General features: G+C 40.6%; 5 protein-coding genes across 55 annotated transcripts in view; 2 read left to right on the top strand and 3 right to left on the bottom strand.

Moving 5' to 3' along the window:
- Positions 1–12,388: 12,388 nt before the first annotated feature.
- LOC116406892 (protein PELPK1-like) lies at positions 12,389–27,246 on the top strand. Of its 50 annotated transcripts, XM_031891917.1 has the most exons (25): positions 12,390–12,511; positions 14,338–14,487; positions 15,136–15,186; positions 15,556–15,606; positions 15,880–15,930; positions 16,118–16,168; positions 17,745–17,795; positions 18,589–18,639; positions 18,884–18,946; positions 19,224–19,274; positions 19,560–19,610; positions 19,871–19,921; positions 20,183–20,233; positions 20,520–20,570; positions 20,836–20,886; positions 21,152–21,202; positions 21,488–21,538; positions 21,804–21,854; positions 22,140–22,190; positions 22,452–22,502; positions 22,764–22,814; positions 23,101–23,151; positions 23,414–23,464; positions 24,414–24,554; positions 26,842–27,239. In XM_031891917.1, the coding sequence occupies exons 1-25, from the start codon at positions 12,418–12,420 to the stop codon at positions 27,132–27,134; spliced, it is 1,761 nt and encodes a 586-aa protein (XP_031747777.1). In that variant the 5' UTR covers positions 12,390–12,417; the 3' UTR covers positions 27,135–27,239. The 50 variants fall into 50 exon arrangements, 34 of the variants coding, with proteins under 34 accessions (XP_031747789.1, XP_031747790.1, XP_031747778.1 ...); XM_031891929.1 differs by lacking the exon at positions 21,804–21,854 and having other exon boundaries at positions 12,389–12,511; positions 26,842–27,246; XM_031891930.1 differs by lacking the exon at positions 22,140–22,190 and having other exon boundaries at positions 12,389–12,511; positions 26,842–27,246.
- Positions 27,241–32,665, bottom strand: fgl1l (fibrinogen-like protein 1-like protein). Its single transcript, XM_002937197.5, has 3 exons — positions 31,935–32,665; positions 30,407–30,564; positions 27,241–28,957 (listed from the first exon to the last, which is right to left on the bottom strand). The coding sequence occupies exons 2-3, from the start codon at positions 30,549–30,551 to the stop codon at positions 28,263–28,265; spliced, it is 840 nt and encodes a 279-aa protein (XP_002937243.1). The 5' UTR covers positions 30,552–30,564; positions 31,935–32,665; the 3' UTR covers positions 27,241–28,262.
- A 1,784-nt stretch (positions 32,666–34,449) lies between these two features.
- Positions 34,450–43,295, bottom strand: emc7 (ER membrane protein complex subunit 7). The gene is given in 5 exon segments (NM_001079099.1): positions 34,450–36,927; positions 38,712–38,792; positions 39,408–39,546; positions 40,717–40,836; positions 43,057–43,295. Coding segments are annotated over 5 exon segments (714 nt in total). The 5' UTR covers positions 43,284–43,295; the 3' UTR covers positions 34,450–36,780.
- Positions 43,296–47,883: 4,588 nt separating this feature from the next.
- On the bottom strand, positions 47,884–65,419 carry katnbl1 (katanin p80 subunit B-like 1). The gene is given in 10 exon segments (NM_001079080.1): positions 47,884–48,444; positions 50,590–50,683; positions 50,902–50,991; positions 51,333–51,422; positions 52,008–52,058; positions 53,409–53,527; positions 54,865–55,144; positions 56,498–56,541; positions 58,146–58,267; positions 65,344–65,419. Coding segments are annotated over 9 exon segments (909 nt in total). The 5' UTR covers positions 58,254–58,267; positions 65,344–65,419; the 3' UTR covers positions 47,884–48,411.
- Positions 65,420–71,898: 6,479 nt separating this feature from the next.
- Positions 71,899–72,089, top strand: part of znf883l (zinc finger protein 883-like) — an 8,505-nt gene continuing 8,314 nt past the window's right edge. The window contains exon 1 of one of the 2 annotated variants that reach the window (XM_004917316.4): positions 71,899–71,990. The gene's annotated coding sequence lies outside the window, so the exon portion shown is untranslated. The remainder of the gene's footprint in view (positions 71,991–72,089) is intronic. The other variant, XM_031891535.1, reaches the window with a different exon arrangement.

Below are 72,089 nucleotides of genomic sequence, written 5' to 3'. Positions count from 1 at the left end.
ATTTGCTAGCAAATGTACACTGGAAAGTTGTCTTGAATTACATTTCCTTTAAGCAATCCACATTTTAAAGGGGTTGTTCACCTTTAATGTTTATTATGATACAGAGAGAGCTATTCTGGGACTGATTTGCAATTGGTTTTCATTTTTTTATTGTTTGTTTGTTTGTTGTTGTTGTAAATTATTCAGCAGGTTTGTATTTTTAGCTGCTATCTGGCTGCTACAGTCAAATTTACCCTAGCAACCAGGCAGTGGTTTGTATAAGAGACTTAAATTTGAATAAGAGAGGGCCTGAAAAGAAAGATAAGGAACACAAAGTAACAATAACCATGAAATTATTGCCTTGCAAAGCAATAGATTTTGACTCCCGGGTGAGTGACCCCCATTTGAAAGCTGGAAAAAGTCACAAGAGAAAAGCAAATAATTTAAATAGTATAACAAATAAAAAAGGTTCCAGTCATATTCACTCTCACGTCTTTCTTCTAAGCTGCACTCACTCTGGGAGCTTCTCCCTTGGTATTTGAATCATCTTTGCTCCTCTGGCCAGTTTCAGTTTTACTAATACCTGTATCTTTCCATAGATTGGGCCTCCAGAACGGAATACAATAACAAAGGTGAGGTCTCAACAGTGACATATAAAGTGCTTTGTCTTTCTACCTCTTCCTATATAACCTAGTATATGATTTACCTACCCCGCTGCTTTACAGTAAGTTTACCAGATTTTAAAAGTGAAATCCAGGGCAGGAAGTGGCCTGCGGCACACAGTTTTATGCCACGCCCACTTTATGGCTACTCCCTTGTTGCCGTATACCTGCTCAACACCACAACCACATATTTTAATCTTAATATTTCCCTTGAAAAGCTCCAAAATAATTTTATACATATTCCTTTCTTCAGCAACAGAAAAGGTGGCAGGGGAAATTTGAATAACATGGGAGGAGGGAAGAGGGTCAGGTGACAGAAGATCATGGCTTCCTTCCTCCTATCCTGGAATAGCAACAATTGACTGGGGGGGGTGGCTCTGTTGCCATGAGGACAGCTTTCAGAGGTTAGGGTTAGTGATGAGCAAATTTGTCCCATTTCGCTTCCCCGTAAAATTCGTGAAACAACAGGAAAATTTGCGAAACAGCAAAAAATCTGCAAAACACATTTGTTGTGAGACTTTTTTGGCACCCGCGTCTTTTTTTGCAGTGCGTCTTTTTTTTACCAGGACTGTACCCATTTTGACGCGACCGAGCCCATTTTGACGCAACCACAACCAATTTTTACTCAATTTTTTTTTTTCTAATCCAGGCGAAAAAATTTGCTCATCACTAGTATGGGTGCTTGCGGAGGTCAATTTCCATGGGGACAAGAAACCTGAAACAAGAACTGATGGGAACCTTACTTTACAGCATAGCTGTCACTGAAAATAAAAGCTCCCCCAGTAAAAATCCCATGTATCCCATCTATCATGTTAAAATGCTGCATTAACACTATCTGAACTACCAGCACTATCTGCAGGTATATGGCCCGTATGCTCTGTTTGGCCCATGGGTCAGGCCCATGTATGGCATCTTATTCTCCATTTTTTACTAAACATACTTAATACCCACTCAAGAAGATGTATACAAACCCACAGCCTTATGTCTATTTTTAGAGTAGAGGGGTGGCTAGGTGCCAGTCATTATTGCATATGTTCAGTGTGTAATAGTGTCAGAAACATGAGTTTTGAAGCACAGTATTGCCCTTTTACAGGAGAATGCCCTCCCTCTGCAACAAAGGTGACTTGCCAGAATGCTATCAGATACCGGTGCAACCATAACAGTGACTGTAACTGGGACCAGAAATGCTGTTATAAAGGCTGTGAGAAAGTATGTATACCTGTGACAACTGGAGGAATAGGTAAGTAATGGGTGCAAGAGCTTTCAAAAAAAAAAACCACAGATTTCTTGTGCAATAAGGGTTTATACATACCTAGAAAAGTAGAATAACTGGCACAACAAGCCTGCAGTTACTAGCACAATTGAGTTAATGAAACAGATATCAACCTGGAAAACCTGAAATAAGTTTAATTAGTAAAAAATGCGTCTGAGCACGTAAGCAGCACAATGGGGATAATGAACAAAGGGGAGAGATGTAAAAAATGCAGCCGTATTGATGGCTTGTATACAGATGATCAACACATCCAGTCACCTTCAGATGGGTATTGTAGCCTAATATAAAACCTTATGTTGCCATTTTCCCAAATGTGTCTCTGAAAATGTAATGCCTGCCTTCCAAAAAGCCTGGTACTTCCTCTTATAGGTTGAATTAAAGGCATTATAAGGATGGGGCAGGACACCAACTATGGGGTTGTAGATCTCTGGGTGCCAGAGCCCTAACATGAGTCCAAATCACATGATGTTAGGGTCCTGCAAACCTCTCTTGAAACATTGGTGGCACCCTGCCTGACACTGACTGACCTTCATAGCAACCATCTGAAGGGATAGCTTTCACTGAACTAGCAGATATATCTTATCTCTATCTTGGAATCTGAATGGAATATTTTTTCTTTTATAGGCTAGTTTTAGACTGGTGGCCTATGGCATATTATACTAGATTTGGTGCAGTGCTAGCCAAATGATTTCTATAAATGGGCTAATAGTACATATACCAACAGATAATGAAACCTAGATGTCAGCTACTGTGTCAATTATATATAATCAATAACTTCCTACCTACCTTGTGCCTTCATAACCAGCATGGCAGGAATAGATGTATGTATATTTGTAGCCAGTGGTGATTCCCTGTTGGTATATATTGCAGGTAATAGCCACCTTACACTCCTGGCCCCATGTGGCCACTGGGCTCTGTGTCCCTGTACAAGCCTGGCAGTGATATGTTATTTTGTTTGCATAACATTAAGCAGATAAAGACACATGTAGAGAAAAGTTGCATATTTATCTTTAATGTGATACATTTTGATACTAATTTCTATTTTTTTTTTTTAGGCTTTCCACCATTGCCTCCTGCCAAGCCAACATACTACATGGAGCCCATACCCGTTGAGCAGTTCAGACCTATCATTAATAGGAATCTTATAAAAAATCCTCCTGATCTTCAACCAGTTTAGGTGCCCCTTTTCTGATATGTATAACCAATCATATCCCATAAGCAGATGAGGTACCTTTCAACTTGTGATAAAGCTCAAAGTTGGATTCATTCAGAGTAAAGGCTGCCGCAAGTCACTAGAGGGAATGCACAAATGACCCTGTGGCCACTATAAGTGGGAAACATTTGCTCAGTAAGATAACTCAATTTGTGTCAAATAAAAAGTGTTGTGTCTACAGTGTGAGCTTCCTCCCATTCTTCTGATTGTAATATTTGAATTGGTGCAAAGAAGTATTCAACCTTTGGCACTCGAGAACATGCCAAGAGGATATGGCAGTTATAGTCAGATATTTCTAGGATTCTTGTTTTCTAAAATGGCAGAACTAATGAGGAAATAAAGGCTAAGATTTGTCCTGTTTCCCCCTTTTTTTATTGACAACCATTCATAATGATGTTCTGATGGCTGCCTGCTGTGCTGCTTAGAAAGACATATTGGCTCCTTGTTCCACTGCCTGAAGGTACAAAAACTGCTTTTGTAAGAAAGACTGTTGGACTGTTTTAGGACCCCTTTAAGATCAGATGTTGGCTGATTGCTTTATACGGGTGATCAGGCCTGGAGCAACTTTCATGCCAGTTACTAATTTTCAACCCTGATCTCTATAACCAATTAAAACACCTGCATTCTACAGATTCAGATACCGAGAACATTGGGGAAGGGGTGTTGTATATGTTATCCAGTAAGCCAGAGTTGAAAATATATCTATAGTCACTTTTTTAACCTAGCAGGTTACAGTTGGCACAAGGAATTCCACTGAGACTGGAGCAAAGAAAGGTCCAACAGTGGAACAGAAATAGGGTCTTTACCCTAATTGTAGACAAGTTCATAGCAGCAGAGTGTTGTATTAGCTATAGATCATAGATTGGGCAATATTCATGTGCAGATGCGTCATCTTGGTCAGTTACAATTCTGCTGTTTGGATTGTTTGTGCTCCTTGCAAAAATGATCAGAAAATAAAACGGTGGCCATGGCATGTGTGGCCCCTTTCTGTCCAACATGAAGCTTTAACACACTCATAAAGGTATGTCATCACCAGTACATCAATGGAACACACATCCTACTGTTATGTTGTAATTACCCCTAAATCTCCAGTGGTGATGACATACATTGTTTAAAATAATTTTTTATATAGCAGACTCTACCTAAACTTACTGCAGTGGTTTTCACTAACTGTGTGTGCCTGTGCAGGCCCGCCCTAATCTATTGCCAAAGATCAATTTGTAAATGCCTTGGGAGGAGAGGACTCCAGATTTATTTGATGAACATACCTTCATTAATATTTTATTGGATTCACATATAATTTTCATTTTTATGTTGTAGTGAGTTACTAATTTCATGCCACATTTAACATGAAGTATTATGTAAGTTTGACGCGAGGCATTGAGGTAAGCCTGACATGTGGTAGACCCTTGTAATGGAAAAACTGGCAGCTTTGACATGACATAATCGCCAAGTCTCTTCAAATATGGGGTTTGGAGAGAGACCAGAGAGAGCTGTTAAATCTGTCACTTGCACTAGAGATCTAATCTGGAATCTTAAAAGTAAAGTCTGGGGTCTCTTGGACGCCAGATGTGACTGTTAAAGGAATGAGCTCATAGTAATAGATGGTGCCAACTTACTGACATTGAGCTGTTTGCTTGTGTTCCTCTTATCTGCTCTATTCCTCTGAACATGTTAAGTGTTAAACAGATGCTGAGAAATCATAAGCAGAAAGGGAAACAAAACAAGATGGAAACAGAAAAGACATTAAAGCAGCAGAGATTGTAGATGCACACACTTTCTATTTTCAACTCTGCCTGACAGAACCATAAGGGCCGTGGCAGACGGGCAGATTAGTCGCCCGCGACAAATCACCCTTGTCGCGGGCGACTAATCTCCCCGAAATGCCATCCCACCGGCTAGAATGTAAATCGCCGGGGGAATGTCGGTGATTTCGGCAAATCGCTGCGCCACGTATGCCATCCTACCAGCGATTTACATTCTAGCCGGTGGGATGGCATTTTGGGGAGATTAGTCACCCAGGACAAGGGAGATTTGTCGCGGGCGACTAATCTTCCCGTCTGTCACGGCCTAAGGGTTAAGACACACAGAGCTTCTTAGTAGCAGCTATTTGTCACAGCTACTAAATGCCAGAAAATACCCTGCCATAGGCAATACTGAGAATAGCCTCAGCTAAAACACACGTTGTTAGTAAAGCATTTTAGCAGCCACAATAAGTAGCTGCTACTAGTAGCTCTGTGTGTCTTCACCCTAAGGGCAATGCCATCCCACCGGCAAGAATGTAAATTTTCCACTGGGGTGGCATACGCGTTGCTTCGGTTTCCCAAACTTCGGGCGACTTCGGGAAACCAAAGCGACATATATGCCATCCCACCTGCGATATACATTCTTGCCAGTGGGATGGCATGTCAAGGAGATTAGTCGCCCACGATAACGAAAATTTATCTCAGGTGACTAATCTCCACGTGTGCCACTGCCCTGAGTGGGACAATATAGCAACAAGAACAAAGCGTGTATGGGACTAGTACAACATAATACCCAGTTAGTAGGTAGCTTTTACTATATCTATCTATCTAATAGTATAGCACAACTTTCCCTTTTTTGCTATAGTTTATAAAGGTACAGTGGCTATCTCCTTGTTTTAGCTCCCACCCTTCCCAGCTGCAGTCAGGTGATCCCAGTGGAGCCAATAAAAGGGCAGCTATTTGGGGGTTCATCCTTGAAAACAAATAAGTTGCAGGTACAACTCAGTCCCTTTATTAAATGTATATTGAAGCAGTAGCATTCTTAATAAATCAGATGAAAGTGAGTGTAGGACTGGCCAGAAGGGATGACTGACGCAGTTGGCCAGCTTGAAGTACAGTGGTGTGAAAAACTATCCTGATTTCTTATTCTTTTGCATGTTTGTCACACAAAATGTTTCTGCTCATCAAAAACCGTTAACTATTAGTCAAAGATAACATAATTGAACACAAAATGCAGTTTTTAAATGAAGGTTTACGTTTTTAAGGGAGAAAAAAATCTCCAAATCTACATGGCCCTGTGTGAAAAAGTGATTGCCCCCCCCTTGTTAAAAAATAACTTAACTGTGGTTTATCACACCTGAGTTCAATTTCTGTAGTCACCCCCAGGCCTGATTACTGCCACACCTGTTTCAATCAAGAAATCACTTAAATAGGAGCTACCTGACACAGAGAAGTAGCCCAAAAGCACCTCAAAAGCTAGACATCATGCCAAGATCCAAAGAAATTCAGGAACAAATAAGAACAAAAGTAATTGAGATCTATCAGTCTGGTAAAGGTTATAAAGCCATTTCTAAAGCTTTGGGACTCCAGCAAACCACAGTGAGAGCCATTATCCACAAATGGCAAAAACATGGAACAGTGGTGAACCTTCCCAGGAGTGGCCGGCCGACCAAAATTACCCCAAGAGCGCAGAGACAACTCATCCGAGAGGCCACAAAAGACCCCAGGACAACATCTAAAGAACTGCAGGCCTCACTTGCCTCAATTAAGGTCAGTGTTCACGACTCCACCATAAGAAAGAGACTGGCCAAAAACGGCCTGCATGGCAGATTTCCAAGGCGCAAAGCACTTTTAAGCAAAAAGAACATTATGGCTCATCTCAATTTTGCTAAAAAACATCTCAATGATTGCCAAGACTTTTTGGAAAATACCTTGTGGACCGACGAGACAAAAGTTGAACTTTTTGGAAGGTGCGTGTCCCGTTACATCTGGCGTAAAAGTAACACAGCATTTCAGAAAAAGAACATCATACCAACAGTAAAATATGGTGGCGGTAGTGTGATGGTCTGGGGTTGTTTTGCTGCTTCAGGACCTGGAAGGCTTGCTGTGATAGATGGAACCATGAATTCTACTGTCTACCAAAAAATCCTGAAGGAGAATGTCCGGCCATCTGTTCGTCAACTCAAGCTGAAGCGATCTTGGGTGCTGCAGCAGGACAATGACCCAAAACAAACCAGCGAATCCACCTCTGAATGGCTGAAGAAAAACAAAATGAAGACTTTGGAGTGGCCTAGTCAAAGTCCTGACCTGAATCCTATTGAGATGTTGTGGCATGACCTTAAAAAGGCGGTTCATGCTAGAAAACCCTCAAATAAAGCTGAATTACAACAATTCTGCAAAGACGAGTGGGCCAAAATTCCTCCAGAGCGCTGTAAAAGACTCATTGCAAGTTATCGCAAACGCTTGATTGCAGTTATTGCTGCTAAGGGTGGCCCAACCAGTTATTAGGTTCAGAGGGCAATTACTTTTTCACACAGGGCCATGTAGGTTTGGATTTTTTTTCTCCCTAAATAATAAAAACCCTCATTTAAAAACTGCATTTTGTGTTTACTTGTGTTATCTTTGACTAATAGTTAACGGTTTTTGATGAGCAGAAACATTTAAGTGTGACAAACATGCAAAAGAATAAGAAATCAGGAAGGGGGCAAATAGTTTTTCACACCACTGTATATTGCAATAAATGGACAAACAATCCCTGTTCTGCTTAAAGGGAAGGGCATTTATATGATTAGTACAAGCACTTGCATAGTAATGTCTGTAAAAGTGATGCCCTAAGGGTCCCCTTTGTGATTGTCCACTGAGCAATGAAAGGTGCATCTTGTGCTGGTTGTGCCTTTCTTGCCACATATAGTACAGGACACAGCATACAGTGCAAGGGGACCCTCTGTCTAACTGTGCCTTAAGCAAACAGTACAGTTCAGGGCTCCCAATGGGAATTGCACCTCCTGGCGCTACTGATTGCAGCTGCCCCTTAAAAAGTGAAAAGCACAAATATTTGTTTCTAACAGTGGCAAGAGAGCAGGGACAAGGTGCCTTGTAGGAATTAAAACATGACAAATTTCTGCCTGTCTTTTGCACCTTTTATCCCTGTTCATAAATAAGCTATATCCAGTGCATGTAAACCCATTCAAGTGTCAAAGGAACTGTTAGTGCTTTAAGCAATGGTTAGTAAATAATGGTGGTAAAGTCAAATAAAACCTTTTTGTTAGCTCTGTTGTAACTTTACAGTATGCCGACAGTATTCCACAAAATCTACTTAACTCTCTGGTACTTCTTAAATAAAGGAATAACACATGCAGCTTACTGATCAAGCGCTTCTTAGGCACATTTATTTCTATCTAGTCATGGCATAATGGGGTAGCCAAGTCATTCAGTTCAGGAAATTCTCTTTCGCAGGGTCAGACTGGGGGGAGCAGGGCCCACCAGGGCTACTGCCCCTGGGGCCCTGCACCCCCCCATGGTGCCTCCTTCGGCCGCATGCCCCAGCACACGCCCCTAACCCCCCCCCATCCGATGTACTGACATATGTGAAACGCGTCAGGGGAGGACATCGGTGGCCAGGGGAAGTGGCAATAGGGTCGGGTCTGGGCCGCTGGGGCCCACCGGGTATATTCCCTGTGTCCCGGAGGCCCAGTCTGACCCTGCTCTTTTGAATCTGGTAACACCTAATAATACCAAATTCACCTCTAGCATTGGCATACTTGAGCATTTAGGGAACAGTGATCATAACATGGTCTCCTTTGAGATTATGTTGTAGAGACAACTGTATAAGAAAGAAACTAAGACACTAAATTTTAGAAGTGCAAACTTGGCCAGTATTAGGACATTTCTGCAACATATTAACTGTCAAATGCTTTTTACTGGGTTCAACACAGAGGGGCAGGTTTATCACAATGTGAGATTAGAGTTTACTACAGAAAAAAATCACTTCATTTCTATTCATTCCTATAGGAAGTGTATTTATCAATAAGTGAACGTTGGAATTTGCCCGTTGATAAATATGCTTCTTAAAATTCCATACAAATGAATTATTTGATAGAAGCGCATAAAAAGAAAAATAAAGTAATATCGTGTAATATTTATTTATTAGGGTGTATTTAGAGGAGGCTGCAACCAAAATATTTTATGCATCACTAAAATTTTCCCCTATGGGAGACCGAATTTAACCCTGAGTACATTAAATATGGTATTTTAGTTACCTCCTCCTACCATGTTAATAGCATATGACTTCAATCTATCAATCAAGGGGCCTTATAAACCTGCTTCATGCAACTCCTAGTTGCTTGATCATCAAAGCTGCTGTGATAGCCTGCCTGTTTCCACACCTGGTTCCTGCCTTGTTCCTGAATCCTTGCCTGGCTCCTTGTTTGATGCCATGTTCCAATGTTCCCGTCACGTCTGTCTTTTGCCCAATTCCTGTGGATCTCCTAGTTTTGACTGCTGGCTTGTTTTCTGACTTCACTGCTGCCTGCCCAGACTTAAGCCAGTCTTTTGTATTGACCTGTCTTATGCCAGCCCTGACCACCCAGGCTGTTCCTAGACTCTGCTGCCACAAGCCCCAACCACTGCCAAGTGTTTGGGCTTATGTCACAGTTTTGCACCTTACTGTTTTTGTTATTTTATTCCTTCTAGGTCATTAAATCAGTGCTTTAATCATATCATTTCTTTGAATCTTAATCTAGCTATGAACAGGTTACCCAGCACCTAAGGTGCCTGACTGGGTGGGACCCTGTATTAGAGGGAGGTCAATTGATTGATTAGTGCAGAAAAAATGATTCTGAACTGTTATTTTTTTATCTGTCTACAAAATTAAGGAACCAGCTAATGAAGAATAAGATTTGTAGTTAGAGAACTGGCTGAAGGATAGATTACAAAGAGTGATGGTAAACGGAACTCTTTAGGGTTGATTCACTAAAGTGTGATAACGCTTATCGCATGCTTTTTTGTGTTAAAATTGATGCACATAAAAACGTGCAATTCGCTAAAGTATTATCGCATGCGTTAAGTCGCATATCGCATGCGTTAAATAGCGTGCAACCGCATTGCGTTAATTCTCGCACAGAAATAATACTAACGCATGATTCAAAAACGTGCTAAATATCGCATTAGTCTATGCGAAAATGAACACCTACTTGGGGCAGGCAGTAATTATAGAAAAGTACAGTTCATGAGCTTTTGGCAACACAATATGGACTTTGCAGTGGGATTTATTCAAGTCTGTGTTGGCCCTAGATAAATAACGCAAACAGTGTAGTGAATTGTGCGTTAAGACGCAAAAAATTAGACGCGATAAAAATTTTACTGCATGCTAGCATAAATAGCGCTCGTTTTATCACACTTTAGTGAATCAGCCCTTTTTTTATTAGAACAGTATTGTATGTTAAGTACCAGATGGTTCTGACCTTGGCCCTTTGTTTTTTAACTTGTTATTTAAAGGAACAGTAACACCAAAAAATGAAAGAGCTTTAAAGTAATAAAAATATAATGCACTGTTGCCCTGCACTGGTAAAACTGGTGTGTTTGCTACAGTAACACTACTATAATTTATATAATAAGCCACTGGGGCAGCCATTCAAGCTGGAAAAAAGGAGAAAAGGCACAGGTTACATAGCAGATAACAGATAAGTTCTGTAGAATACAATAGTGTTTTATCTGTTATCTGCTATGTGCCTGTGCCTTTTCTCCTTTGAATGGCTGCCTCCATGGCTACATAGCAGCTTATTTATATAAATTATAGTAGACTTTCTGAAGTAAACACACAACTTTTACCGGTGCAGGGCAGCAGCACATTATATATTAGTTACTTTTATACACTTTCATTTTTTTGGTGTTACTGTTCCTTTAAGGCCTTGAGGTCTCTGTTTTTGTTGATAATACTAAATTGTGCAAAATTATAAGTTCCATACAGGATGCTGCAGATCAATTTGACAAAATTGCAAAAGTGTGCATTAAACTGGAAAATGAAGTTGAATGTTGATAAATGCACTTTGGTAGAAATAATATAAATGCAAGTTATACATTACATGGCAGTGTGTTGGGGGCCTCCTAGAAGATTTGGGGATTTTTGTTGATGACAATATGTGTAACTCTAGACCATATATGTCAAACACAAGGCCCGGGGGCCAAATCCGGCCCACCTGGCTGTTTTATGTGGCCCTTGGTGAGTGTGTCTGACCATCCAGCCTGATCAATTTCCATTTTCCTCACATAGTAACTAAGACTAAGGGGTATATTTATCGTGCTGTGTAAAAAGTGGAGTGAAGCATTACCAGTAATGTTGCCCAAGGCATCCAATCAGTAATCAGATTTAAACAGTAGCAAAGCATCTATTGGCTGCTATGAGCAACAACACTGGTAATGTCTTACTCCACTTTTTACACATTGTGATAAATATACCCTTTAGTATCTTACTAAGTATATTAATAAAAAATTTGGCCCGCGACTTAGCCTGTGTTTTAGATTTTGGCCCCAGTATGTGATTGAGTTTGACACCGGTGCTCTAGACAGTGCTACTCAGTGGCTACTAAAGCAAATAAATTACCCTCTTGCATAAAAAAGGGCATTAACTTGAGGGATGAAGACATACATTTGCTTCATAGATCCTTGGTAAGGCCTGACCTTGAGTATGCAGTGCCATATTGGGCTCCAGTCCTTAAAGGAGAACTAAACTCCTCTAGGTACGACAGCCCTCCTTAACTGCCCTCCATTGCCCCCCTTCAACACTTCCTTCTCACACAGCCTATTACATTGAAATGTAGCCCTATTTAAAAACCTGAGCTAAAAAAGCAGAGCAGTGCAGCTCTAGTCGGGAATCAGCTTCAACTGTGCATGCTCATGCAGGGTCCGTGTTGGCGGTGAGACCCAAAGCATTTTCCAATGGACAGAAGATGGCACCTAGGTACTTTGCTGCACTGCTCTGCTTTTTTAGCTCAGGTTTTAAATAGGTCCACTTTTTAATGTAATAGGCTGTTGGGGGGGGGTTTGTAGCTAGAAAGGTTTAGTTCTCCTTTAAGAAGCATGTTGATGAGCTGGGGAGAGTGCAGAGATGTGAAACTAAACTGGTACAATGAGTGAAAAAATTAAACCATGAGGAAAAACAAGGTTGTAGTTGTTTTCTATGGAGAAAAGACGTGAGGGGATAGGATTAAACTTTACATGTACATTAGGACATTATAGGACATTATAGGCAGAGAGCAGGGGATCTTTTTCCCATAGATGAGATCAATGCACCAGAGGCGAACTGAACTTTTGGGATGTGCCGGCGTCTATCAAATGCAGTCTGATGTTAACCAACCTGCTTTTCTACAGCGTTTGTGTTTTGTAGATAATTATAATTGCATAATAAATTAACTATGTTGGAGGACAAATGGCAAAGGATTGGCAGTAACATAATAATTGGACAACTCCCTTGCTCCCTGGCTTGGGAATATATATATATAAGTATTTGTGACAAGTTCCAAGTATCAGCACCTTATCAGCAGCAACATGACGACTCATTATCCGTACTTTTTAATCCTACTTACAATCATTAGCTCTGTCCTTCCCTGGGCCACAGGAGCTCCTGTACGAAGACCACCAGGTAAGAACTAAATGACAAACACTAATATGAGGGGATGCAAAAAACATCAGCATTTGTTCATTGTAAGTAAATATTTGTAGTTTTTTTAAGATGTCTGTTGGATTCCTGCAGTATCTGTTGTCTGTGATTGTAAAACTGTTTTTTAAGATCTCCATACTGTAGGACTACTCTGGGGACAGCAGTTGGTGTATAGCTCTGTTTGCAATACTGGATAGAGAATGGACTCTGTCATCTTTCATTCTGAATACTCTTGATCCAAAAATGAATGTGGAGTTCTGGAACCTTCATATAACGTGCAGCTTGCAGTCACATATCCAACTGTTCACATCAATAGGCAATAACAGATGCAAGTTGGTGGTTTCTTACACTTACACCCAAATCAGTAACCTGAAAGAATTGGGATCCATGGGATCTGACTGTATTCTTCTTTATGTGATGTTGTTGGGTGCTCTGTGCTTGTTGCTTGAAGTTGGCACATGTTCTAGATCAGTCCTAGTCCAGCTTTTTTTTATGCGATTCCAGTGTAATTCCAACATTTGCATTTGAATGATAATAAGCACAACATATTTGGATGATATAAGGGCACATCTGGGCAACAACAGCATTCTGTGCTTCAAGCTTTTATAGATGCATAATCAAAAAATGGGGTGAGCCCAAATTCATCTTTTCTGCACTCTGTAACCACGTCTATAGAGATGGGTGCGTGAATTTCCAATATTTAAAGCTATTTTTCTTTTGTTTTATCTGTATTTATATTGTAGGGCATATGTAGCATTTCTTTGGTAAAACAGAATTTCACAAAGGTTGCATTAAGGAAACAATGCTTGCAGCCAAGGCTTGGCTATAATAATAATTACATCAGCACAATCCAGTTTGGCCAGGGAGATTGATAAATGTCTTCTATATTCTCAAGACAACATATAACATACATATTATATCAACTTCCAAGATCCACAGCAGACTTTATCCATATTAAGACAGTTTATTTAAACACAGGGGTGCCATTTAAGTTTACAAAACACAAATCATAAAATAAATGGTGCTCTCTGTGCATTACTTTCACACATTTGTTGAGTTCCCTCACTACACTGGGCACTACTTTCACACATTTGTTGAGTTCCCTCACTACACTGGGCACTACTTTCACACATTTGTTGAGTTCCCTCACTACACTGGGCACTACTTTCACACATTTGTTGAGTTCCCTCACTACACTGGGCACTACTTTCACACATTTGTTGAGTTCCCTCACTACATTGGGCCCCTTGTGAACTACCGGCAACAAAACACATATATTGGGGCCATCCCTGTATTCACGATACTTTGGTGATTGCTCAGTTAACCAGGCAGGTAGTGTTCCTGCTCTGTGCCCTGCTCAGAAAGACCTTTCTAACATTTTTCACTACAATTAAATACAGCCTTGCTATGGAAAGTCTGCTCCAATATCTGAGCTGGACCAGTGGAATGGACTGTGTGGCCCACCCGCTCCTTCCAGAATATTGCAAGACCAAACAGCATCATTTTTTTTAAACAGAGGAAACATGCTCTATTCAGCAACACCTTCAGTGAAGCTTACATCTCCAATTATGGAGAACATAAAGAGAAAAATCACCTTTGGACAAATGGACATAGCCTTCTTAGTAACCAAAAGAGTTGCCAACTAAAGCCTTATATATGCATCAGAAGAAACTCCCTTTAACTCTGCTTGGGAGCAGATGTCACCAGAGTTTGTCCATCAGTACCCAACAGCAACTCACCCAATGGTTTTACTTTGTCTTTTAATGGTTTGTACTGTGTTTCTTAAAACTAGTGTTACTTTTTTACAGTTAAATGCCCTCCTTTTGTGCCTGGGAAATTTTGCTATGGGATAGTTAATGAGTGTGCATCTGACAGAGAATGCAACTGGGGTCAAAGGTGCTGTCCCACTGGCTGCGGGAAGACGTGCATAAAAGTCCGAGGGGATTGGCACCATGAAGGTAAGGGTGGAATGGAACACCATACATATACATTGTACACTATTATCTCAACCTTGGTCTTTAAATATGTACGTGCTTTACACTTGCACAGTCCTTCAACACTGCCAAAATTTGCCCCAGTGTAGTAACCCATATCAACTCATATCAGGTAAAAAATAGCCCTAATAATCAGTCAGTATTTAGCCTAATGTGGATTAAATAATGAACCAAACCTTTGATTGGTCACTATTAGTTACTGAACTGGGCAAATTTGCCCAGTGAAAGTAAATCAGTCCCACTGGGTTAAGATCAGTCTCTAAGTCCAGTAAGTACCTTTCTCTATATTAGATCACTCTTCCAAGCAATGCTTTCAGTCAGTTACCATCAGCATTATAGTTAACACGACACCCTGTTCCCCTCTGTCACCTTACTCTTGTATTATACCCCATGTGACCTGAACCATGGGTGTTGCTGTGAATTAGAGAAAAGCATGTCTAACATGGCAATGAGTATGCCATTTATCAGGATATTAATTAATCATCTTTTTGTTGAAAAAGATCACGAGAGACAATTGCATTATGCAACCCAAACTTACAATTTTAAGCTTAGACATACCTGTTTCTTTCCTAAATATACTGTGTAATATTGATCATTTTATATGCTTTTTAGATTTTCCACATTTTCCACCAAACAAGCAACCAGAATTCCCATATCCTGAAGGTAGGTTGCGTAGGCTTCTATTTAGTACCACCATAAATGTTTCCTCTGTAATAGAAAAATAATATTTTCTTCTTGACAGTTTCAAACCAACAAAATTACAAAATGTTTTCTTCTCTTCCCCTTTTCCTTCTTTCATATATGTCTCTCCTTTCCTTCTCCTCAAGTGCTTTTCCCCTACTTTTCCTATTTTTGGAATTTATTTTCAAAATATGTTTATTTTGGTATTATCCTGTTAAGGCATTCCAAAAAAGGCGTGCCAGAAGAGAAAATTTACTATGTAATGCTTAGACATACCTGTTCTATATCATTTATTTTCTAAATATACTGTGTAATATTGTATAATATTGATCAATTTAATATGCTTTTTAGGTTTTCCACAATTTCCACCATACAAGTCACCAGAATTCCCAAAGCCTGAAGGTAGGTAGCTTAAGATTTTCTTTACTAGTACAGTAGATGTTCCCTCTGGGATCGCAAACAGACTATATTCTTCCTGAGAGTGTCAAACAAAGGATCAGACCAACAAAATCCCTGGCACAATTAGAAAAAATGTTCCCTTTCTTTTCTCCCCATTTCCTTTATTCATATCAGCCTTTCATGGACCCCCACTCCTGTGATTTTCCCCTGCTTTTTGGGGATTTATTTCCTAAATATATTGGGTCATACTGATAATTTTGATACACCTACTCCTAGATTATCCACAAGAGCCACCATACAAAGTGCCAGAACTCCCACAGCCTGAAGGTAGGTAGCCTAAGCTTTTATTTGGTAGCACCATAGATGCTGCCCTGTGGCCCTGGGATAGTAAAAATAATACATTTTGACATCCTGCTTTTTAGGCACTATATCTTCTGTTGTTTAGTAGCAGCTCTGATTAAATTTATTCCTTAAATGTACTGTGTAATATTGTTGATTTTGATATGCTTTTTAGATTTTCCACAATTTCCACCATACAAGTCACCAGAATTCCCACAGCCTGCAGGTAGGTAGCCTCAAGAGAATGTTTCCTAACACTGGAAATAAATCACCAGGTATGTTGCCCATAGCAACCAATCACATCTTTTTTTTTGTTTTTTAAGTGTGACTGTGTAAAGGTGACCATACACATTCAGATTTGAGTCTTCTTCCGATGTTCAGATATCGGTCATACGTTTAAATGCAATGATTTTATTATTATCCAACCAAAATTTTCTAACCTGGCCAATTGACTAAACAAACAATCACCATGGCAAAAAAATTATCAGGACCATAATCAGAGCCCAAACACGATCCCAAAATCGTACAATTGTATCCGTACGTGTTTGGCCAGCTTAAATCTAATTGCTGATTGGTCACTATGGGAAATGTCAACAGCGATATTTATCTTGTGTTATTAAACACGCCAGCGTTTATTTAGTCGCTACATAGAAGTTTCCTCTGGGATAGTAAAAAGAATACTTTCTTCTTGACAGTGTCAAACAAAGGATTAGACCAAAAAAAAAAAACCCTGGCACAATTACAAAATATTTTCTCTTTCTTCTCTTCCCCGTTTCCTTCATTCATACATGTTTTGCTGCCCTCCTCTATTGTGCTTTCTGCACTAACGATGCAGACCCCCCCGGTCCCCTCTGATGCAAAAACCTTAAAGAGATTCTGTCATGATTATGGTATTGTTACGAGTGCCGGGAGACCAACACATGCTCTTACCTACCTACAGCTCTTCTATATCACCTAAAAGGTTGTTGCTAGTCTACAGGCTTCCTCATATTACAGTCCATAACAGGTGTACTTTATATTTCTAAATTACACTGTTTACATAGCAAATAATTCACTCTACCATTTAAAATTTTGAACTTGAACAAACAAAGGTTTTTTGTTTTAGTTGTAATATTGGTGTGTAGGTGCCATCTCAGTGCATTGTGCCTGATTCTGAGCTTTCAGAAGGAGCCAGCTCTACACATTAGAACTGCTTTCAGCTAACCTATTGTTTCTCCTACTCCCATGTAAGTGGAGGAGTCCCAAGCCGGACTATCTTGCTCCCTTCCCACTGTTCTGCTGATCGGCTGCTGGGAGGGGAGGGGGGGGATATCACCCCAACTTGCAGCTCAGCAGTAAATTGTGACTGAAGTTTATCAGAGCACAGGTCACATGGCTGTAGCACCCTGGGAAATGAAGAATATGGCTAGCCCCAAAATTAAATACAAAAAAAATTGTTTCTGTTTTTGAAAAACGGATTTCAATGTAGGATTCTGCTGGAGAAGCTCTATTAAATGATAGGTTTTGAAAAAAAACATTTTTCCCTGTGACAGCATTCCTTTAAGCACAGAGAGGCAAGGTGGGGCAGCATGGAGCAGCACTAGGGGCTGGAACACCCTTGTTAGTAACAGCTCAGATTCTCCCTGGAATACAACAGATCAAACCCACAAAGAACACTTGCACAATTGCAATATATGTTCTTTCTTTTCTTACCCTTTTCCTTCATTCATACCTGTCTTTTCTGCTCCACTCCTATTTTACTAATTTTCTGCTTTTGTAAATATACTGTGTCCTACTTATAATTTTAATATCCTCCTCTTTAGGTTATCCAAAAGAGCCACCATACAAACAACCAGAAATCCAACAAGGTGAAGGTAGGTAGCCTAAGCCTTTATTTAGTAGCACCATAGATGTTGCCCTAAGGCCCAGGGATGGTAAAAAAATATTTTTTTCTTGACAGTGTCAAACAAATGAAAAGGCCAACAAAAAACCCTGGGATAATTACAATATATTTTCTCTTTTTCTCTTCCCAGTTTCCTTCATTCATACCTGTCTTTTCTGCTCCTCTCTTTTTTTTACTAATTGTCCCCTGCTTTCCCCTTTTTAGGGATTGTGTAGGGATACTGTGTCAAACTGATAATGTAATAATTATATCCTCCTCTTAAGGGCTCTGGCACACGGGAAGATTAGTCGCCCGCGACAAATCTACCTGTTCGCGGGCGACTAATCTCCCCGAATTGCCATCCCACCGGCGAAAATGTAAGTCGCCAGTGGGACAGCACACGCTGCGCAGGCGATTTCGGCAAACCGCCAAAGTTGCCTCGCAAGGCATTTTCATCCGAAATCGCGCCGCCACGTGTGCCATCCCACCGGCAACTTACATTTTCGCCGGTGGGATGGCAACTGATGGCAACTCAGGGAGATTAGTCGCCCGCGAACAGGGAGATTTGTCGCGGGCGACTAATCTCCCTGTGTGCCAGAGCCCTTAGATATTCAAAAAGAGCCACCGTACAAATCCCCAGAATTCACAAAGCATGAAGGTAGGTACACCTAAGCCTTTATTTATTAACACCACAGATGTTTTCTTCGAGATAGCAAAAAGAATATATTCTTCTTGACAGTGTCTTTTCAGTGTCATACTGATAATTATGATATCCTCCTTTTTAGGTTTTCCAAAAGAGCCACCATACAAACAACCAGAAATCCCAAAGCCTGTAGGTAGGTGGCCTAAGACTTTATTTAGTAGCAGCTCAGATGTGCCCTGGAATAGTAAAAGGAATCAGACCAACAAAACCCCCTGCCACAATTTACAAAATATTTTTTCTTTCTTCTGTTCTCCATTTCCTTAATTCATAACTGTCTTTCCTTTCCTTCTCCTTCATAAGTGCTTGTCCCCTGCTTTGCCTTTATTAAGGATTTTTTCCCTGTATCATACTGATAATTTTGACATTCTCCTCTTTAGGTTATCCAAAAGAGCCACCTTATAAACCACCGTACAAACCACCAGAAATCCCACAGTCTCAAGGTAGGTGGCTTAAGCCTTTATTTAGCAGCACCATAGATGTTGCCCTGGGATAGTAAAAAGAATATTTTCTTTTGACAGTGTCAAAAAAAGAATCAGACCAGCAAAAACCCTGGCACAATTACAAAATATTTTCTCTTTCTTCTCTTTCCCATGTCCTTCATACCTGTCTTTCCTTCCCTTCTCCATCATAAGTCTTTGGCCCCTGCTTTGCCTTTTTAGGGATTTCTTTCCTAAGTATACTGTATCATACTAATAATTTGAGTATTTTCCTCTTTAGGTTATCCAAAAGTGCCACCATATAAACAACCAGAAATCCCACAGTCTCAAGGTAGGCAGCCTAAACTTTTATTTAGTAGCACCATAGATATTTCATCTGGGATAGTAAAAAGAATATATATTTACTTGACAGTGTCAAAAAAAGAATCGAACCAACAAAAACCCCTGGCACAATTACAGAATATTTTTTCTTTCTTCTCTCCCCCATTTCCTTCATTCATACCTGTCTTTCCTTCCCTTCTCCTTCATAAGTCTTTGGCCCCTGCTTTGCCTTTTTAGGGATTTCTTTCCTAAATATACTGTGTCATACTGATAACTTTAATATTTTCCTTTTTAGGTATTCCAAAAGAGCCACCATATAAACAACCAGAAATCCCACAGGCTCAAGGTAGGTAGCCTAAACCTTTATTTAGTAGCACCATAGATGTTTCCTCTGGGATAGTAAATAAATAAATAAAATCTGACCAACGAAAACCCCTGGCACAATTATAAAATATTTTCTCTTTCTTCTCTCCCCCATTTCCTTCATTCATACCTGTCTTTCCTGCTCCTCTCCTTTTTAATAATTGTCCCTTGTTTCCCCTTTTTAGGGATTTCTTTCCTAAATATACTGTATCATACTAATAATTTGAGTATTTTCCTCTTTAGGTATTCCAAAAGAGCCGCCATATAAACAACCAGAAATCCCACAGGCTCAAGGTAGGTAGCCTAAGCCTTTATTTAGTAGCACCATAGATGTTTCCTCTGGGATAGTAAATAAATAAATGAAATTCAACCAATAAAAACCCCTGGCACAATTACAAAATATTTTCTATTTCTTCTCTCCCCCATTTCCTTCATTCATACCTGTCTTTCCTTCCTTTCTCCTTCATAAGTCTTTGGCCCCTGCTTTGCCTTTTTAGGGATTGATTTCTTAAATATACTGTATCATACTGATAATTTTAATATTTTCCTTTTTAGGTTATCCAAAAGTGCCACCATATAAACAACCAGAAATCCCACAGTCTCAAGGTAGGCAGCCTAAACTTTTATTTAGTGGCACCATAGATATTTAATCTGGGATAGTAAAAAGAATATATATTTACTTGACAGTGTCAAAAAAAAGAATCAAACCAACAAAAACCCCTGGCACAATTACAGAATATTTTCTCTTTCTTCTCTCCCCCATTTCCTTCATTCATACCAGCCTTTCCTTCCCTTCTCCTTCATAAGTCTTTGGCCCCTGCTTTGCCTTTTTAGGGATTTCTTTCCTAAATATACTGTGTCATACTGATAATTTTAATATTTTCCTCTTTAGGAATTCCAAAAGAGCCACCATATAAACAACCAGAAATCCCACAGTCTCAAGGTAGGTAGCCTAAGCCTTTATTTAATAGCCCCATAGATGTTTCCTCTGGGATAGTAAATAAATAAATAAATAAAATCCGACCAACGAAAACCCCTGGCACAATTACAAAATATTTTCTCTTTCTTCTCTCCCCCATTTCCTTCATTCATACCTGTCTTTCCTTCCTTTCTCCTTCATAAGTCTTTGGCCCCTGCTTTGCCTTTTTAGGGATTGATTTCTTAAATATACTGTGTCATACTGATAATTTTAATATTTTCCTCTTTAGGAATTCCAAAAGAGCCACCATATAAACAACCAGAAATCCCACAGTCTCAAGGTAGGTAGCCTAAGCCTTTATTTAATAGCCCCATAGATGTTTCCTCTGGGATAGTAAATAAATAAATAAATAAAATCCGACCAACGAAAACCCCTGGCACAATTACAAAATATTTTCTCTTTCTTCTCTCCCCCATTTCCTTCATTCATACCTGTCTTTCCTTCCCTTCTCCTTCATAAGTCTTTGGCCCCTGCTTTGCCTTTTTAGGGATTGATTTCTTAAATATACTGTGTCATACTGATAATTTTAATATTTTCCTCTTTAGGTTATCCAAAAGAGCCACCATATAAACAACCAGAAATCCCACAGTCTCAAGGTAGGTAGCCTAAACTTTTATTTAGTAGCACCATAGATATTTCATCTGGGATAGTAAAAAGAATATATATTTACTTGACAGTGTCAAAAAAAGAATCGAACCAACAAAAACCCCTGACACAATTACAGAATATTTTTTCTTTCTTCTCTCCCCCATTTCCTTCATTCATACCTGTCTTTCCTTCCCTCCTCCTTCATAAGTCTTTGGCCCCTGCTTTGCCTTTTTAGGGATTTCTTTCCTAAATATACTGTGTCATACTGATAACTTTAATATTTTCCTCTTTAGGATTTCCAAAAGAGCCCCCATATAAACAACCAGAAATCCCACAGGCTCAAGGTAGGTAGCCTAAGCCTTTATTTAGTAGCACCATAGATGTTTCCTCTGGGATAGTAAATAAATAAATAAATAAAATCCGACCAATGAAAACCCCTGGCACAATTATAAAATATTTTCACTTTCTTCTCTCCCCCATTTTCTTCATTCATACCTGTCTTACCTGCTCCTCTCCTTTTTTAATAATTGTCCCTTGTTTCCCCTTTTTAGGGATTTCTTTCCTAAATATACTGTATCATACTAATAATTTGAGTATTTTCCTCTTTAGGTTATCCAAAAGTGCCACCATATAAACAACCAGAAATCCCACAGTCTCAAGGTAGGTAGCCAAAACTTTTATTTAGTAGCACCATAGATATTTCATCTGGGATAGTAAAAAGAATATATATTTACTTGACAGTGTCAAAAAAAGAATCGAACCAACAAAAACCCCTGGCACAATTACAGAATATTTTCTCTTTCTTCTCTCCCCCATTTCCTTCATTCTTACCTGTCTTTCCTTCCCTCCTCCTTCATAAGTCTTTGGCCCCTGCTTTGCCTTTTTAGGGATTTCTTTCCTAAATATACTGTGTCATACTGATAACTTTAATATTTTCCTTTTTAGGTATTCCAAAAGAGCCCCCATATAAACAACCAGAAATCCCACAGGCTCAAGGTAGGCAGCCTAAACCTTTATTTAGTAGCACCATAGATGTTTCCTCTGGGATAGTAAATAAATAAATAAAATCTGACCAACAAAAACCCCTGGCGCAATTAAAAAATATTTTCTCTTTCTTCTCTCCCCCATTTCCTTCATTCATACCTGTCTTTCCTGCTCCTCTCCTTTTTTAATAATTGTCCCTTGTTTCCCCTTTTTAGGGATTTCTTTCCTAAATATACTGTATCATACTAATAATTTGAGTATTTTCCTCTTTAGGTATTCCAAAAGAGCCGCCATATAAACAACCAGAAATCCCACAGGCTCAAGGTAGGTAGCCTAAGCCTTTATTTAGTAGCACCATAGATGTTTCCTCTGGGATAGTAAATAAATAAATGAAATTCAACCAACGAAAACCCCTGGCACAATTACAAAATATTTTCTCTTTCTTCTCTCCCCCATTTCCTTCATTCATACCTGTCTTTCCTTCCCTTCTCCTTCATAAGTCTTTGGCCCCTGCTTTGCCTTTTTAGGGATTGATTTCTTAAATATACTGTGTCATACTGATAATTTTAATATTTTCCTCTTTAGGTTATCCAAAAGAGCCACCATATAAACAACCAGAAATCCCACAGTCTCAAGGTAGGTAGCCTAAACTTTTATTTAGTAGCACCATAGATATTTCATCTGGGATAGTAAAAAGAATATATATTTACTTGACAGTGTCAAAAAAAGAATTGAACCAACAAAAACCCCTGGCACAATTACAGAATATTTTCTCTTTCTTCTCTCCCCCATTTTCTTCATTCATACCAGCCTTTACTTCCCTCCTCCTTCATAAGTCTTTTGGCCCCTGCTTTGCCTTTTTAGGGATTTCTTTCCTAAATATACTGTGTCATACTAATCATTTTAATATTTTCCTCTTTAGGAATTCCAAAAGAGCCACCATATAAACAACCAGAAATCCCACAGTCTCAAGGTAGGTAGCCTAAACCTTTATTTAGTAGCACCATAGATGTTTCCTCTGGGATAGTAAATAAATAAATGAAATTCAACCAACGAAAACCCCTGGCACAATTACAGAATATTTTCTCTTTCTTCTCTCCCCATTTCCTTCATTCATACCTGTCTTTCCTTCCCTTCTCCTTCATAAGTCTTTTGGCCCCTGCTTTGCCTTTTTAGGGATTTTTTTTCCTAAATATACTGTGTCATACTGATAACTTTAATATTTTCCTCTTTAGGAATTCCAAAAGAGCCACCATATAAACAACCAGAAATCCCACAGTCTCAAGGTAGGTAGCCTAAACCTTTATTTAGTAGCACCATAGATGTTTCCTCTGGGATAGTAAAAAGAATATATTTTACTTGACAGTGTAAAAAAAGAATCAGACCAAAGAAAACCCCTGGGACAATGGCAAAATATTTTCTCTTTCTTCCCTCCCTTGTCTCCTTCATTCATCTTTCCTTTCCTTTTCCTTTATAAGTGCTTGTCCCTTGCTTTCCCTGTTTGAGGGATTTTTTTCTAAAATATACTGTATCATACAGATAATTTTGACTTCCTCCTCTTTATGTATTCCACCAGACCACCCACAAGAAATCCCAAAGCCTGAAGCCTTTTCCATTTCCCCTAACTTACAATTGTATCTGTCTTGTGTTTCTTACTGCATTTCATCTTCTGTTTTGTATGTTTGCTTTATTCCTTCATTCATTTGTTCTTGACCCTTCTGTCTTTTAATCTCTGTCTCTTGTTAAAAATCCATATATGCACTTACCTCTTAACTAGGGAACTGTGACTTTAGTATGGGGTGTGTATTAAAGTTCAGTTTTAAATGGTGGGACCACAATCATGTCATGGCCATAGTGTGATAGAACAGATGCTCTGCTCAAGTATCAGTAGCAAAACCTCAGAAGAGTGCCAGCTGTGTAAGTCATGTCTCTCGGCCCATGAAGAGAACATACCATGGACTACTGACCCAATCAAGTTGGGTTTTTAATTTGGATGACTAGTATACTTTGGGTGGCATTTCCCCTATTTCTATTTTTAAATGAGCATTACAGATATGCCTAGCAGCTGAACTGTGCCGACCCAGACCTGATCCCTGGAAATGAAGATGGGTTGCTATTAGCAAAGCCCTTCATGCTAAAGGCCCTTGTCATTTTTTCCATCAGCAAAAGAGCAAAGTACCTATTTTCTTAATATGTATATATTTTTTTTTTTTCTATTTTTTTGTGTGTGTTCAGGAGAATGCCCCAAGCATGTGCTGAAATTTCGTTGCACAGAAAGACGTAAGGATGAGTGTCGCAATGATGCTGCCTGTGATTGGGGTGAAAAGTGCTGTGATAATGGCTGCCAGATGGTTTGCACTAATGTCAGAGGACAAGGTAAGAACTCACTGACAAACCTTATTATGTGGCATTGTCATAGGGATTTTGACCAAAAATGCAGGCAACTTCACACAACTTCAGAAAGCCAAAGCGATGCATACAGCAGATTCCCTTTGTTGCTGGTGGAAAGGCATTTCGGAGAGATTAGTTGCAGCGGTAGCAGAGATCTATCATGGGGGAATAAATCTCTCCATAGGACATTAGCCTTAGGATGCCCCTCACAGGCTTATATGTTTATCAAATTGCTGTCAAACCACTTCTGTGTCATGGGCCACATATTCTCAAATATCCAAGGGCCTCTCCTCAGAGATTCCAGTTGAACATCACTGATTAGGTAACTAAACAATAACTCACCAATGTAATTAAATAGGGGATAAACCAAGCACTAACAGGAATAGTTATATCTCCACATATATTAGCCATAATCCCAATAGTACATAGTTACATAGTTACATAGTTACATAGGGTTGAAAAAAGACCAGTGTCCATCAAGTTCAACCCATCCAAGTAAACCCAGCACACCTAACCCACACCTACCAATCTATACACTCACATACATAAACTATATATACAACCACTAGTACTAACTGTAGATATTAGTATCACAATAGCCTTGGATATTCTGATTGATCAAGAACTCATCCAGGCCCCTCTTAAAGGCATTAACAGAATCTGCCATTACCACTAGGAAGGGCATTCCATAACCTCACTGCCCTCACCGTGAAAAACCACCTACGCTGCTTCAAATGGAAGCTCCTTTCCTCTAATCTAAAGGGGTGACCTCTGGTGCGCTGATTGTTTTTATGGGAAAAAAGAACATCCCCCAACTGCCTATAATCCCCTCTAATGTACTTGTACAGAGTAATCATGTCCCCTCGCAAGCGCCTCTTTTCCAGAGAGAACAACCTCAACCTCGACAGTCTCACCTCATAGTTTAAATCTTCCATCCCCTTTACCAGTTTAGTTGCACGTCTCTGCACTCTCTCCAGCTCATTAATATCCTTCTTAAGGACTGGAGCCCAAAACTGCCCCCCATACTCAAGGTGAGGCCTTACCAGGGACCTATAAAGGGGCAAAATTATGTTTTCATCCCTTGAGTCAATGCCCTTTTTTATACAAGACGGCACTTTATTTGCTTTAGTAGCCACAGAATGACACTGCCTGGAATTAGACAACTTGTTATCAACAAAAACCCCTAGATCCTTCTCCATTAAGGAAACCCCCAACACACTCCCATTCAGTAGATAGTTTGCGTTTATATTATTTCTACCAAAGTGCATAACTTTGCACTTATCAACATTGAACCTCATTTTCCAGTTTGCTGCCCAGTTACCCTTCTGTGCTAGAAATTCATAAAAAGATCACTACAACTTATCACGCAAGCAGTACAGGAAGGTGCCTATGTGTTGGGTAACAACAACTGCCCAAAGTCAGAACCAGAGGTCAGAGATCAGAATCATGAAATTATGAGATATTTGGCACTTAGACTGTAAGCTCTATGGGACAGGGACCTCCTTCCTACTGTGTCTCATACCACATGCCACTTACTCCCTGTGTATTTATACTTATTTATTGTATTTATTATAACACTTGTCCTCCCTGTGTGTAACTGTGTATATTGTAAGATTGTACAGCGCTGCGTACCCTTGTAGCGCTTTATAAATAAAGTTATACATACATTCATACATATGTACAGTAGAAGGGCTGGGAATGGTATATACACTAATGCAGCAGCCCAGGATATAGGAACTAGCTAACAGGTATTCAGTCAAAATCAGCCAAAGGTGGACTTCTACATAACCAAAGTGTCATATTTGCCAAAACAAATTTGAATTTTAGATGTTTTAAACCATGCTCAAATCCACCTGGCCACTCCCCCAGGTTACACCCATGATTCACATGAACCCCCACTCACAGTTTTTGGTGACCCTGTCCCTTTTGCTTGCCAGGATTGGCCCAGTAAATTCAGAGTAGTTAGCGAGTATATAGCATGACCAGGAGGAACTTCCTCAGTTCGCAAGCCAGTAGAGAGGGATACTATGAATCTTTATTACTATAGCGAGTCTGTACTAAGCACAGATCTATAAGTAAATATGTCCTTTCTGCAGCACTGGAAGCTGCTAGAAACCTGTTATTTTGATAAAAACGTAAAGCAAAGCAGGACATTCCACGGAAAGGTGATAAAGTGACTTGCACAAAAGAAGTTAATATTTATGTATGAGAAAAATATGAGAATTTTGAAGTGATAAGAAAATACTCATTATTTGGGCTTCTTTCTTTCCAGGTATAGATCCATCTCTTAAACCACAGTTTCCTGGCCCACCAAAACAGAGTGGTCAAGACCTAAACTTCTTTACACGGAAACCACCACCTCCCATAATAAAACCACAAGTCCCACCGGTCCCACCGGTCCCACAGGTCCCACCGGTCCCACCGGTCCCACAGGTCCCACCAGGCCCTTTTCCTATACCCCCTGAACCAGACAGACCGGATTTTCCACCATTTTGGGACCCTGCTGCTCCTCAACCCTATTACCCTGATAACCCTGAACCTATAGATGTCGAAGTTATACCTTAATCTTGGAAATAAAGCTTTGCACAGAAATAAAGCTTGTTCTACTTTAGCGGCACGTTATTGACTTGTGAGATGCAGTTTAATATGAAATAAAATGTTTTGGCAGAAGCAGGAATGAACAGAATCTTTATTTTTATTTGAGCTAATACTGTTGGCAGCTGATCAACCATGTATGAGACCAAAACAATTTCCCTGTTCCAGGTCAATATCTAAGCATGCTTCTCCACATATGAGTAGGGCTAGGAGGATAATCCAATCAAAGACAGGTTTGGACAATATATGTAGTCCAGTGAATATTGTGCTAGATTGTGCAGGCCTACCACATGATCCTATCAAAAGGCCTGAGAGTCAAGCACTATCATCAGACTATTTTGGCATACCATGAGAGTGGCCAAATCAGCAAAGACACAACCACTTAGCGACCTGTCCATACAAGCTGATTTCTGTGTGTTTATAATGAGTTTTAGGCTAGTAGCCCACAGAGAGAGCAGGCGACTAATCTCCCCAAAATGCCTTTCTACCGGCAAACAAAGGGAATCACCTGTGGAAAGGCATACCCAGGCATCTTTGTGCGGCTACAGAAAAACAAACCAATGTGTAGGCCTTTCCACCAGCGATTAACCTTTGTTGCCAGTGGAAAGGCATTTTGTAGAGATTAGTCACCCACAGTAGCAGAGATTAATCACTGGCAACTAATCTTTCCATGGAGCATTAGCCTAAGGGTTGAACGGGTGTGGCTGGGCTTTAATGCAGACGTGGATGCGAATCTGAGGGCCACACTGATTGACTGGAGACTTCAAAGACTGTGCACAGTTATGCATTGTAACTAGGTGACCAAGGACAAAATAGTGAGCCAAGGACCTTACGGTGGACATACACACTGATATTATCATACAAAATTAAGTTGGTCAAATGCTGAGAAGAATTGAGGCAAAGAGATGTGTATTTAGCCCTAAATATATCAAACTCAAATGAAATTGAAAAAGTGTAACTTGTTCCTAGCAAATAACTATCTTTATGTGCTATGTATTATACAGACAAACTTTTGCCCCAGTTTATTATATATTAATAATATATCTGTAGCAAGGAGATTTTATCCAAACAAGGTTTATCTGAGACTGGTTTCTGAATCTATAACTCATCCTTTTGGCAGTTCTCTCTCTTCCCATATCCCTTATTCCAGTTAGATTGTAACATCATGGTGGCATATTTACACAGTGTCTCTTTGGTACAGTCCTTTTGCCAATAAATAACATTCCTACGGTTAAGGTTTGCCCCAGCACAGGCGTCATACCACCACCCTCCTCCGGCTATGCCCTCGTATTCTAACTTGGCACAGTTATGGATATAGTTGTCATTGTCTCGGTCACGAGTGGTAAATTTCTGGTTGTCATGGACATACGCTTCAGTATCACGTGTAAGAGCATCAGTGGCAGAACCACGGTACAGTCCTAAACGCAGTCGGAACTGAGAATCCTCTGATTCAATAAGGACTGGATCATACACGCCCCACTTTATGTCCCCTTCCACATTTACAAGTCTGATGCCCAGTTTCTGAAAGCCTTGGGGCTGGGTTAACTGATGCATGTATTCATTGCCCAGCCAGTGGTCTCCAAGGACACTACCAAAGCCAAACTTATAGTCTTCCCAACCACGATCGAAGTCCAAGCTGCTATTTGCAGTGATGTGCTGGATAACCGTCCATCCACCATCTTGCATGATACAAAGAACAACAATTTGAACATCTGCTGGTTGTATTATATATAAGCCATCTGTTGCAATGCCTTGGGACTTATAGAGAAGTTCTGAACAGTCTCTAAAAAAAACTGAAAAAAATCATGTTGAAAATTCAAAATACACAAAGATTAAATGCTATATATAAAGGGCAAATTTATTTCAGCCAATGTATTCAGGAGAATTCTGATGCATAAAGACTTTCAGAAAGAAACTTGGGGTGTGTTTTTGTAAATAGGAAGGATTGGCGGTTAAAAGTAAAAATTTGGGTAAGGAAATATTAGTAAAGGAAAGGGGGGATGGTGGGGCTAAAGAGTTGTAGAAGATATTTAAAAGGTGATAACAATACCAGTGATAGAGAAGGAAGATAGTAAGAAAGAAGCAAACAGTAAGAAAAGGAATGGGATTAAAGCAAAACAAGGGAAGTCAGAAGTGAGTAAACAGAAAGGCGGCCACACAGCAAATTGCAATTGCAAATGGATCTGATAACTAATTGACATCAGAAAAAGATGGAAAGTAAAAGACAATAAAAATGGAGTAAACCCCAAGAGATTTGATGGGAGTTGATATGTATGTAGCAGATGGGATTGGATGTCGGTGACAACAGGAATGCAGCTAAACAGGGAAGAAGTAAATAGGAAGAAGTTGCTGCAGGACCTGGGAATAAAATGGGAAGGGAGCTAATGAAGTATAAGGCAATGGAAGTAGGACAGAAGGCACAAAGGCAGCTGAATAGAGAAGCAGAAAGGAATGGAAGTAAAGATGTATAAAGCAATGGAGTACGTGGAAGAAAAGAGCAGAAGCTGAAAACATTTAATGAAATGGAAGTGGAAGTCAGGACGTGTTTTGTGTATGGGATTGCGATAATGAAAAATTACGATAAATAAATTGACTCCCAAGTGGTTTATAGAAGATTTATTAAGATTTATTAAGTCATAATAGACACAGAACTGTGTTATATGAAACAAGAGAAAAAGGTGCGGCAGTACAAAAAGTAAAGAGCACAGAATGCCTTTATAGTCTGCAAATGAACGTGCCTAATACCCAGTTACAATGTACTGTCAGGGTGCAATTCTGCCTATGGGCAGTTCTATAATTACAATTAATAATAAAAAAACAACAAAACACAAATACAAGAGTATTGTAGAAATGATACCTATATTGGCTAACAATAAAAATACATTGCAAGCTTTCGGAGCTCTAAGGCCCCTTCATCAGGCAAAGTATTTTTATTTTTAGCCAATATAGGTATCATTTCTACAATACTCTTGTATTTGTGTTTTGTTGTTTTTTTATTATTATTTTTGACACTGGCTAACACGGTACTACAGTTTTTGTTTTATAATTACAATTAAAATCCAAGTTAGATTCTTCCAAGATATCAAAATGATAATTCTGAATACTGTATATCTTTATAGTACAACCCTCTTAATTACTTATTGTCTGCAAAGCACCACACCCTGACAATCCAGAAAAGTGCAACCTTCATTCACCATGACTTTCTGCTAACATGCAAATGGCGTGCAAAAGCATCTTCTAACCTGTCTCTTTTCCATTCATTATACTGTCAGCATTTCCAGGCAGGAGGTGGTTATTAGCCACAAGCACAGATTGGCAGGAATAGGATCCCAGCATTGAGCCAAGCAGATATACATAGGCTGCTTCCTTACTCCATATCCAGCCCATGCTGAGAGCGTTCCTGCACAGAAGCAATACAATGAGTAACAATCATATTGAAAGGGGAGTAAACACATATATTATTATTATGCTGAATTAATATTATTTTGATCTACAGTTTATTCAGGATCTAGGTTTACCGCTGGCTGTGTCTGTATTAAGTTGGCCAAACCTGACCTCTGCTCCTTTCAGACCAAATCAGTAGCTTGTACTGAGGTAATATCATACCTTGTCCCACCCCACCCTAAAAGAACATGTTAAGGCGCATCTGATCCACCCAGGCTACACCTAGCTATCATCGGCCAGAACTACATACATCCAGTCCTGGTGTATGGGGTGAAAGCGAATGCAAAAACATATGGCAACCCTGAATTCAATAGATGGACAAACCATCAAGATTCAGGTAACACATACATATATAATAAGCATTTCCCAACTCCTGTGATCCCTCTACCTATAACTGCTGCTCTGTTTAAACAAGGTCTTTCACGTTTAAGTTAACATAGTATGTTATAGAATTGGCTAATTCCAAGCAACTTTTTAATTGGTCTTCATTTCTTATTTTTTATTAGTTTTTGAATTATTTGCCATCTTCTTCTGACTCCTTCTAATCACCGACCCCAGCAGCCAAGCTCTATGAGCCTACAGTTTTATTGTTATTGATACTTTTATTCCTTATCTTTAGTCCCTCTTCTATTCATATCCCAGTCTCTCATTCAAACCACTGCCTTGTTGTTAAGGTAAAAAAAATTCCCTAGCAACCAGAAAGCTGCTGAAATGTGAGACTGGTGATCTGCTAAACAAAACAACTACAAATAATAAAAAATACAAAGTATTTTTATTCCCTAACCCTAATATACCTGGTGTAGGCTCTCAGGATGAACTACAGAGGTCAGAACATTCTTTACTGTCTGTCCCCACTCCGACGTGAACATTCCTGAATAAGGCTCACTGGCATCTTCCATGGGCAGGGTGCTTAGTATTTTTCTGAATGGGAAAAAAATGCTGGGAAGGGAATTTGGACCACCATAGTTGTCTCTCAGAGCACTGAACATAAAGGGGCTCATTTATCAACACTGGGCAAATTTGCTTGTGGGCAGTTACCCATAGCAAACAATCAGTGGTTTACTTTTTTCAGCCCGCTGCAGGTAGAACAATGAATGCAACGATTTGAATGGTTGCCACGGGCAAATTTGCCCTGTGTTGATAAATTGCCATTCTCAGCATCACTCTATTAATTTAGCTGGCTGCCATGCTTTCTAGCTTTCTTTAAACATTATTAAGCTACATCAGGTGGACCATCCCTGCTATATACCCTGTGAGCCGTGGCTAAACGCCCTCTCAGGGTTGCCTGAGGCTCATCCCTGTTTCTGCATATTCAGTAGTACTTACCTCAGTTCAGTAGGTTGCAATATTGTTGTTGCTGTAGGCTGCAGGATTCCTTGGCACTGGTGCTACACACAGATGAACCCGGTAACAGTGGGAAATGCAGCTCCAGCCCGTGTGTATATATATATATATATGCCGGGCAAACAAGCAGCAGAGAGACAGTGTTGGACTGCACAATGGACTTTGCCACTGATATCAGCAGATCAGCTCAGACTAATCAGAGATTGGGTACACGAAGTCTGATCATTATTTTAATTCACTGGACTTTAGCCTAACACAGAGCTTCTGATAATGACTTTATTTTAATACAGTGCTGCTAATTACACTCAGAGCTGTAAATAGAACTACTCAGGTTTTTCTTTATCCTTCGCTATAAAGTTTCTCATGTAAAGTACCTGTCTATGTATCAGACAGAAATTGCCACATGTACAAGTTTGTCATGGTGCTTAATGACTGAGGCCAAGTGACCTTGAGTTCAAAGAGCCAGAAACACAAAAAGGTGTGTAGAGCCCCACGAATGACATCTGAGCCTTATCGGCCATTCATTTATATTAACAAGGTACTTTGTAGCTATGCAGGGCTGTAGGACCCACTTTTCTTTCCTGATAAACCCTTTAGAGCTGAGGTCCCCAATTTTACCAATGAGCCATATTTAGATGTAATATCTAAGAGCAACACCAACATTCCCAGGGCTGTGAATGGCTATTTGGTAGCCCCTATGTTGACTGGCAGCCCCCAGGAGGCTCTGTTTGGCAGTACATATGGTTTTAATGCAACCGAAACTTGCCTCCAAGTCAGAAAGTCAAAAATAAGCAGCTGCTTTGAGGCCACTGGGAGCAACATCCAAGGAGTTGGGGAACAACATGTTCCTCACGAGGCACTGGTTGGGGAACATTAATTTAGACTATAATGACTTTCACTATGTCACTGTATTAATGTTTGTATATATATAGTTTATGTATGTGAGTGTATAGATTGGTAAGTATAGGTTTGTGGGTGCTGGGTTTACTTGGAAGGGTTTAACTTGATAGACTATGGTTTTTTTTTAACCCTATGTAACTTGGAATAGTCGGTAGCAGGCAGGGTGAGATGTATGTTTTAAGTAGGTACTTTAGCTCCTATGCAACTTTGCTGTTTGCCTCCCAGTATTGTTACTGCCTTGTGTCCAATCCTCACTGCAAATATTTCACTTCTAAAATTCAATTTTGCTTACTAAATTCTCACGTAAACCTCTGGCCAGATATCAGCAATGTATTATATACAGAGGGGAACTGAATAATTTAGTATGATGCTGCCAGTCAGATTTTGTATTGCTTTGCTTGCATAATCCCTCTAATCTGTCCCTAGACTTTGCTTTCATGTTTACTTTAATTTGTCATCTTGTAATTAGTGACAAGAGCTAAACCCTGGATTGTGCAACTCCTGGCAGTTTGTACAGCTCCTCGCTTCTGAGAAGGTAATTATAGGTGTGGAAACACACAATATAGCCCTGCATGGGCTCTTTCTGCAATCCATATTCACATCCATATTTCAGAGACCATGGTGGTCACTACATTTAGCCCATGGCACATCCATCATTAAAACAGATGCTATCCCATAAGCACTAATTGTATTCTGGTTTGAAAAGTTTAAATATGGAAAATGGGAGGCACCATGACTGTCCATCAACCAAAACACCCCAGCTACATAGTCTTTATGGCTGAGATTATAAACTATATCTAAACCAGGGACTTAAAGCTGAAAGCACATTGGAAATTTGACTGCTTGAGTCCACTCAAAATGCCCACCCTCCTACTTTTGCCAGCAGGTAGGTATCTGGTTCTGCCAGTAGGCAAGTATTTTGATCACAATAGTGCACTGAGTGAACCACAGGGACCAAATAGCAATTTAACAATCCTATGACCATGTAGGTAAGCCAGGCAACCATAAATGTATTGTTTTATAAACACTGGATATAGTTAGGGCTTAGATAAGCTAAACTGCTTGGTAGCAGAAAGGCATCACAATAAATCAGTAATGTAAAAGGGAAAGCTTGGAAAGCATTTTTAAAAGGTTTTAGGTTGTTCTATATAAACATTAGTTAGCGTGGCGCTGCAGCATTACATCTGTGTTGTGTGTAGTTCGTCCACAGAAAGATGCTGAGCTGGGTCAGACGCCCCCTTATATTAACAGGCTTTGCTAAATGCAATGGACGTATAAAGTGCAAGGTTTTGGTACCATGAATAAAACAGTTGCCTATTGCCTCAGAACATTTATCATGGGATAAAGATTCCTTACTCATGGCCAATGCGGTCATTTAGTAGCGTGAATGAGATCTGTAGTGCATTTTGTATTGGTGATGTGCTTGCTCCATGAGCGCCACTAGGGAGAACTGAGTGTGCTGCCAAAAGATTCCCTATAGAGGTATATTAGGAATATGATAAGGACTAAATGAATTGGAAGTGCAGAAAATTATATAAGGTAGCTGACTAATGATAAATATGGCTGTGTTTTTCACAAAAATAATGACAACCAGTCGTTTACTAAGATTTTCCTTTAATTAATTTAACATCCATTTACAACAAACCATTTAGCTCTGTATTTCAAGAACCACACACACACAGACTAACACACAGAGAGAATGGGGAAAAAAATAATCCTCTGATGCAGCCCTCGGCTACTCCGCTAATCACAAGCAACATTCTCTTACACATGCACCCTCAGAATGGTTCTTCACACAGCAATGAGCCAATTATCCCTGTGAACATTGTAGTTGTTTGTAGATGGGCCCCGTGACACTGTAATTCGCAACATACTGCAGAAAGAAACCGTGACATGGGTGTAAAAAATATGCTAAACCATTCAGAAATATGTTACCCAACATGCCTCATTACTCTGTAGATGGGTCTGTTATGCTCTGGGTGAACTTGCTAAAACTAGTGGCTCCCAAACTATAGGGCAGGCACTTACAGGAGGCCCAGCCTGAATAACCACTAGAGAACGAACTGTGGAGAAAACCTTATAGAAGCGATGCACCAAATCCACTATTCTAGAATCCGACCAAAGCCTGAATCGTTTGTGAAAGATTTGAGCAAATATTGAATCCGAATTTTCAATGTCCGTGTTTATGTGACAAAAAGTCACGTGATTTTAAGGATTAGGTTCGGCCAGAAACATGGATTCGACTGAATCTGAGACCTGCTGACAAAGGAAACCTTGGCCGAAGCCCAAACTGAATCCTTGATTCGGTGCATCCCTACCTACTAGTTCTCCTAGACAATTTTGATAACCAGTTTGGGGGTTGGTTAGGGACAGATTTGAGGTAAACCCTTACTTGCTGTGCAATATATTCCTGGAACTATGGCTGAATAGATGGTGTGTGTAACCTTTTAAGCTCCAGAAGGAAGAAATTAGTTATAAAAAAGTCTGAAAATCTGTGTGCTACACTAAAGGCCACTGCCCATCATGCACTTGTGCCAAAATTTCAACATCACCATGACATATTGTAATTTGGACTATACATCTCAAAGCACAGGGGCTTAACAAATTAGTGAAAATGCCAACAAAGTTTTCTAAAGTTGGGTAGAACATCACATGGCAGCATAGAAACCAACCAGTGAATGTAAGCAACATATCCGTGAATATAAAGTGATACATGTACTTAACTGTGAATGCAACACAATGTGATTTGCAGTATAATTTCATTAGATTTGCAGTATTCATTAGATCTAAGACAATAAGGGTTCATTTATTAACACTGGGGAAATTTACACCTAAGTAGTAATCCACAGCAACCAATCATTGAATAGCTTCTTTTTCCAGCCAGCTGCTTGTAGAATGGAAACAAACATCTGATTGGTCACCATGGGTTGATGCCCAGGTGAAAATTAGCCTAGTGTTTATAAATGACCCCCAATGACCTTTAATTATCATGGTGCATAAATGAGAGCTCTATCAACAGTAGAATTTCATTTAAAACCAGTGAGGACAGTGGTATCCTGACCTCCCCTAATATAAACACCTAAAATCATTTTGTTTTTTCTTAATTTTCCTGACCCTACAGCTTGATATCCTACATTTCACTCCAAAGACTTGCAGCATTTAGTCATGTTTATAGCAGAAAAAGCAAGACAAAGTCAATGTCAGAGCCAGGCATCTTGTAATTGTACATTGCAACACCCAAGTAACCTTAAACTAACAACTTCCTGGATGAGAATACCTACAGGGTATTGCAGTCCCCATCATGTTCCACTATCTACAGTACAGTCGTCCTGTGATTGGGACACATGTTCTAGCAGCTTTAAATAAGCATTAATTTAGAATAAAAGCTATTTTACAGAAATATAAGAATCTCTAGAGAGGTTTATTCAAATGGGCGAGAACGCCAAGCAGAGGCAGCTGAAATATGACAGCCAACATCAAATGTGAGGCAAATAAGATCCCTGCAACAGGAGAGTGCACGACACAGGGCTGTGTTTAGATATAAATACTAATCATCGTTTTTTTGTATAGAAGAGAACTGTATTTTCCCAAGTGACAGATGGTGCGATGTAACAATAATAACGCTAATTAAATGTGACTGGCTGGAGCTGGATATGTATCACAGACAGGAAAGCTATATCCCAAAACCATGTGCATTTCCCATATTGGTTGCAGTGTAGGGTGAAGCAAACATTTATTGAATGGCCCCCAAACTGGAAATAACAAAACAAAGTGTTTGTATTTTTTTGGAAGATTAATAAATATAAAACTACCCCAGGATTTCATTAAGACCACAATGTGCTAGTTGGGTGAGAGCTACTAGACTGAAGGCTATTGTTTACCCCTGGTAACCAGATCACATTTGCACTGGGTCTGACTACACTGGGCACTACCTCCTCTTCCCTACACTCTTTCCAGCTTTTCCGCTCCCACTGGACTTGCTTGATGATTTGGAGGTGAAAAGTCTGGTCATGAATTCTGAAACGTCAGGCAGTTCTGGGTTGGTGTTCAGCATATTCATGGATTGCTCCATTTCCTAAAGAAATAACAGATAATGTCAACCCCCTCAATATAAACTATTAACATACTATCCCATATGAAACAGTAAATGCTCAAAACAATGGCTTAATTATAAATAGACTGCTGGCCCCAGTGACAGTGAATAAAATGGCTGTTCCTGCATGAAATCAGAGCAGTGTATTAGGCAATAGATAGAAACCTTAACCAGTTTACAGTAAAGAATCAGAATTATATAAAGTGGAGTGAGACGCCCACAACTGGCACTCAGCAGCTAAGTGCCCACCCATTAAATTAAAGTGCAGAATTCCCACAAGAGTTAGTACAACCATCCAGTCAGCTTAACCCTTTGAGGACAGTGTCAGGTCTTGAGTTTGTACAAGATGTGACACATGGGCTGCTGTCAAAAAAAAAAAAAGTTATGCTAAACCAAAAGCCTCACCCTGAAAATTAAAAATGAAATAATTGCATTGATGTTGCAGTTTTGCTTTGTCTGCCACATGCTTTCTGCTGGTGCTCTGCCAGGGAGTTACTTAATCCCCTTGTTTCTATAAGGATCCACCCTCATAGCCACACTGCATACTATTATATCTATAATTATAATATAAACATGTACAAACAAGTAGCGCATTATGAAGTAAAGCTATGACCTGCAGATAAATAAGGGCGTGCAGGTAAAATAACCATGTTCACACCTAGCGGCAAGGGGTGAAAGATTCAATGAGTGCCAGCCAATCACAACAGGAAGATTTTGCTTTGCATACAGATATATAGCCAGCCTATATAACCAATACAGTTATCACTGCTATTGACCGTATATAAGTGAGGCTATAGGTTCAAATGTGATTACATCTACCAAAAGGAATAACCAAACCCGTACTCAAGCAACGGCATTTTAACCCTTTAACTGCCAGCAACGTAGATTTGCATCCCATTCCAATGAACGTTAGTCAAAACGTTAAACCATATTCAAAATGGATCCTGTTCTTGGTATAATTTTTTTTTTTCTAAAAGGACGAAAAAAGACGAATTCATTTTGGAGAGGGGTGCCAAAATGTTACCAATTATATTCACTGGGGGGTGCATACATTTTCCCCCAGGTTGGTGCTTCCTTTAGGAAAAAAATAGTGGCCCAGGAATATAGTAGCACAGTGCCACACTGCCATGTTTCATACCTTTCCCACATGTCCCTAGAGCACACTTAGACTCATACATGAGCAGTAAATTAAAATCCAGAAAATGTACTCTGCTGTGCATCTCACAATCTAAGTTTATTTCTAAGTCTGCCAAGAGATGCTTGGAAAAGGTAAGAAACATAAGAAGCATTTTGCTGCTCTACTTTTTCCCAGTGCATATTTCTCCCAATATAAACACCAGCCTGGGAAATACCTTCAGTGGGACCCAGGTCTGGACTGGAATTCAAAATAGGCCCTGGCATTTCAAATACACAAAGGGCCAAACAGCCCCCAACCAGCCCAATAATAGTGAGTTTCTGCGGCACCTTACAGCAGCCCCTCTGGCATTTGCCAGAATCCACCGATTGTCGGTTCATTGTCAGAACATTTTGCTACCCATTTGTGAATCTGGCTTTCTTTATCCTTCAGATCTACAGAGCGGGTCTTTCTAAGTGATACAGCTGCTGTTATGCAGTACTACTAAGAAATGCTGTTTAAACACTAAGCATCAATAGTGTTCCCATGTATATTTTTACTTGAAAAAAAAAATTAAAATAAAGGCATCCTTTCAGAGCTAAGTTTGAAACTACAATTAGCTATAAAACAAAGCTTTATTTTAAAAGCTTACCCTTCTCATTTCGGGGTCACTGGTGTTCACAACTTTGGGCAGCAGCACAAAGATTAGCAGTGGCAAAACCATCATCATTACCTGTGAAAGAAACAATCTGATTATGATGGATATGTTTTTTGGACCCATGGAGGGAAAAAAAGCAACAAATAACATGACTAAAACAGGAAGAAAAAACAACACTAGATTGTATGCCACAAGGACTAATACAGCACTGATCCCTTTAACTGCTTATCAATACAGACTGGTGTCCCCAATGGAGGGACATCTTTGTATACATGATTTGGCAGCTTATCGGGCCGATACCATTCAGGCCAGATATCGTTTGGGCAGGTTAAAAAATTCAGTCGGATTGGGGACCGCATCGTCACCATGATTATAAATCCCTCTATATCACCCACCCGTAGGTGGGGATATCGGGAGAAGATCCACAAGCAGATCTTGACGTGTATGGCCACCTTAAGTCCCTTTGTGTGCTGTTACCTTGCATATGAACTAAGAAGCTGCATTCACAAGATGCTCTGCACACAACCTGACTATTTCTACTGCTTGCAAAAAGCAATAAATAGGTAGGAGAATTATATCTACTCCTAAGGTTAAAATAAATGAATCTACCCTCACCCCTATCTGTATAATGGTATTGACTGTGCATTTCATAAACGATCATAGAAAAAACAGTGTTATCAAAGCTCTTACCATTGGGTTCATCAGAAAATCAGTCCAGCCCCAAGTCTCCCTCTTAATAAAATAAGATGGAGGCCCAGAGGATTTCATCTGAAGAGGGTAAGGCAGCCGCACAACTTCTGAAGTCTTGATGTGATTAACATATCTGGCCCTAAAGGCACAGGGATTCAAGAAACCAGTTATTAAAAACACAGGGGCAGATTTAGGAAATGTTAATATTTGTCACTGAGTAGTAACAATGGTTACCTGTATGTTAATACTCTTTACAGACTGTTCAATGATGATTTAAAGGGGTGGCTCACATTCAGGTTAACTTTTAACACAGAATGGCCTATTTTTAGCAACTGTTCAATTTCATTTGTCATTCATTTTTATAGTTTTTAAATTATTTGCCTTCCTCTTCTCACTTTTTCCAACTTTCAAAATGGGTCAGTGATCCTACCAGCTTAAAAAACTATTTCTCTTTCAGGCTACCGTTTTAATGTTATTGCTCCATGTTATTACTTATCTTTATATTTAGGCCCTACTCTATTCATATTTTTGTCTCTCTTTCAAACCACTGCCTGGTTGATAGGTTAATTGCACCCTAGCAACCACATAGCCACTTAAAGTCCAACCAGGAGAGAGCTGCTGCACAAAAATCTTAATATAAAAATGGCAAAAGAAAAATGAAGACCAATTGCAAATTGCCTCTAAATAGCACTTTCTACATCATACTAAAAGTTAATTTAATGGTGAATAACCCCTTTAAGTGCAATAAAGTCAATGAATTGTGCTACACTGTTCCTTGTCGTATAACAATTCTAGCTACCATCAGACCAGACTACAATATAAGTGGATTATAGTGAGCAAAGCAACAGAGTTAATAACATTTTAGAATGTAGTTTGGCTGTGTTTAAATTAAGCAAACATCTTACTGGTTGCTATAGGTTACTGCTACTGGGCAAGCAGTGCCTTTTATTATATAGGAGGAGTATGAGTTAAAGAACAACTAAAAGGCTGTTAGGTTGATATCACATATAAATGCTATAAATATACATTTATAATTATCCATTGTTTTTATATGTAAGTTGTCATTTTACGTGTGTGCTGGTGTCCTGAGACTGAAGGGCCCCACAGAATGTGTCTTTCCTGCTTCAACACTGGCCTGATGTTAGGTAAATATTCAGTGATGGTAAAACCTATACAGAATATCCCTATTGTGTCTCATAACAAGAATGACTAGTCTCTGCATATAACCTCTTACATGTTTGTATGTTGCTTTATTGCCCTTTCATACAGTATATTGTGATGTGCTTGACAGAACACAATCCTTACTTACCTCATTTTACCCTTGGATGTGATGTCCACTCTAACTGGTTCAAAGCGATGAGCTGGAGAAATAACTTCTACCACATATGAGCCAGATGGTACATCATGAACAACAAAACTGCCATCAGTCCTGTGAATAAAACACAAGAATTAGAGAAGCACAACCTATCCCAATACAAACCAAAAACATCTTCTTGCTTTGGCCTAACTGGAGGCTTCTAGTCACCACCAAAATGGTTCAGAAAAAGAGTGTTTGCCATGCTCTGCTATGGCAATGCAGCTCTCTGCTGTTTAACCAGAGCACAGTGGATGTCAGGATACCCCCCTTGTACCATAGCCATAAGCGCAGATTAATAAACCCCACCATACAATAAGACACAAATGTTACATAGTACCTCACACTGAGCACAGATTTAAATATTTTAAAATGAACTAAATAACATATTTCAGATCTACACTTTTGTACATTTGCTGTTTGCAGGGTGTTTTTGCTTTCTGGTTGAGAATCATTAAAGTAAATTTCTTCTTTGGGCATGATGAGAGAAAATGTAATTTTAAGCAACTGCCCAATGAAAATTGAAGAACATTATTATTGTAAACATAACTGCAACCGAAATAATTTTTTATGTTTGGTCCTGTAGCAGAAGTCAGTTTTGTCAGGTCTGTTAATCAGCTAGCTTCTGCTATATTGTTGTGTCACGTTATACTAAGGGATATGTTTGTATTAAGGCAAGGTCACAAGAAGAGTAGATCCGCTTCTCTCAGTCCCGCATTTTTCCGTCATGCTGAGAGAAGTAGATCCACTTTTCTACGCTTCCAGTGTGCCTGCACTGAAAACTACACTGTAAACCGTGAAAGCAGGCAGTTTTGGGTGGACCTATGCTCCGCCACGTGTGGCTGCACCGACAGTTTTCAGTGCATGTACATGGGCAGCATAGAAAAGCGGATCCGCTTCTCTCAACCTGATGGAAAAATGCAGGGCTGAGAGAAGCTGATCTATGCTACATGTGACCTTGCCCTTATAGTATCCAGAAGGAGGTAGAATTCCTATTGTTTCTACCTCCATATTTGACGATTCAGCCCTGAACGTCTGTGAAGGGTGTGACCAATGGTCGCACGAAAGATAGAAATTGCTACGTGTATGGCCACCTTAAGGGAAGTTGGGGACTTCTATAAATATAGAGAACGTAAAGAATAAATGAACAACATATATTTTGTACTTGGTAATGGATTATATTTATTATAACATGTTTTAATGTTATAGTGTAGTATTGGAGCAAAGCGTTAGTTATTTATTGATTATATAAAATACCTGTGTATTAAAACAAGATATGTACTGAGGAATTTATGTATTTATAATATGGAACATAACTGTATTAAATTATACATAGTCTGAGGCTGCTGAAAAGAGATTCAGGAAAGGGAGGATTTCCCTGTTATTCCCTTTTAAAACCTATGGTTATGAGTAATTGTGATACACACAAAGCTGTGTGGCGCTTGCCTTTGAGTAATAAAAGGCTGCCATTTTGAATGGATAATACACTTTGGTGTTCTGGTGGAACAGGCCTTCTTTCTTATGTGAAACTGCTTTAAATAGCAATACGATTTAAAAATAGGTTTTACACCAATTAATAATTTTAATTAATGTACATAAATTTGATTAGAATTACATTATTAAAAAAAAGATAGAGATCCCCTTTATGAGAATAGGTATTCTCATAAAGGGGATCTCTCTCTTTTTTTCTTATCTTTACGTTCTCTATATTTATAGAAGTCCTCAGCTTCCCTTAAGGAAATAGACGTAGCAATTTCTATCTTGGCCATACATGTAGCGATTTCTATCTTTCATGCTACCATTGGTCACACCAGAACATTGTGCCAGTTTGTTGCAGTTTAGGGTATTTCCCCAACAAAATTCAAGGGAATCTCCATCCAAAAAAATTGTTGTTCACACAATGAAAATAAAAGAAATAGCACAAGTCTAAGCAACCTTCCCATATACATTAATTACCAATTTGTAGAGGTTTGGGGTTATTTGCAGATATCCCCATTATACAGAGCAGAACCTGCCTGGCTGTTTCTTATCTCTGCGCTGCTGGTTTTGACAAAGAAGCCAGCTGAAAGGATAAATGACTGCCCCTACATTGTTTCAGGAGTCAGATCCAAAGGACAGGAAGGCCTAAACAATGCTTTTAGATGCAAGTATATTTACACATTACTTTAAACCCACAAAGCAACGTTGAATGTGTATTAGAAAACTGATTAGAATGATATTCTCCTTCGCTCTAGAAAACCACCCGATTTGGGCTTGAGAACTCTTTTACATATCCCAGGCAGCTCCCATTCTTACCGCAGAAAGCCGACGTGTTCTTCGCCATCCACTAGCACCCGAGCAGTGTTCACCCAGTCCTGCGGCCTCACCCCAGGCACCACAGCCCTGCCCTCCACCTTGAATTTATCGCTGCCAGACCCCGGACTCAAGACGTCCAAATCCGCGCTGCAAAGCTGCAGCAACGCCAGCAGCCACAACGAAAAGCTGCGCCATCCAACAGAGATCCCAAGAGCTACGGCCGGCATGACAGAGGCAGGACACAAAAACACTTCCGGTCTAGCGCTTCCGCCCTGTAGCTCTCCGCAAATCGCAGCAGGTCCTAACCGGAAGAAAGCGCCGAAGCGTCTTCATTGAATTGAAACGCAAGAAAATGTTTTGCGTTCCAACGTTAAACAAATGTTTTCTTCAAATCCGTTAACATGTATAATTTTCTAATTCATATTTAAACCAGGTTACAGTTTAAGGTTACTTCTGTTACATGTACTGCTTTCAAGGGCTGCGCCGATAAGTGTTTCTTCCCTTTGTATTTCTGTATTAGTTAACCACCATATTTTTAAAGTGATACTGACACTAAAAAAAATACTTTTCAGAATATCAATGTACATAAAAAAGTTAACTATAGGTCATGTTGGTCACAGTGTTTTTCACTGATATGGCTGCTTTTGTAAGTAATTGTTACCTGAACATGACTGTCCCTTCTCTGTCAGTTACAGCTTCTAATGCTAATGGCCTACTGCTGCACAAATATGGCCGCCCCCTTATAGGGGAACATGGAGGGACAGATAGGGTATGTAAAAGCATTGGGCAAATACTTTTATGGCAAAATTATAAATAGCATGCAAAGATAATGTTATGATATATTTTTAAAAAATTGTTTACTTTCAGGTGTCAGTATCCCTAAGTATATATTACAAACCGGATTCCAAAAAAGTTGGGACACTAAACAAATTGTGAATAAAAACTGAATGCAATGATGTGGAGGTGCCAACTTCTAATATTTTATTCAGAATAGAACATAAATCACGGAACAAAAGTTTAAACTGAGAAAATGTACCATTTTAAGGGAAAAATATGTTGATTCAGAATTTCATGGTGTCAACAAATCCCAAAAAAGTTGGGACAAGTAGCAATAAGAGGCTGGAAAAAGTAAATTTGAGCATAACGAAGAGCTGGAAGACCAAATAACACTAATTAGGTCAATTGGCAACATGATTGGGTATAAAAAGAGCTTCTCAGAGTGGCAGTGTCTCTCAGAAGCCAAGATGGGTAGAGGATCACCAATTCCCACAATGTTGCACAGAAAGATAGTGGAGCAATATCAGAAAGGTGTTACCCAGCGAAAAATTGCAAAGATTTTGCATCTATCATCATCAACTGTGCATAACATCATCCGAAGATTCAGAGAATCTGGAACAATCTCTGTGCGTAAGGGTCAAGGCCGTAAAACCATACTGGATGCCCGTGATCTCTGGGCACCACAAACAGGAATGCTACTGAAAAGGAAATCACAGAATGGGCTCAGGAATACTTCCAGAAACCATTGTCAGTGAACACAATCCACCGTGCCATCCGCCGTTGCCAGCTGAAACTCTACAGTGCAAAGAAGAAGCCATTTCTAAGCAAGATCCACAAGCTCAGGCGTTTTCACTGGGCCAGGGATCATTTAAAATGGAGTGTGGCAAAATGGAAGACTGTTCTGTTGTCAGATGAGTCACGATTCGAAGTTCTTTTTGGAAATCTGGGACGCCATGTCATCCGGACCAAAGAGGACAAGGACAACCCAAGTTGTTATCAACGCTCAGTTCAGAAGCCTGCATCTCTGATGGTATGGGGTTGCATGAGTGCGTGTGGCATGGGCAGCTTGCATGTCTGGAAAGGCAGCATCAATGCAAAAAAATATATTCAGGTTCTAGAACAACATATGCTCCCATTCAGACGTCATCTCTTTCAGGGAAGACCCTGCATTTTTCAACAAGATAATGCCAGACCACATTCTGCATCAATCACAACATCATGGCTGCGTAGGAGAAGGATCCAGGTATTGAAATGGCCAGTCTGCAGTCCAGATCTTTCACCTATAGAGAACATTTGGCGCATCATAAAAAGGAAGGTGCGACAAAGAAGGCCCAAGACGATTAAACAGTTAGAGGCCTGTATTAGACAAGAATGGGAGAGCATTCCTATTCCTAAACTTGAGAAACTGGTCTCCTCGGTCCCCAGACATCTGTTGAGTGTTGTAAGAAGAAGTGGAGATGCCACACAGTGGTGAAAATGGCCTTGTCCCAACTTTTTTGGGATTTGTCGACACCATGAAATTCTGAATCAACATATTTTTCCCTTAAAATGGTACATTTTCTCAGTTTAAACTTTTGTTCCGTGATTTATGTTCTATTCTGAATAAAATATTAGAAGTTGGCACCTCCACATCAGTGCATTCAGTTTTTATTCACAATTTGTTTAGTGTCCCAACTTTTTTGGAATCCGGGTTGTATAATTGCTCATTACAATTGGCATACACAAGTATCTGCCTGCCAGAATCCTATATGTAACTGCACTGTAAGGCAACTTCTGCTCAGTTTAGCACAGCCCTAGAGAAATTAAAGGGCACCTGGGAATTTGTGCACCACAGCCAGAGGCTTCTATCCAAAAACAAATTCCATTTTGCCATTTAATAATAATTCAGAAATCAGTTATCCACAAAGCTCTGAAATACAGCAGTGCTAATTCAGAAAAACAATTCCTCATTTTTTACTTATTTGCTTTTTTTTCTTTTCTTTTTGTAATAATGAGAATTCAACTGCACATGATAATAACTAAGCCATGTTGAGGTGAGGTGACTAAAATGTTTTTCTTTATTGACCAGTTTATTGTTAGGGCTTTACAAGACTGAAAACCGGACAGTTGAGACCTGTTTGGGTTGGCAACCCTATGGTGTGCTGTTGAAGCAGTGCTTTTTTTTTGGCCTGTGTGGGCCTCACTGTACTTGAAATGCTAGGGAGGAGTGTAAATTTCACTGCAGGAATGAAGGAGTAAAAGCAGAATAAAAATGGGCAACCCCCAATTGACATTTTAATGGTACATGCCAGCCCAGTTCCTCTCGCTGCTTGGACATTCAGATCTCCCAACCTTTACACACACATTTTAGTGCAGGCCTCAAGCTGCAAGGGAGGTTAGAACATTGTACAATGATCAGGACTATATATTTTGCCTGCAATGTAAGACCTTACTGCAGGAATGCACAGGTTAGGGGATAGCCCCAATAAGGTAGACAGAAGTGAGGCTTGTTGAAATGGGCACACACATTAATGGCATTCATTAAATGTATTTATGTCTTAATACGCTTCTTGTACTTCAGTATAATTGTGCTACAGTGTTCCAGTGTGCCTCCTAGTCTGCTTTGATGAATAGCGTGCAAGTGCAATTATTGATACTAGAGATATTTCAGGGTTCCCACAACAGGCTGCATCAATAGCACAGCAAAAGAATCACATGCTAATGGTGTTTTAATGGCATGTGCCAGAAATCATTGGAACCCCACTCTGTGAATTAAGAGGCAAGGTGCTGTTAAAATTCTCAAACAAATGCCCTTGCAATTGCATTCATTTGCACAAATAATTTGTTTGTGCTGCCGTAATAATGCTGAAGTTCCAGAGAAAACACATTGTAGGAAAAAAACATGCCAAACCGTGGCTAGTAAAGTAAGTAAATGTCCCATTAGGAGTCAATAGGAAGGTCGATTGGGGTATCACTAATCTATAGATGGCTGAGGGACTAAGTTGCATGGAAGGAAAATAAGTGATGCTGTATGGGGGTTCACACTGAGTAATTCTAATGTTAGTTTTCCAAAATGCCAAACCATTTCCTTGTGGCAGTAAATTACAGAATCACTATGGAGCCCACTCTTTTCAGATTCATACTGGTAGGCAATGACATTACATTGTTACACCAAAGGGGGATAGTTAGCAGAGGTTGGGGGTGGGGAGTGTGGGTTCCAACAACTTTGACTGGAAGTTATTGTTACTTTTTGTATTATGGGGAAAAATAAGAAAAAAAAATGAGGCTGAAAATGTCTCCAGTTTGTGTCAGAAGCGGTAATACATTTCCTGATTCCAGAAATAGTGCACTTTAATCAATACTGTACTTGAATATGAACATAAATAACCTTGCATTTTGATATTGTTAGTATTATTTTATTTACAGGCTAGAGGGCTCCCCCCTAAAGCTTCTTCCCTTGGCACAGACCCACATACATACATTATCACTTCTCTTCTCCAGAGTAAACAATACCATCTTGGGATTCTTTGCACAATTTGCTGCAATACACCTCAATAGGTGGATGTTGGTGGTATTGCCCCTCACATATATATGTGCTTGTATGGAGAGGGAGAGAAGAATTGTACATGGGCCCTATTCTTTATATGACGGCAACATATTTCACAGTACCTTACAGAGATTATGCATCTTTCATATCAATCCCTGCCCCAGTGGAGCTTACAGTCTAAAGTCCCTATCACATTCACACACATCAAGAGCCAGTTAACCTGCCTGTATGCTTTTGAAGTGTGGGAGGACCCTCATGCAAAACCTTGGAATCAAACTTAGGAACCCAGCACCGTGGAATCCAGCAGTGCTAACCCCTGTGCCAATGAGCTGTCCTGCACCTATTAAAGGGGGGGGGGGAATTAAGTATTAAAACAATTTGATGTTACTGTTCCTTTAGACTCATTCATACTAAAGCACTTTTAAACTGGGCCAGCATGAATCATTTGTATTCACCAGAAGCATTGAACATTAATAGCTGTAAAAAAAAAAATAACTGTAAAAAAAAACACTAAACCAGTTTTATTTTCTACTGCAAAATGTCTTTAATATTATGCTTCAAATAATATAACACAATTAGAAAAAGAGAGCACCAGTTCCCAGTGTCCTATGCTAAAATGTCTGTGTTAGAGGCACATAATATTGCAGGGATCCCAGGCATCTGGAAGTGCATTTTTCTCTCATCAGTTTCTGTCATAGTATTAGATCCCAGTGATATAAGGTTCATATCTCAGTAGCACAGGTGCTGGCCCGCCTTAGAAGAGAAGGGATACTCCTCTCCTGTGTCCAGAGTGCAGGAGTACAAGGTAAACGTCCCCTCCGAGCCAGTTAAAGTAGCTGAAGAATACACTACTTCAATATGAAGCAGGCAGTCACCACTTCAGTGGGTGCATAATTGAACTGCAGGAAGGAGCAGAAGTGCTCTGCAATATGTTAGTGGTTTTACAAGAGGTCACGTGGCAATGCAGCCGTTCAAGTCTTAAAAAAAATCCATTGCAAGGGCTGTCCATTATGGAGTACATTATACAAGTCAAGGATATCTGAAACATCCATTCAACGGAGCTGTGATAAGTATCCATCTAGATCCTAGAAGGAACCAAGAAGCAGAATTAATTAAAAGTTTAAGACAAAATACACAAGTAAACACAGCTGTAGGTTATTACAGGTATTGCAGTCCATTATTATTTGCATTACCATTACCATTCCCATAGCATGACAGCAACAGCCGTGTAAGGTACCTTACAGAGATTATGCAACCTTCATATCAATCCCTGCCCCAGTGGAGCTTACAGTCTAAAGCCCCTATCACATTCACACATATCAAGAGTCAATTAACCTGCCGCTATGCTTTTGAAGTGTTGGAGGGCCCACTGATTATTATCTGGTACCAGGGTCGGACTGGGGGGTGAAGGGGAGGAACGGTCGGGCAGGGGGAGCGCAGGTAAGGGACGGGTCTGGGCCGCAGGGGCCCACCGGGATTTTTCCCGGTGTCCCAGCGGCCCAGTCCGACTCTGTCTGGTACCAACTGCCAACTTAATAATGTATGTCAGTGCTGTGCAACTGGCGGCCCGCGGCCCCCCTCTGTGTGGCCCCCCACCTGTCTAGCTGCTTTGATGGCTTACTCTTGTGTAAGATTTAAATGGTATCAGTACTGTGATTAACTGCCCCCCCCCTGCATGGTTCACACCTCAGATTCAGGCATTAATCCCCCTGTATTGTTTAAAAATGTAATCCCCTGTGCTGTTCACACTTTTTAATCTTTGCATTGTTCTCGCCTCAGGCTCAGGCTGTAATCATCCACATTGTTCACCTATTCACACCTGAGAGCAGTAGAAACCCACAAATAAACGCTACACACTACAAAAAGAACATATACTGAAGTGGTACTGCAATTAAAAAGTTTTTGTTAATATATAGTTATTGTGCAGACTGTAGGAGCAGTGCCAGCATTGTGTCACTGTATGCTGCCTGTGTGTGCCATCACTGGGCAGGGTAGGGCAGGCAGAGTATGGCACATACAGGCAGGGTAGGGCAGGCAGAGTATGGCACACACAGGCAGGGTAGGGCAGGCAGAGTATGGCACACACAGGCAGGGTAGGGCAGGCAGAGTATGGCACATACAGGTAGGGCAGGCAGAGTATGGCACATACAGGCAGTGTAGGGCAGGCAGAGTATGGCACATACAGGCAGTGTAGGGCAGGCAGAGTATGGCACATACAGGCAGGGTAAGGCAGGCAGAGTATGGCACACACAAACAGGGTAGGGCAGGCAGAGTATGGCACACACAGGCAGGGTAGGGCAGGCAGGGTAGGGCAGGCTGAGTATGGCACGCACAGGCAGGGTAGGGAAGGCAGAGTTTGGCACATACAGGCAGGGTAGGGCAGGCAGAGTATGGCAGGCTTTTGCTGTACCATTGCGTATGGTCACGTGATAACAAGGGTGTGGTTTCAAGTGGGTGTGGTTTAAAAGGGGGAGTGGTCAAAACTGGCTTCCATTATCGGCCCTCCACCACGTAGGCCGGAAAAATTCTGGCCCTCGGTACCACAGAAGTTGGACAGCACTGATGTATGTTATGGTGTACAGTACAAACCATGACTGTATATGTACTCCCCACTTGAAAAGCCCTTTAAAAAGCTACATGTAGAAAAAAATAGATATCAGATTTGCACATGGATGCAGTGCATCCCTATTATCAACCCATGGGATTCAAGTGTGCAACATGTGTGCTGTGGCCTGGGCTGTACATGGGACTGTAAATGGATGGGGCATAAATGACAGACAAGTACAAATTACTACATCAGACAATGTGGTTTCTAAGCTGTATGCTGCTTCTCTTTAGGTTATTCCAATGATTTTGTCCCTCGAGTCAATGATTGGATGGTAATTGCTGCTAATGTAGGCCATTGGGACGAGGACTGCATCAACATCAATCTGGAAAATGAAACCTGCCCAACTGATATCTTGGTCAGGGAGACCCGTCAGCTGGCTAAACAAATGGGCCAACAAGCTGCCAACTTAGTCCAGAAGGACCAAGTCAGCCAGTGCAGTACACAGTGGTTAGAATACTGGTATGGCCCGGGATAATGAACAATGAACACACAATAATACCAACAGTTAGAATTCTGTCAGTGCTTGATTACACGAGTAGAAATGATAATTACAAAAATGTGCTATGGCCATGACACAGCATTTTCATTAAGCTGTAACCCAGTTCTAAAAAGCTATAGTTACCTTGGCTATGTTGCCTGTATAGCCTGGGACTGATGTAAGGTGATTTTCTTGCTGCCACATTCCACTTATTTGGCGTTTTAAAACCAGGATGTTTCTTTAAAATAAAAATTGAAATATTCATTAACAAATGATGTAATGCAACAAAGAATATGTTTACAAGCTCCATAGTTTGATACTGAGGCTTTCACAGTTATGGAAAATCTACTGCTGTGACAACACCTCAGCTGCCTTACTCCAGAAAGTAAAAACAGAAGCCATGATCATTTTTAATATTAAATATTAATTTTAAATGAATAGCAAGTTAGTACTTACTCATCTGATGCATTCTCAGAATTTACAGATAACTGAGTCCACCATCTCTTTACAACTGCCTGGAGCCAGTTAAGACCAACTATCACATATCTGCAAAAAATAAATTTAGAAACCATAGATTTATATTTTAAACCCCACACAATTATTAACCAGGAAACCCTAAACCCTCTTTTATAGATCCCAGACTACAATGCCAATGTTTCAAAGACACTACTTAAAATAACCAATAACACATGGCAATTGATCTGTTTCCAAAACGTCTCATAATAGCCTGAATGACAAAACATGAACAACAGTCACGGATCATTTTGAGCGTTACATATTACACACTGATGGGCAGCAGTAGGGAGAAGTAAAATTCCATCTGTTCCTCCAGTGCCCATGTCTGGAAGCATAAATATAAATGACCAGGATTACCCAATGCAACTTACTCTTCAAATTTACTTTTAAGCAGGGATTTGACTAGTGGTAAAAGGTCGACACAGCAGCCAACTGAAATGGAAGCTTTGTCTTCTTGCAGACTACAAGAAAAAATAGTTTGAAGTAAGTACCAGCATATTTGAAATTCCTAAAGACAGATGCCAAGTTGAAAACTGATTTCACAGCCTTGTGCTGAACAGTAATCTGGTCAGAAATATGCTATGGAAAAGTTTCACCAAGGTCCCTAAATCCTAGGGATTTATAGAGGCCCTCTCTAATCCTCCTGCATTACTTACTTGCATCAGAGAGTCACTCTTCCAGGCATGAAAATATACATTTCAAAAAGTAGCCCTCCCCCATCTCCCAAACTAGGTAACTTGGTACATAACCTACCCTGGATAAGTGTATAGGCACAGGAACTCACCTAATAAGTTGAGTAAGGTGCCTTAGAAACATAACCCTGCCCAGGTAACTAATGGCTATATAGTCATTTGTTCTTTTCAACTTCATCTTTACATGTAAACCATATTAATACCTTAGTAAATGCTGTGGGCACCAGCACTGAGGTAATTCCTTTTCTCATCTCCTCCCTTGCATCTATTGCTTTATGCTTTCCTGTCTCTGCTCTAATTTATTCTTTCTAATGTTTTTTAAGATTAAAATAAATGCCACTTAACAATTTTTACCTGTTTGTAAGGACCGGTAGACAATCTACGAGCACCCCTAAGTCTTGCATTCTGCAGACAGAAAAAAGACAAGTAAAATAATCAGGGAAGAAAGTGTTTTTAACTTTCATTCTCCCTCAGCTACTCTGGGCATCTTAGGTAATGCCACCCCCTGCAGGTTGGAAAAGCATGCTTAAGCCAGTAACTCCCTATTAGATATGCTCACAGGCTTACTCACAAGTCTCATTCTCTAACAAAGCACAACATTTCAGAATCCAGCTCTAAACTGGTACATCTTATTCACCCTTACATTTTTCAGATGCTTCACCCAGAAATACACTTTACCGAGCTCTGCTGCTATTTCTAAAAAAGGCGATTGGGCATGCATCAACTGTGCTCTCAGTTTTGACAGCTGTCAGCCATGTGCAGGGTAAATGTATGTTTGTAATCTGTCACAACCCTTTCCAATAGACAGCTAGAACAACAGAAGGATACATTTTTACTGCAGACACTGCTTAGAAGTCTGACAAGCCAGTAGGAAGAGATTTGCCTGATTTGCAAACTGCAGCAGATCTTGGAAAGAACTTTTTTTAAGTGTAATTCTGGTTGAAGCAGGTAAAAAAGTTCAGGGAGTTACTGGCCCTTTACTGTAGAATCACCAACATATCCCTGGAACCAACAATCTGCCCAGCACAACTATGCCTTCCACAGAAATTCAAGTTTGTTAAAGGAACAGTAACACCAAAAAAATAGAAGTGTATGAAAGTAAAGTAATCTATTGTTGCCCTGGTAAAAGTTGTGCGTTTGCTTCAGAAACCGTACTATAATTTATATAAAAAAAAAGTTGCTGTGTAGCCATGGGGATAGCTATTCAAACTAAAATAGAGCTAAATTACACAAACACCATTGTATTTTACAGAGCTTATCTTCTATGTTATGTGTGCCTTTCTTCTCTCTTCCAGCTTAAATGGCTTACCCCATGGCTACACAGCAGCTTATTTATATAAACTATAGTAGTCTTTCTGAAGCAAACATACAAATACAGTAAATTATATTTTAATTACTCGAATGCTTTCCTTACTGGCAACCTTACTGGTTGCTTAGTTACTGTACTAAGATTTGCACTGTGTTAATAAAGAAGGCCTTAAATAGTTTATAAAATTAGAGAGGACTATATGCAGCAGTTAATTAGGCTCTCTATCCAAATGCCCCAGTTTAATTTATACAAAATAAGATCAATCATGAGTAGATTTTACGGGTAGGGCTGGAAATCTTCCACAAATGAAGGAGGGTGCAGGCTTCAAATAAGTTTGTATTCCCAGAAGCCATCAGGTTAGTACATATTAACATCACAGTCAGTAAATATTAACTTTACTTAAAGGTGAATAAAGACATATTTATTTCCAAACAACAAAGGAATACCTGACTAGATATGCAACAAGCTCATTTATGCTGCGCTTCCTCCAGAAGGTAAGAGCTACGTTTAGCCTGAGATTCCTGCTAAATAGGACTTGCTCCATTGTCTCATGGTCTTTAGAAACCTAAAACAGATGTGTCAAATAAAAACAGTAAGTTTTAACTTCTCTTTGGTAATACAATTTTACACAGGTTAAAACAAAAATACACCCCACTGATACTATTTATTTCCTAGAAACCAACACAAAAAAAGCATTTCTGACACATTTGCTTTAGAAATGGAGATATTGTTTGTGCCGATAATACCAATATAATACATCCTGGGTACGTAATCAGCAATTTTAAATCACCACAGGGAAAAGTAAACTGTTAAATAGATAAAACAATATTTTAAGTTAAAGAACAAAGAAAGACAAGAGGACAAGTGGGAAGGTAGCAAGATAAAAGCTCCCTGACAGCTGCATTGCTAAAAATGGTCCCTATGAGAATAGCACTCAATAGAAAAAATCCAAGTCCGACTCTTGACTCCTCCAGTTACATTATGTAGTATAAACAAATAGGTTATCTGAAAGCAGTTCTATTGTGTAGTGCCAGCTCCTTCTGAAAGCTCAGACTCAGGTACAATGCACCTACACACCAATATTACAGCTAAAAAAATGCATTTCTTATTTCAAGAATAACAAACATTTTAAATGGCAGAATCAAGTATTTGCAACATTACAAGTGTAATATAGTAATAAAAACTATAACATAAAAATCATGACAGAATCCCTTTAATGAGTCAGGACGGAAAGAAGTCATGTCCGGCATTTAAAAAATGCAGTTGTAAACAGAGACTAAAGGTGGCTATACACTGTAAGATTTGCTCGTTTGGCAAGGTCACCGAAAAGCCAGAACCAGGACTGCATCCATAGGCCGATGCGGTCCCCAATCTGACTAAAAAAATCAAACCTGCCCAATCCACACGTGGCTGATTTTCGCACACATATCTAAAGATAAAGCTTGGGGGAATGTGATCTAATCTAATTACCACAGAAGGGTTTAATTCCGGCAACAAGAAACCAAATATTAAAGGATCACCCTGCGGTCTGAGCAAGAACTGCAGTTTCCATACATAATCCATATTGGAAGACCTGTTATCCAGTGCAATTAGGTATAGCTTGTAACTACAAGCAGCAAGGAGACAGATACATACAAAGCCAAAAAGCAAAAAGTTCTCCTCAATCTCTTCCTATTCTATAAACGGAAAAGTAAACGCATGCATAAGCCTATCCATTGCTAAATGGATTTGTGGCTTTGGCTTTGCACATATATTTGCACTGCATTACATGCACCTCTTGGTACAGTACATAGCATTTATGTTATACATATGTGTAAAATTCAGGTGAACAACTGTGACTAACACTGCGTGATTCAGGCCAGAATACAATGAGGTCTTATGTATATGAACCAGTAGTCATACCTCTGCAAAGAAACTACTGTACTTGTTTGAAGGTCCTTCAGTATGGGAAGAGCTGGAGTCACTGGAGTTAAGAGCGAAGCTGCGGCGGTCATTCTGAAGCTTATCGTGCAGGTTCCCTGCTGCTAACTCATTTTCTTTATTTGCCATGTCACAGCCCCAAGCCTTTGGGAGCTGCTTCTTTTTGTATGTGGGACTCAGGGTTTGATAGTGAGCTTTCCTCTTGCAATACACCACTTTGAAATGGTTTTCGTTGGAGTGTAAAGACTGCTCGATCTGCGTTCTGTAACAAAAAAAGAAACAAGTTATTTCACTAAAGCACCTCATGTTCCTGGTGGTTTGTAGCCACAGTCAAGACAGAGTACAAACATACAAACATATTTTATATGAAAAATCATCAAAATTTTAGAAATCTAACCCCTTCAATGTATGGAGATAAAAGAATGGTTAACAACATGATAAAAAATAAAAGAAGGGGTTACTGCTGTGCAATATGTTGGGACTGTTAAATATGTGTTAATATTTACTGATACAGTCTGGGGCCCAGACCAGAACTAACTCTTTAGATGTACCAGGGCTTATGAAACAAGCCACTAGATCTCCATGCAGGTGCAGAAATGCTGCAGTCTTTAATGAAATCATCATTCTGCTATTGTGATAACCTAGCATCACATACATGGATGTATATATATATATATATGTATACTTGTCATGGCTACAAAAATAGACAATGCTGATCATTTACTGATAATTGTCTCTACGTGTTTTTTAGCAGAGGCAATTCTCAGTATTGCCTATGGCAGGGTTTTTTCTGTGACAAGCAGCTGCTACTAAGAAGCTCAATGTGTCTTTGCCCATATTCTTCAGTGTTTACCTAGGTAGCCAAATGTACTGGCTTTGAGGCAGGGGTGTGTGGATACTTTAGAATGTACCACCATCAAGCAGATCACCACTAAATATTTATGATTCTAGTCGTGCATGAAAAACCCTTATCCTCAGAATCTGGTCAGCTGAGAAAGATTTCTTAAAGATCAGACCACCTAGGGGCTTTTTACCCACACTGATATCCTATTATTAGCTTTAACTATATTTAACTTTGCTTCAGCAAGTCTCCCTTCACTCCATCTGTAGCCACAAGCTACAAAGATCAGCTGCTACTTCATACACATTAGAAAGCTGCAATTCTACTTCTTAGGATGTTTCATAGTGTATGGTTTATACCATAACATTACTGCCACAGGGCTGCAGTACTTGCAGGTTTAAATAGCAGCTCTGTGTCAGATTATCTAAATAATAAAGCTGGGCATAGCTTCTATCATAATATTTGTTCACCAGATATCCACCTACAAATATTCAGAATGAATCCAAACAGTGGACCAGTATCTATGTAACAGAGCAAATTGTGGCCACTCTGCTTTCGAATACACATTACAGAGAAAGAAAAGGCACTCAGGGGCCAAGCAAGGGTGTGTTTTACACAGGCATATATGCTTAGGATTGGTTAACTCTGTAAGCAAGCACAATAGGAAATAGACATTAAGGAACCAGGAAGGGCAGGATATCTGCTTCCTGATAAGTAAGAAAAAATAAATAAATATATACGTAACATGTGTACACACACTCTTTACTAGCTTACCTGTTTCTGTCAGAAACCAACTCTTCTTGTGACTTATTATTTCCCTGTTAAATGGAACCACAGAGTAGTGTTACAAAGGAATACTTAGAAGACAAGACCTAAATTTCAGGAGGAAGGACCTTATATGTGTCCCCCTCTATGAAACATTTTACTAATGCCACAAGGTAAATTATACAATAGCTACCATACAAATGCAAGCAAATTTTAGAGCTATGGCTACCATACAAATTCATGCACCAGTATGTAAATTATACAGTAATAGCTACCATACAAATGCATTAGCTAGTAGGTAAATTATACAGCAATAGCTACCATACAAATTCATTAGCTAGTAGGTAAATTATACAGCAATAGCTACCATACAAATTGCATAAACCAGTGGATAAATTACACAGCAACTGCTACCAGGGGCCTGGCATCTGTTCTGCTCTGTGTTGGCATGCATCTCTTTATGGTGCAACTAATGCAGCTAAAGCAGGAAACTTGTACCTGTACTATAGATACGAGTTCCTCATTTTAGGGCAGGGATGCCCACCAAACTGCACCCATAGTTCAGCAACTGCTGGTAAGTTTTAATTAGGCATGCTTCTTGTAGAATTTACTTTAGCTTTGTAATTTATATCCTCAGATTCAGTGAATGTTTTTGTTATTACTGTAAAAGGTGAAAAGAACTGCAAACCATGGAAAGATAATTTGGGCCTCCTACGGTGGCCAAAAGCAATGAAGGTTGAAGCCCAGTCATTAAAATGACCAGGTCCACCATGGGGGGTTGGGCAGGGGGGATTCTAATCAGGGACATGGCCATATGTGCACCTTAGTTAGCTGGCCATTTTTTTCCCATTGGCACCATTTCACCTAGTTGGTAGGGCCCATTCTTTAGGGGACAGATTAGACAGATGGACTCTGGGGGGGGGGGGGGGGGGGGGAATTTTTGCTTAGCAAGACATTCTTGGATACCCAACCTGGGTTAAGTGCTTATTTGCTGCACCGGATGCCTTTAGTACTGGGTATTTTTAACCCCACTGCTTCCATCAAAACTTGTTATGACCTAAGGGGCATGAAGATGCATCTGAAGTCCTTGATATCTCAGAAATAACAGAAGGATGACAAATACATAAATCTGTAACACATTAAAGGTATCCTGACCAAATATTGAACCACAAAGTTGGCGCTTAAGGCTGGTGGCACATAGGGACATTTGTCGCCTGCAGTTTAATCTCTGCTACCATGGGTGACAATTTCCCCCTGAATGCCTTCCCATTAGCAATAAAGTATGGTGGGGAGGCATACCTGGCACTGCAGTATCCTGCAAAGGGGAACTTTGGGCGACTATGGAAACAAAGGGCCATGTATGCCATCCCACCAGCAATTCACTTTATTGCTGAAGGAAAGGCATTCAGGGAATAGTTGTTGCCCATGGTAGCCGAGATCAAACCGCAGGCGACAAATCTCCCCGTGTGCCACCAGTCTAAAACTATAGTGTCTGACAACCACTACAGTAAGCAGTATAAAAAAAAAAATTTCAGTGAATCAACTAACTGATTCTCTACAGCAGGGAGCTTTGGAAAGCCTGCATATTTTGCCTTCAGACAGTATAAAGGACCATTGTTCTCTAGTATAAATAAACAAAAGTTAAAAGTGCCCTTACCTCCTTCATATTCTGCTTTGCTGAAGGAGAGATCCTTTTCCTTGGGAAATCATTGGAAGAACTTTCATCTAGGTCCCGTTTCTTAGTAAGGTGGGCTCCTGATGCCATAATCTCCAATGAGGCTGCAGTCAAGAGAAAAGAAAAAATAATATGTAAATTGTATGTACACTATAATAGTGTTACACAGTATTACATGCAGACTGGCCAATGCTGGTCAAGGAAATTGCAGCTTTTTTTGCGCAGTGGACTTCTGCAGTGATGTTAAAACTAGTTTTACTATTAAGTAAATATGTGTAATGGAATTCATTCATATAGTGACTGAGACTGAGGCAGAAAGGTAAACAACAGACAATTTTTTCATGAAGGGTAACATGTAGCTACAAGTCTACCAAGTAAAATAAAGCCATTTAAAAGGTAATCTGAGGTTACATCACTGCAGGCGGAAATCTAGTCAATATTTTGGGATTGGTCCCACATTTATAAACCATGCTCCAAGGCTTGAGACATGCTGGTACAATTAGTTCTTTTCAAAGGGAACAACATTCTGAAAAGCACTGATAATTTAATGACAATAAATTCCTGGTTAAATTAACTAGTTTTTCCAAAAGAACGAGTTCATAAACAAAAAACATGGGGGAGCAAGAACACATGCTCTTTTATTATGCTATAGCACTATTTATTGAATATGGTTCATGAAATGATTTATCCAAACTCTAAAGAAAGGGCAAGTAATTTCCAGACTTCTTGCCCTAAGCACAGGGATGCTGTACTACTTCATGCTAACAGTACTTACCCAAATAGTGCAGACACAGTAATATAGCGTTTAACAGAGACTGATCATTATCCAGGGAGGAAGTTGAGTTGCTTTAAGAGCCATAGAAACAGTCCGGAGGGCATTCTACCCTTCTAAAACCTTTATTACTGCACTACTTGCCTTGATTCATGTGTTTTTTTTACTTGCCTGCCCACACTGCATGATATCAACAAGTTATTTCCACACAGACACACACATTATGGCTCCTTTATAAACAGTAGCAGAAGTAGTATTCTACAATGGGAACAGAACGCCATCCTTTCCAGTGATCCCCAACCAGTGGATAGTGTGCATAGAGGCTGTCTAATAGCCAATATTAGCCCTTATTTGGCTCCTCCATGAACTTTTATGGTGCTTGTGTTGCTCTCCAAGTCTTTTTACATTTGTCTGTGGCTCACAAGTATGAAAGGTTGGGGATCCCTTCTTTAAGCTAAAGCCCTACGGAGAGATTAGTCGCCCACAATAAATTTCTGCTACCATGGGCGACTAATCAATCTCCACAAAATGCCTTTCCATTGGTAATAAAGTGAATCGCCAATAGAAAGGTATACACGTCATTTTGTTTTTCCATAGACCTCCGAAATATTGCGGGACTCTCATTTTTCTGTGGGGCAATAGCCTAAAGGTGGCCAGACACAACAATTAACTGATGTTCAGGGCTGAATCAACAGATTTGAAGGTAGAAACAATAGGGATTCGATCCCTATCTGACGATTAAGCCCTAGACGCTGAATTTGTCCCACCTGATTGTCGAGATGACAGATATCCAAGGCTTTCACAATATCGGTTAGTTTTGTCAATTCCCTGAACACGCACCAAATATCATAAGAAACCTTGTTTTGTACGATAATATTGGTGCATGTGTGGCCAGCTTTAGATTGAGAGCTTGTGTCTACTTGCTCTTATCCATTCTGACACCCTGCACCACTTAGCAAATTGTGCAAAAAAAAGAGCAAGTGGCAAAGTACTGGTGGGTGGGGGGTGCTAACATTTTTAACACTGTAGTAGAAGTCAGCTGATAAGACAAAGTAGAAGCATGCAAGGCATTTTGCGATATGGGAGGCTTGGCTGAAGGAGGGTCCGAAGTTTCCTTGAGAGGAAACTTCAGAAAACAAAGTACTGCCACCAGAGGTTCACTTCACTGCTGACGAGAAAGCATTCTGGGGAGATTGGTTGCCCGTAGTAGCCAAGATATAACTATGAGTGACAAATCTCCCCGTGCGCCATCACCCTTAAGATTCAAAATCTACAGTGCAGACTGGGACAAACAGATTCCGCTTCTGATGGAAACAACATTAAAAACAACTTAAAAAATAATATATTTGTAGATAAATTGGGACCCTGGCCTGCACCAACCACATTCAACTATACAAACATAAGACTATATGAAATAGTGGTGGTGCTATAGGCCAATGATCCAAACAGAAAACTAGGAGGGCTCCCAGAATTCCCCAACAAAGTGCCAGCATTCCAGCACCGTGTCATTTGCATGCGTAACCTTAGATGATATCAGATGATATTTTTGTTTTTTTTAGTCACAATCCCCAGATCCATGCAATGCATAGTTTTTAAGCATAACAATATTAGAAAAATGTATTATATTTATATTCAACCTAAAAATTTTTATAAACTTTGATACATAAAATTCATTAATCCTGTTAAAAACAGGAACAAGATAGTATTAAAGTACATTATAACCATCAGAGCATACGATTTCTAACTCATGCACAATTCTGGTGTTAGCAAAAAGGTACTAAACATGAAAGTATACAGTTTATGAAAGCTCAATATCCTTGTGAGAGTGCTCTATGCCAGTGCTGTCCAACTTCTGTGGTACCGAAGGCCGGAATTTTTCTGACCTACATGGTGGGGGGCTGATAATGGAAGCCAGTTTTAACCACCCCCTTTTTTTAAACCGTACCCACTTCAAACCATGTTATCACTGGAGCTTTTAAGACCATGCCCACATTAATGGTGGTAGTGCAGCAAAACCCAAATGCTTGGGGCTCACTGCATATGTGAAGAAGTTTATTATGACATACCCTTAAATCCATATGCCTCCACTGTGGATAGCACAGTAACCCCCAGCATATACTTACACAACTTAGGGACCATATAATGGCTATTTCTAAAAGCTAACTCCCAGACCTCACCTCCCATAGGCAGCATAGGCCAGGAAGAGTAGGGCACACACAGGCAGCATAGGGCAGGCAGTACATACAGTGACACAATGCTGTTCGTCTGTCTGAAGTGTGAACAGGTAAACAATGTGGACGCTCAGTCCCAGATTTGTGGTGAAGGCCCAGAGGCCGCCCTCATAACCCGTCCCCGTCCCCCTTCCCCCCCCCCCCCCCTCAGGATCGCACATGTGGAGCACTGGGGACAGGATTCGCTGACGTTTTCTGCGCTTCCTGGTCCCAGAGCTCCGTATGTGAGCAAATTTAGGTGCGTCTAAATTTGTGCAGGCCTAGGCCCGGGCCTTTGCGGCCTCGGCACAATCAGGTCTGTGGCACTTAGAGTCTGAGTTGTGAACAATGCAGTGTGTAAACAATGCAGGGGATTGCTGGTGTAAACAATGCAGGGGATTGCTGGTGTAAACAATGCAGGGGATTGCTGGTGTAAACAATGCAGGGGATTGCTGGTGTAAACAATGCAGGGGATTGCTGGTGTAAACAATGCAGGGGATTGCTGGTGTAAACAATGCAGGGGATTGCTGGTTAGGGCTGGGCGATATACAGTTTAATACCGAATACCGGTGTTTTTTTTAAAAACTATATTCATTTTTCAGATACCGCAATACCGGGGTGTCAGGGTACTCACACGTGCGGCCCAGTCTCGCGCGCGCGTCCCGTTGTCCGCGGGAGGTTGTGCGCGTGCGTCCAAAGCCTGCACGTACGCGAAGCGCTGACGCCGCCGGTTCTGCGCATGCGTGGGGGGTATTTAAAGCTATCAAACGCCTCCTCCTGTGCTATGTTGTCTGCGGCCTTGCCTGGGAAACTAAGCCTGCCTGATTTACCTTACGACTTTCTGTTGCCGATCCTTCGCTTGCCTGACACTGATTTTCAATACTGCAGTAATTATTCTCTAATTTATTAGGAAATGGGGTTAACACCTAATCATGCATGGAAAAAAAAAATACCGTCAAATACCGTGACACCGATATCATTTTGAAAAATACCGTGATATAAATTTTTGGTCATACCGCCCAGCTCTATTGCTGGTGTAAACAATGCAGGGGATTGCTGGTGTAAACAATGCAGGGGATTGCTGGTGTAAACAATGCAGGGGATTGCTAGTGTAAACAATGCAGGGGATTGCTGGTGTAAACAATGCAGGGGATTGCTGGTGTAAACAATGCAGGGGATTGCAGCCTGAATCTGAGGTGTGAACCATGCAGGGGGCCAGTTAATCTTATTACTGATAACATTTAAAATGTACACAAAGGTAAGCAGTCACAGCAGCCAGACAGGTGGGGGCACACAGGGGTGGAAACCACCAGTTGCATAGCACTTCTCTATGCCTTTAATTGGTAGAGTTGTAATTGTATCCACTCACAATCATAGCCAACATTCCAACAAATTACGTGGCTGCACTAATCCCACTGTTGGTGAATACTGCAACCTGCCAGGACCTATTACATACCACAACTATGGGACTAGAAGAGAAGCCATTATTGGAGATACTACAAGTATACGTCATATATTTAATCCACTAAGGATGAAACATGTTGTCTATTAGTCACTACAAATTGATCCTGAAAAAAACTGGGCTGTCCCCTACTTCCCAATAGGCAACTTGATCTAACCAGTTCTATGAACTGCATCCCCTTTAATTACAAACATCTAACACCCTCTTTAGCATTATCAATTGAACTATTTGTAGAGCAAAAATGTTGGCATGGAGGTGTCTGCTAATAGTTAATGCAATATTAGGTGATTAGCAAGGTCATTATAAAAAAATCACATTCAGTATGGAATGAATCACCAGCAGTTTATTGTGCCACAAATAATATGCTTTGGCCCACATACTGAACTCCAAAAGGCAAACAATTATTTCTGACAATATAAAACCCAGAGGTTAAAAGTGCTACCGTTCTAGAACACTAACAACACAGAACAGAGAACTCCAACACACTTTAACTGCATCCAAATGGTTTACACAGTATTCTACAGCCGATTGCCTACACAGCAACAAGCTTAACGGTGGGTGAATGTTACTGAAACAGTAATGGGGTCAGTCTCACATGTGAGGTAGAATAAAACAAACAACCTGTAAGAAGAATACAGAATACAGTAATAATTATTGGGAGTTGTCCACAAAAGCCCCCTGGTTAGCCTGCTTTGCTTTATATAATAATATACAAATCTGTCTAATCTACATGACATCAGTGTTGTTGGGGGAAATAGGTGCAATGCAAACAATAATAATATCCAGGGGTCTGTCATTTAATCAATACAGGAGCGCTCTCAACAGAAAGCAGTAAAGCAGCCCAAAGCCTTTTAGCAAACAAAATAAGATCTTTTTGTAGGGCTTTTAGTTGGCCTTTTTACTACAAAGGTTTAATTTTTTATTCCTATATACCGTAACACGTTTTTCATACTTTTAACTGCATATTCTGTGGTTCACGTTTAGGTTAACTTAGTATGTTATAGAATGGCCTATTAGCAACTTTTCCATTTTTTTTTTTATAGTTTAGCTATTTGCCTTCTTCTGACTCTTTCCAGCTTTCAAATGGGCCCCAGCAGCCAAAAACTATTGCTCTGTGAGGCTGCAAAGCTGCTGAACAAAAACGGATTCAAAAACTGCAAATAAACAATGAAGACCAATTTCAGAATAGCATTCTCTACATCAGTGATCCCCAACCAGTGGCTCAGGGGCAACATGTTACTCCCCAACCCCTTGGGTGTTGCTCTCAGTGCCCCCAAACCAGGGAGTTGTTTTTGAATTCCTGACTTGGTGGCAAGTTTTGGTTCAATAAAAACAAAATTTACTACCAAATAAAGTCTCCTGTAAGCTGATAGTGTGCATAGAGGCTGCCTAGTAGACAATCTTAGCCCTTATTTGGCACCTCCATGAACTTTTATGATGCTTGTGTTGCTCCTCAAGTCTTTTTACATTTAACTACTCACGAGTAAGAAAGGTTGGGGGCCCCTGATCTAAATCATAATAAAAGTTAATTTTACACCCAACCACTTTCTGGAGCATTCAGAATATTAGATGCTATACCTGTATTTTGTTAGATCGGAAGTATAACAGAGCAACCTTTGTCCTGTCTGTGCATGAATATGAAACATACAGCAACAAGCACTACTAAATGATTGAGTTATGTACTTCACCCATTATTTTTCTTTTAGGTATCACATAATTCATTATGCTCCTGTGCTTCTTAAATAAGATGCTTTATTTTGGTGCTGTAACATTGCATCCTTTTTTCAAGATGTGTGTTATTATCCCTAGCGTTACTGCATTAATGATCTGAAAGATAAGTCTTATTTGGGGTTCTAACACATGTGCTAATTTTATACTGACCTTACTGAACAGACCCCTCAGACCCCCTCTGTCTCATACAGCTTAAAATCTAAATTTAACATACATTACAGGTGAGATAAAAAGTATCAGCCTGGCCAATATTGCTATGGCCAATATTGAATATGTCTGCTCATAACTGCAAGGAGTCACTGTCTCTGCCAAATACACCACTGGCTTATTCTGCCAATAGTACATATTAAGGGTGTATACTTTTCCTTCTATCAGGATCCTTGAAAAGAGGAAATGAAGTTATGCAATGATAAAACATACAATGAGGTTAATTGGCTCCTGATCAGTGACTGTGTGTGAATGTGATAGGGACCTTAGATTCTAAGCTCCACTGATGTATCATTGACATCATACATCATAAAATGAGTGATATATAATCTCTGTATTCTCCTTGCACAAGAGCACTGGTATCCTGAACTACACATAACAGTAAACACTGATATTGAAATACACATATAACAAAAGCAAGAACAAAGGGAGAGTCATTTAAACCCTGCGGCCTCAGAAAGAGAAATACATGAGTCTGTATGTGCTTCTTAGAGTATCTTCCCTTGAGGCTGGCCAGGCAGAGTAGGTAACAGTGAATGAAGTGGTTATCCCAGCATTATGATTCCCATAAGGTACCACCGGCAACTACAAACAGGAGAAAATGTGCTTTATAACACGCCCTAATGCGCTGCTCTAAACTATAAAAAACTGGCTAAGGGTGGTGGGAAATGTAGTTTGTAAGTACTGGGTGTTATTAAACTACAGAGCAAGAACCATGGCCTAGAGACACTGCATGGGGTTGACGCCCACTTCCCCAAGCACTAAGTCCGGTTAAATGTAAGCAAGCGGCTTTCTTACCGGCTCATGGCCCCACGGCTGGGGGAGCAGGGCAGCTCTTTAGCAGCGGGACAGTGTCCTGTACAGCGCGGCTTCCGGCTCCGGCAACAAAGTTACCCCTTCCTGACACTAGGATGCGCCATTCAAACTGCCCCGCACGGCATGCCGGGAAAGCACAAACTGCTGTCAGACTCGCCTCTGTGCGCAGGGCTCTGATTGGCTGGCGATGCGGGAAGCGAATTACGTAACGAGCGCCAACCTTTCCATGGAGACGCGTGACTTACCGCCATACTAATATGGTTGGCTGCTGAAGCGCTTTTACTTTAATGAGTACGGTGATATGTTGGGTGCGTGCTTACATAACAGAACCCAGGCTTCAAGGATGGGAAACGCTACTGAGCGCCTTTTTCTAATGGACCATATGAGGGTGTGACAATTATTGCTTAGCAGCCAGTGTCTGCTCGTTTCTGCCTAAATGCGTTGTTATTGGTTACTCTCTGGAGATGATCCAATATTTACAAAGGGCACGCCTAAGTTCATCAGAAGGATGTAGCTAAACGTTGCTGTATTCATCCTTCTGCTGTATATTCAAGCAGGTCTGGACTGGGATTTAACATATGCTATGGCATTTCAATTATGAAAAGGTCCAAACACCACCCCCCACCACCACTACCAGCCCAATAAATAGTGACTGTCTACAGCAGGTGTCCTCAAACTGTGGGCTGGACACGCCTCCCCCAAAGGTAATTTACCAGGCCCCCAACCGGTGGAAGCAGCAGGGAGCCAGAGGACAGGGGTAGCCAAAGAAAGCTGCAGGGGGAGCTGGAGGAAGCAGCGGGGAGTGGGAGGACGCGGGGGAGCCAGAGGAAGCAGCGGGGAGTGGAAGGATGCGGGGGAGCCGGAGGAAGCAGCTGGGATCCAGAGGACACGGGGTAACCGAAGGAAGCAGCAGGGGGGAGCCGGAGGAAGCAGCGGGGAGTGGGAGGACGCGGGGGAGCCGGAGGAAGTAGTGGGGAGCCAGATGACACGGGGTAGCCGAAGGAAGCAGCAGAGGGTTGCCGCAGGATGCAGGGGGGAGCAGGGAGCAAGAGGAAGCAGCGTGGAGCGGGCTATAGTGTGAGGACAAGGGGGGGGGACTTTAATCTGGGCCCCCAACAGTTTGTGGGACCATGAACTGGCCCCCGGCTTAAGTTTGAGGACCCCTGGTCTACAGAGCTGTTAACTCTTAAGATTTGTTCTGGAGTTGCCCAAGTTTCCAAGTTTGGCTCTCTCCCCTTGGTCTTCTGTGACCCTGCCACATTCTACTGATTTTTACAGGTTCACTATGGTGCACATACGCAGTATGCACCATAGCAGTAGGTATTCAGTGACACCTGGGGAGCATCTGCGCATACACATACAGCTGTCAGTGGCTTCAGGACAGCAGCTGCATGTGGGTAACGTCGATTCCAGGATTTCTGTCATATGTGATGTCACTTCGTGCAAAACATTTTTGGCAGTGCGCTGCAAGATCTCCTGAAAGTCTGGTGCTAAAATTTGAAAGCTCTGTGTCTATGGCATCTTACAGTAGCCCCTGTGGCATTTGCCAGTCCAGGCTTTGTTCCAATAAAATCTCAGAAAGCAATTACATTTTCACCAAACACATCACTCTAATTTACCTTAAGGGCTCTGGCACACGGGGAGATTAGTCGCCCGCGACAAATCTCCCTGTTCGCGACTAATCTCCCTGTTCGCGACTAATCTCCCTGTTCGCGACTAATCTCCCCGAATTGCCATCCCACCGGCAAAAATGTAAATTGCCGGTGGGATGGCATACGCGGCGGCGCAATTTCAGTGAAATCGCGCCGCCGTGTATGCCATCCCACCGTCGATTTACATTTTCGCCTGTGGGATGGCATTCCGGGGAGATTAGTCGCCCGCGAACAGGGAGATTTGTTGCGGGCGACTAATCTCCCCATGTGCCAGAGCCCTAAAACTGGGATTCTAAATAATAAAAATCCCCAAATCCCACCCAAATGGGCCTTCAGTCTGAACCCCACTTCTACTCTAAGGGGCACATTCATCAAAGTACGATTGAGTCCAAAAACAAAAAATCAGTATTTTTTCTAAGTTTTAGAACTGTGCGTGTTTTTTGCAAAATTTTAGTTAATTTGCGCAACTTTTTCGTACTTCGCGACAATTTGCGCAACAAATGTGTAACAAAAACATATTTGTTGCAACAAGTACAAAAGTTTCGGATTCATTCAAGCTTCGGTATCGTGACTTTTCTTGGGCCAGGTTGGAGCTGCAGAGTGCCATTGAGCCCTATGGGAGGCTTTCCTTGGGCCGGGTTGGAGCTGCAGAGTGCCATTGAGCCCTATGGGAGGCTTTCCTTGGGCCGGGTTGGAGCTGCAGAGTGCCATTGAGCCCTATGGGAGGCTTTCCTTGGGCCGGGTTGGAGCTGCAGAGTGCCATTGAGCCCTATGGGAGACTTTCCTTGGGCCGGGTTGGGGCTGCAGAGTGCCATTGAGCCCTATGGGAGACTTTCCTTGGGCCAGGTTGGAGCTGCAGAGTGCCATTGAGCCCTATGGGAGACTTTCCTTGGGCCAGGTTGGAGCTGCAGAGTGCCATTGAGCCCTATGGGAGACTTTCCTTGGGCCAGGTTGGAGCTGCAGAGTGGCATTGAGCCCTATGGGAGACTTTCCTTGGGCCAGGTTGGAGCTGCAGAGTGGCATTGAGCCCTATGGGAGACTTTCCTTGGGCCGGGTTGGAGCTGCAGAGTGCCATTGAGCCCTATGGGAGACTTTCCTTGGGCCGGGTTGGAGCTGCAGAGTGCCATTGAGCCCTATGGGAGACTTTCCTTGGGCCGGGTTGGAGCTGCAGAGTGCCATTGAGCCCTATGGGAGACTTTCCTTGGGCCGGGTTGGAGCTGCAGAGTGCCATTGAGCCCTATGGGAGACTTTCCTTGGGCCAGGTTGGAGCTGCAGAGTGCCATTGAGCCCTATGGGAGACTTTCCTTGGGCCAGGTTGGAGCTGCAGAGTGCCATTGAATCCTATGGGAGGCTTCCAAAATCATGCACTGAAGGTTCAAAGTCAGAAAGGTTTTTCCACCGTTTACGATCGTTCAGATACGAAAATTTTCGTTTCAATACGCAAATTTCAGATCGTTAGTAAGAAATTTGCGTATTCAAGCGGAAAGAATTTTCGTAACATTTGCGATCATCAGAAATTATCAGATTTCGTGATTCGGATTTGTACCTTAGTGAATCTGGTCCTAAGCGTCCCAGAGTGCCAAGCCTTACAATTTGCAAACAAATGCATTACATAGACTGTATATCATTTATACCAGTCCCTGCTGCAGAGGAGGGGTGCAATCTATGTTTCCTCTGATGGTCGCAACACAACACACTATGGTCACTTTTATCAGCTAACCTACCTGTATCTCACTGGCTGCTCCACACCATTATTCTGTCAACCAAAAGGCTGATTCATAGCATAAGGAAGGCTTGTTTGAAATAAAAAAAATTGGTTCATTTAAGTTTCTTTGTTAAGTTGTTCTTTAGGTTTCCTTCCACTGGTAATATTTATTATGGAAACCACCCAGCCTTCTAACATTGACTTCACACTAGAGCATCTTTGGCCAAGAACCATCACTACTGGAGCTTTTAAGCGTTGTGCATTATAATCAGTGTGAGGCAGCAAGGTTGGTTTCTGGTACTTCTCTGAGTAAACGCCCTGTGATCCTCAGTCTTGGATAGGATAAAATATGATTCCAGTAGCAAACCGTTTATTATATTACCCCATCCCCCACCCTATTATTATTCCTCCAGCAACTCTACAGTTGGCATTACGCACTCAGATAGCTAGTATTCCTTCTGGCACCACCTAGCCCAGATTTGTTCTCATTTTGCAAGATGGCAAAGAATGTGGTCCCGCTGCTCCAGAGTCATATGGTGGCAGTTTTTATTCCACTCTAGCTGATGGTTGACATAATACATGGTACGATGCTCTTCTGCAGCTGCTTTTCCATGAATGGAACTAAGCTCCTATCAGATAACTCTTCTTTGATGTTGCTACCATACACAGTCATGAGCTTTCCAACTTAAGACATGCAATTGTAGAAGGGACGTCGGGGTATTTTTTGTGCCAGCAGCATAGAACAGACAAAACTGAAGAACATACTTTATATATCAGTGTTATATTTCAATATGGCATAAATGAGACCCCTGCAGACTCCCAGCAATGTGGGGGGATGTTTTCGCTTCTCATCTCTTGTTCAAACTACTGCCTGGCTGCTAAGGTAAATAAGACCCTAGAAACCAGATAGCTGCTAAAATACCAAACTGGGGAGCTACTGAATAAAAATTAAATTACTGAAAAATCATTGAAAAAATTAAGATGAATTGCAATTTGTCTCTGAATATCAATGTTTACATAATAAAGGTTAATTTAAAGCTGAACTACCCCTTTAGGTTTTGTTGCATTTTCGAGGATTCAAATGTTTGGAGGTATACTATTATGAACATCACAGAGGCATGTGCATATACATAAATTCTAATATTATGGGCGGTAAAAGACCATGAACAAAGGTACTTACTTCCTGGCCATTAATAGGTGTAAAATACAGGCATCCTGTTGTTTTCTGAACTTTGCACTTCAGTTAGGTGGCTGTAATAATGGCATCTGCAATACCTACAGTACTTATGATACTTTATTGTGCTGTTCAAGATTTCCCTGAAAACTCATGCACTATGTGACAGAAGCATGTAACCTTGTACTATAATCATGATGAACAAAATTGGAAGAGCTGGTAATTAAAAATAGTTGCATGACCTGTAACACCAAAACATTGCTTCTTTGTAAGCCTGACTGATGCTGAAGCAATGCTAATATGCAGTGATGGGATGTGTACTCACTCCTGTTTAGCACGTTCTGTCATTGCTTTATTATGCTGTCTCATTACGGCTCTTGAAGACAAGTTTAACCTGCACAAGATAGGATGTGCTCACATGTCCCGTCCTGCCCAGAAAACACAGTGCGGCCACACACCAAGTGACATTTATTTACAATTTCTCTTCACAAAGATAAAATGTACCTGCTAAACCTTTACCTGATCCAGACATTTTGAACAAAAGTCTAAAACATGGGGTGGGCGCAATTTGGTAGCCATCCCCAGTGTTTAAAACACTACCTTTGTACTCTTTGCTGGCCCAGGATGCTCTAATCCAGAGGGCAATGTTGGCATTTTTTTTCTCCGCTTCCTGGCATCAATTGTGCCAGACTGAGTGGAGCATGCACTGTACAGTACAATCTGGAAAAATAACTGTGCATCTTGAGTTAGCCCAAGGGATACTTGGTGGGGGGAATTAAATAGGAATATACTTATATGCCCTTATGCATGATTGGGTGCTATGTGTTTAGATATAGACACAAGAGAAACCCCAAATTGTTTATTAGTAGTAGAATCTCACCAGTGCAAATGGCGCAAATTATGGGTTTGAGTGCCAAACCCCAAACCATTAGCCAAGGGGAGCTGAATACCATAAAGACAAATGGGTTTGCACTCAACAAAAAATGTAGTGTCAAAGTGTTTGTTTTTTGGCTAACAGGGTCAGTGACCCCCATTTGAAAGCTGGAAGGAGGCAGAAAAGGTGGGCAATTAACAGAACACTGTTATAAATAGAAAATGAAGGAAAAAAAGTGTCTAGGAAGTGAACATTCTAATATACTGTATATTAGAATGTTCACTTCCTAGACACTTTTTTCCTTCATTTTCCGCCCCCCACGTTCAACTGCGCATGCGCGCCAAAGGGGGGGGGGGGCGAATGAGGAAGGTGCAGGGGCGAGGTGGCCGACCGGGTTGCCTAGGGCGCCCGGTCGGCTTGGCCCGCCCCTGTCTGGATGTGCAGGGGAGCCAGCGGCTCTTAGTACAGGGCACTATAGGATAGGAACCAATCAGCAGCTAGGCTGACCTGATAGGGAACTGAAGCCTGTCTTTGCTTGTGTGAGTACAGGGCTGTGATTGGCTCTCCCCCTCCTACTGTGCTTCTGGCAGGGACTGTTAGGACACGCCCACCCTTCATTTCAGACAGAGAACTGACAGGATCTATAGGGAACTCCAATAAAGGGGCATAGGATTCATTTTTAGCCTAAAGTGAAACCAGCACCACATATTGTTTATAATTGCCTACAAAATTAGGGATTTTTCCAATATGTCTCCTTTAAAGACATTTTGTTAGAGCAATGTAAGGTCCCTATGACATTCCTACACACAAACTATGGGCAATATTATTAGAAGTTACCTGCCTATATGTTTCAGAGTATGGGAGGAAGCCCAGAGAGATACAGGGAGAACATACTATACATAGTATCAGCAGAAAAGGGAACAGAGTGGTAACAGAGTACGGTCACGTGGTCTTTCAGACACTACAGAATCATTTTGGGAAATATTTCCACTCGGCAAATCATGAGGCCAAACCATTGTTTACGGAGCAGTCGCTCGGGGTGCCCCGTGGGAAGTGTAGTTCCGAAGCAAAGTCTGTACGATGTTACTAATGGGCTGAAGGACTACAACTCACAGGGTGCCTTGGCAACGCCTATGCGTCACGTGGAATCCGGCAGCCAATGAATGCGCTGAATCCAGTTAGCTATCTAGAGGCTGTGTCTCCAGTCCAAGTAGCTGGGTAAAGGTAAGTGCTCTGGGGCAGTAGTTGCAGCTGTGGCTGTAGGGTGTGTGTCCCCCTGAGCCTGCAGCTCAGGGGGAGGCGGAACAGCCGCGATTAGTGTCA

This window comes from Xenopus tropicalis, chromosome 8, assembly GCF_000004195.4.
Source record: "Xenopus tropicalis strain Nigerian chromosome 8, UCB_Xtro_10.0, whole genome shotgun sequence".
In the NCBI taxonomy this organism is placed as follows: Eukaryota; Metazoa; Chordata; class Amphibia; order Anura; family Pipidae; genus Xenopus; species Xenopus tropicalis.
This window is presented reverse-complemented; position numbering and strand designations above follow the sequence as displayed.

Excerpts from the sequence above, each read along its gene's own strand:
- LOC116406892 (XM_031891917.1), top strand. The coding sequence starts at position 12,418 with ATGACGACTCATTATCCGTACTTTTTAATCCTACTTACAATCATTAGC. Across the intron at positions 20,887-21,151 it reads AGAAATCCCACAGTCTCAAG|GTTATCCAAAAGAGCCACCA; the intron begins GTAGGTAGCCTA and ends TTTCCTCTTTAG. Across the intron at positions 23,465-24,413 it reads AGAAATCCCACAGTCTCAAG|GAGAATGCCCCAAGCATGTG; the intron begins GTAGGTAGCCTA and ends GTGTGTGTTCAG.
- fgl1l (XM_002937197.5), bottom strand. The coding sequence starts at position 30,551 with ATGGGCTGGATATGGAGTAAGGAAGCAGCCTATGTATATCTGCTTGGC. Across the intron at positions 28,958-30,406 it reads AATGAATGGAAAAGAGACAG|TTTTTTTTAGAGACTGTTCA; the intron begins GTTAGAAGATGC and ends GATTTTTTTCAG.